Below are 72,089 nucleotides of genomic sequence, written 5' to 3'. Positions count from 1 at the left end.
GATTTACATATTATTATTTGCTGTTTTAGTTGCTTGGATTGTTTATAATAGGATTATAATATCACCAACTTAATACCAAATAAATTTGGAAAATAAACATTTTATTAACCTATTTGTTTTGCAAATTAAAAAAGTTTTGATTTCCAAAACTTATAACTTAATAGTTTTCTATTAACTTAAAATTGGTTAGCCGTATCATGACAAACTTAGTTTTTAATAGGTTATTTAAAACTAAGCGTCCTGAGAGATGAAAGAGTTCATCATTTTGTCCCGATAATAAATACAGTAAAATTTGAATTCTATTTGGTAATTATAAAATTAATCCCAATTTAAAACCAATAGTTTATGCCAATCCTTCTACAAGTCACACTTGAGGCATACTGCGAAATTTCGAGTGTTTGGAGCTAAAGCACCGCACTTGTTTTCTAGCCTATTCCATCAAGGTGAAAGCGCTTCGTTGACACATCCGGCCCTTTCACACGTCACTGTACTAGGACAACTATTACTTTACTCTCTTGTTACATGCTACAGCTGTCTGGAGACTTAAAGTGCGTAAAGATGAGGCTAAACGTATCTATACAGACAATCATTGTCTCTAAAGGCTTCATAACCGAGAGTTGTGCTCTATTCATAATTGACAATCATTGTCAGTCTGCCTAGCCACATATTAATGTTGTGTGCTACAGCTGCCTTTAATAACTGGAAGTCAGATTCTTATACTCCTATTTCATTAATGTTATTGGGTCATTAATAATAGGACTACTACATCAAAAATACTAATTAAATTTACTTTTGCTTTTTAATCAGATGTCATCAAACGAAAACTCACCCTACGCCCTTAAGTCTATCCTTGAGAAGGATAAACTGAACGGTACCAACTTTATCGAATGGCACCGCAACTTGAGACTCGTTCTCACCATGGCTAAGCGCCTGTATGTTCTCGATGGACTTGTTCCATCCGAGCCTGAAAACAACACAGCCGCTACTCGAAAAGCTCTTGACAAGCATAGGGATGACTCGGCTATGTCTCCTGTATTATGCTAGCCACCATGACTTCTGAGCTCGCTAAGGGCTTAGAAGACTTTGGTGCCTATGAGATGCTGGAACAACTCAAGGGCATGTTCCAGAAACAAGACCGTCAGGAATGGTTCGATCCCATGAAACAACTAATTAGTTGCAAGATGGTAGAAGGGTCTCCCGTCAGTGCACATGTTCTTAAGATGAAGGGGCACATCAATCAGCTTAAGAAGCTTGATTATCCCCTGCCCGATGAAATGGCATCGGATTTCATCCTCAACTCTCTCCCCAGCTGTTACGACCCGTTCGTAATGAATTTCAACATGAACGGCTGGGTAAAGACAGTGCCGGAGCTGCACAACATGCTCAAAACGGCTGAGATGAGCGTTCCTTCTAGGACCAATCAAGTTCTGATGATCCGATCCGCTGGTGTAAAGAAGCCTAAACCCAAGAATCAGGGTTATAAGGGAAAAGGCAAGAAGAAAGTTACTGTTGCTGCCAAATCTGCCACCAACACTAACAAGAAAGTTGCAAAGGCACCACGGCCGACTCCTGAGGAGCGCCAGTGCTTCAAGTGCAACAAGATGGGGCACTGGATGCGTAACTGCCCTGAGCATCTAGCTGAGATAGCAAAGAAGAAGGCCAATGGTGAAGGCACTTCTCGAGGTATTTCCAGATACGTTATTGAACTTTTCACTGTCTCTAGCAACACATAGGTATTTGATACCGGATGTGGTTTCCACATTGTTAATGTCTTGCAGGAGCCTGAGAAGTGGAAGAAACTGAATAAAGGCAGCATGGAACTCATCGTTGGAGATGGGAAGAGAGTACCAGTTCTGGCAACTGGAGTTTTTCATTTTACATGTCCATCTGACCTAGTTTTTCCTTTGAATAATTGTTTGTATGCTCCTGGTTTGACCAGAAACATCATTTAATTTTCATTGTTGCTTGAACAAGGTTTTAAGTACGTTTTTAATGGCATGGCTATTTCTGCTTACTTAAACGATATCTTTTATTTTGAGGCTAAACCTCGAAATGGTATTTATGAGATTGATGTTCAACCAGATAATAACGTATATCATCTTTCAAAACGTATCAAGACTAGCATCAATGATACTTTTCTATGGCATTGCCGACTTTGCCACATAATCAAGGCAAGAGTTAAAAGACTCCAATCCGAAGGGATTATTGAATCCACAGGACCGGACTCGTTTGATGATTGCGAATCTTGCTTAGCTGGCAAACTCGCCAAAGACTCCTTCACTCATAAAAGTGAACGAGCAAATGATCTGTTAGGACTCATACATTCTGATGTTTGTGGACCTTTCAGAACCATGACTAGAAACCATGAAAGATACTTCGTTTCCTTTATCGATGATTATATTCGATACGCTTATGTGTATCTTATGAAAGACAAGCACGAAACTTTTGAAAGGTTCAAAGAGTTTCAAAACGAAGTGGAAAAACAACTTGGTAAAACCATTAAAATGCTTCGATCAGATCGAGGTGGAGAGTATCTCAGCTCAGAGTTCATCACTCATCTAAAAGAGCATGGAATTGTTTCACAGCTCACTCCACCTGGCACACCCCAACATAATGGCGTGAGCGAGAGGAGAAATCGAACTTTGCTAAACATGGTTCGATCGATGTCACACCCCCATCTAGGGCCTAGGAGTGTGACACAATAGTTTGGTATCTTGTTTGTAATAAATCAGAGTTACTTTAATTTGCGGAAGACTTATAAAACTACAAGGATTAAAAGTGTAACATTTAGATATATTCAAAAGACGGAATTATAAGCATCCGTTTAAGTTAACAAAAGATTATTTGTTTTTGTTTACAAACCACCATGTTAAATTTATACAAAAAGAATCCGAGCCATCGGATATTAGTACTTCGTCTTTTCCAAGCTCTAACTTTGTTCACCTGCAAAATGTAAGAAAATACGTCAGCAACGAATGCTGGTGAACACGCTGACGCAAAAATATTTCTTATACTTTATTACCCCTCAAGACTACGCCTGTCTCGGCCCAACGTGGCTTAGGAATAACAAAGTTAAATAACACATTATAAATATGAGCCTCTACGCTAGGTCACCTCAGCAAACACCGCAGCGTCCGACTTAGTTAAGTACCCGTAAATATACACATAAGGTTGTACTCCCTGCAGGAGAGCATCCTACGACCAAGGGTGGTGCAATCATGCCCACACATCGCATAGTACCACCTATGTAAGGATCCAGACATACGTATACCACAGCCTGAGGGCTAGGTTTATACCCTTTATTTATAACGGTTTTAGGAACATATAGTTCCTTGTAAACAATTTCAAATAACATGTCTGACTCATTTTAAATAAGTAAAAGTTTGGGGGCGTATTCACCTTGTCTCTTTAGGATCGGCTTCACTCACCGTCCAAGGGTCTTTCCCTTTCTTTATCTCGCACCTATAGTACGAGTATAAATATTTGTTAGTCGGATACACGATCCGGCTTAAGACCTTTAGTCTTATATCTCAATCCTCGATTGAACCTTTAGTTCAATTCTTATTTACTTGAAAACCTTTAGTTTAAAAGTATATTATAAACCTTTAGTTTATATTCAAAAACCGGACGTTTCTTCTTCTCAAAGAAACGTAATATTTTTCTTTTATTATTTAAGAATACTCTTTATTCATTAAATAATATTTCATAACAAAGAATATTTACATATATACTTACACACATATATATGTTATCACATTATTCAATATCTATTCTTTCATTCATTTCTTTGTTATGTTTTCTTTTCTTTTCTTTTATCGAGGTGTCGAGTATGTCCTCGACTTAAGACTTAAGCCTTTAATATAATATTAAATTATATTGAATTCATCATAACGCCTAACCTTAGTGGCATATAGAAACTCTAGGGACTTTAGAGCACTCCAACGCCGCTTCAATCTTCTCGAATCGAGGAACGCCAAATCTTTAATATTCATCGACACGCTTTACGAGATCTTTCGCCATTATAACAACACCTTTGCTTGAATGTGGGTGGCGGGTGGCACAAACTCCAAGGAAACGTCGTTACACAATCGAGGGATCGGGGCACGCTTAATGATGAAATATGGCACGCTTATCGAGGTAAGGCTAGAGAGAGAGTAGTGAGATATGTGAGCAATGTTGGTGTGCAGAAATGAGCTGCCCATGGCCGCTATATATAGACAATATTTTGGATCCCATCGCGTACCGCGATGGGTCCTTTGGGCACCACGTCGCGTACCGCGACGTAGGGTTGATGACGCAGAGGGTAGGTATGCCACGTGTCGACACGTGGCAGCCACCGATCCACGTGGCAGCACATAGTGCCACCGTGTGCCACGTGGCACACGTGTCACACTGTGTCAGACTCCCCATCGCGGTACACGATGGGAGTCTCTTCTGACCTGTCGCGTACCGCGATGGGTCAGGGAAATCAGATTTTACAAATTAGATCCTCAACTTTGGAATTTGGCAATTTTAGTCCCTAGACTTTGGAAAGTTGATATTTTGAACTCGAAATTTTCACGTTGTTACAATCGATGATGTGTAGAACTAACTTGCCTCACTCCTTTTGGGGTTATGCCCTTATGACCGTCGCCCGCATTGTCAATCTAGCTCCAACTAAGAAGATAGACAAAACCCCATATAAGATATGGCACAAGGGAAAAAAGCCCAAATTGTCTTACCTTAGAGTATGGGGATGTGATGCTTACATCTCAAGTGAGTCTGATGACAAACTTGATCCCTGCGGCGTAAAAGTTTTTTCATCGGATACTATAACCAAAGCGGTTATTATTCTTTCATCCTGATACAAATACGATTTCTATAAAGAGGAAATGCCACTTTCTTGAGAAGAAATTTCTCAATCGAGGAACTGGAGATAACATTGTCGATCTTGAAGAAATTCAAGAACCACAAACAACCGCTGAGAAAGTTGGAGCGTCTGATCAACAAGTTGTTGTTGCTGATACATTAGACATGAACACGAGCGTTCGCAGAAGTAGTAGGACTCCCGTACCAAATTCTAGATACTTATGGCATCTAGATGGTCCCGAAGTCTTATTAGTAGCCGAGGCTGGCAAAGAGCCTACTAACTACAAATCTGCTATCTTAGATCCGGAATCCGAGAAATGGCAAGATGCCATGAACGCCGAGATGCAATCCATGCAGGACAATCAAGTTTGGAACTTGGTTGAGCTACCCCCGATAGTCGGGCAGTAGGGAGCAAATGGATTTTCAAGAGAAAAACCGAAATGCATGGAAATGTACAAACCTATAAGGCACGGCTAGTCGCGAAAGGTTTTACTCAAACTCAAGGTGTTGACTACGATGAAACCTTCTCGCCCGTTGCTATGACTAAGTCAATAAGGATATTACTTGCCATTGCTGCATATTATGACTATGAGATATGGCAAATGGATGTCAAAACTGCTTTCCTTAATGGACATCTTTCTGAAGATGTCTATATGGTTCAGCCTGAAGGTTTTGTCGATCCAAAATATCCTAATAGGGTTTGCAAATTGAATAAGTCCATTTATGGACTTAAGCAAGCATCTCGAAGCTGGAATCTTCACTTTGATGAGAAAATCAAAGAGTTTGGTTTTGTCAAAAATGAAGATGAGCCTTGTGTTTACAGAAAGGCTAGTGGGAGCACTATATCATTCCTCATATTGTATGTGGATGATATACTGATCATTGGAAATAACATTCCTATGCTTAAGGAAGTTAAGCACTGGTTGGAATCTTGTTTTGCAATGAAAGATCTTGGAGAAGCCGCTTATATTCTGGGAATAAAGATCTATAGAGATAGATCTAAGCGGATTCTAGGGCTAAGTCAAAGTACTTACATAGACAAAGTAATGGCACGCTTCTCAATTAAAAACTCCATGAAAGGAGCTGTTCCAATGGCTAAATGAACCGTGTTGAGCAAATCGTAATCTCCGGCAACGGACATTGAATCTAAGCGTATGCAAGCAATTCCATATGCTTCTGCAGTTGGCTCTATCATGTATGCTATGTTATGTAATAGACCTGACATCTCGTATGCCCTGAGCATGACCAGTCGTTTTCAACAGAGTCCTGGAATCGCCCATTGGACTGCTGTGAAGAACATTCTGAGGTACTTGAATAGGACCAAAGATATGTTCTTGGTGTTTGGGGGAGTCGAAGAGGAACTCACTGTAAGGTGTTACACTGATGCTAGCTTCCAGACTGACCGAGATGATTCTCACTCACAGCCGGGTTTCGTTTTCACTCTCAATGGAGGAGCTATTTATTGGAAGAGCTCCATGCAGAATGTAGTGGCGGATTCTACCACCGAATCAGAATATATACCTGCATCAGATGCTGCTAAGGAGGCTGCTTGGATGAAGAAGTTCATCACCGATCTCGACGTGGTTCCGAGTATTCGCAAACCAATCGAGGTGTTCTGTGATAACACAGGTGCTATTGCTCAAGCCAAAGAGCCAAGGTCTCATCATAGAACCAAGCACATTTTGAGGAAGTTCCATCTTATTCGGGAAATATTGGAACGAGGTGACATCGTGATAAGCAAAGTTGACACAGATCAAAATCTAGCTGACCCGTTCACTAAGCCGATGACTCAGGACAAGCATGATCAGCATAGAGATCCTATCGGGCTTAGATTTGCTAGTGATTTATTTTGGTTTAGTATTTGGATGTATGAACATTTAAACGGTTGTACTTTTCAGTTCACTTTTGATTTAATGGTTAAATGCAAACGTTGAATAATACAACTGTGTTCTTTTTAATACGTTTAATCCGTGAATATTGTATTCTAAATTATCCGTAGTCGGTCAGACTCGTGGGAACGATTCTGAATTAAGACTATTCTGACTTTGGACTCAAGCAGTTAACTTCCAAACTCACAGACCTCATTATGAATGACGTTGGATGTAACTCGCATCAAATCATCTTCATGGATCTTGATCATAACATGTTTTGATATTAGTATGCTCATTTAGTATCCTTAGACCTGAGATACATATTGGAACTTTCGTTTACCGAGGAATATTCTTTGATCATGTTAACCGCTGTTACGTGACTACCAGCCATAAAGGCATTGATTGGGAATGTTCTAAAGTTTAGTGGGAGTTGTATGTAGTCAAGATGGGATTCTGTACTCTTACATTAAAATGTAACAGTTAGACATATTGACGCCCTCGTTGATTCAACCTGGTAAAGTGTGAGGCCTCACCCAAACTTACTGTGTGTTTGATTGGACCACTTTGACTCTATATCGAGAACTACAATAATTGAACACTATATGAGATTGATTTGATCCATGTCTCATTGTTCAATTGATGTCTTATACACAAAGGATAAATGACAACGATTACTATAAATTCATTATCTTGCAATAAGGTATTCCAAGATATTTTGGTTATGGATTTAAAAATGTCATAATCGGTTGGGGACATTTATGTGTAGCTAGAACGCCTCTAAGTGTTAGCGTTGTGATACTTGACCCAAATTCGTCCAAGTGGGAGACTGTTGGATATTATGGTCGGTTCGGGTCAAGTCAACGCGGACCGACCCGATTGTGACCCGGTAAGAGTTACACCGAGTATAACGAACACCGAGCCTACTTAATCGTTAAGTGGGCTAGACATGGTTAGTCAAGGACTTTTTAGTGGACATGGCTTTAGTTGGCATTTGGGCTAAAAGCCCAATGGGTTTTAAGATTGGGTTACCCTAATCTATTAATATATAAACTAATTATTGTTTATAGTTAATATAATAATATATTTAAACCCTAGCAGCCACCCACAGCCGCCGGACCACCTCTGCCGACCCTTACTGTCGCCGGAGCTCCGCCACCTTCAGTTTTCCGGCCAGTTGCAGCTGCCCAACACCTCTGTTGTTGTCCCAAGCTACTGCCAAACATGACTGCTGCTGTCCGCACCTCATAGCCACCGTCCGCCGCCGCCGCTGAGTCGCCGAAGATCTTGGTTTCCTTGTGTGTCTCTCTCTAGCTCAGTTCGTTGCCTCTCGGTGTCTCACCCGGTTTCTACAACCGAGGTATAAACTTCTAAACTAGATCTATGGTTGATTAATTTATTATCGTGCTCGTATATGTTGTAACCGGATCCGAGTTCGGGTTTCCGGTTCGCTTTAATCATTTATTTCCGCTGCGTTTTTGGTTCGTTTTATATATTAATATGATTAATATTTATTTAAACGGATCTAATATTTAAAACGGGTAAAATTGTTATGACCGTTCCGTTCCGAACCACCGTTGAAACCCAAAAGAAACCACATCACAAGATCTAGAAATCGCCAATACATATCCAATTAATCATTGGTTCACCGAAATAAACAGTTTTAGACCCTTAATCGATCAATTTTTACTTTTCTTCACGAAAACCGTTTTTATAGCGTTTTAGTGTTCGGCTGAGCGTTTTAGTATTTTTTCCTTTGGCGTTTTTGTTTTTACTTTTGAGCGTGATTCGCGTACTTATCATACGTTAAGCAGTTATTGTAAAGTAACCTCGCCCTTATAATGTTATAGTTTAGTTGAATTTTTAAAACTAGTTTCTGTGTGCCGCAACTCCGCTAGAATTTGAAAGTGTCTTGATTACTCCTCATAATGAAGGTAAAGACAAGTTATAACCCAATAATGAACCTTTTGACTCGAACGGCCCACTAATGAATTAGAGGGTGATACAATACACATATACTTACAGTTCTCAAGATAACTTTCAAAATATTTGATTTCAATGTTTATATAAGGATAAGCCAGCTCTCTAACAATAAGGCTATGTGTAAGGCTATGTGTAGTGGAAGGGCTACAAATTGGGGCGTTTTGCGTCATGTGGTGCCCAGTCAGCAAAGGATGAGTTTTTGTTTTTGGGGTATAATGGTGTAGGGGCTACAAATAGTAATATATATATATATATATATATATATATATAGAGAGAGAGAGAGAGAGAGAGAGAGAGAAATGTTCAAATAAGAATAAGAAGTTTTCTAGGAATGGTAAGAACCAACAAATTTTTGACATTTGGCATTACAAATGATGGTGAAAGAATAAGGGATATTGGTTTTTAATACTCCCAACTTTTACCCATTGGTTGATAATACTCACAACTTTTGATTTGTCATCCACTACTCCCAACTTTCCCCCTACTTTCTTGTACCACTCCCCGTCTAATAGAATACTAACTTCATTAGTGTTTTGGACATAAAATGTCATTTAAATTAGTTGAGGGGCGAAAAAAAATCTAGATACCACTATCTCTAATATTAAAAAAGTCAATATATAAAAACATAAATAAACTAATATACAATTGAAAATGATGTGTAAGAATTAAAACTTAATTTCATATACCTAATGACTAAGGAGACTTTGAAGCCTTTAAAGGCTCTCGACGGAAAGTTTATGGCAGACACAAAGACCGCCTCCACTTGAAGATAACACCATTAAAAACCGAAATGACATCACGGAATGGTGTGGCTGCAACAACTAATCTCATCGGTGAAGAAATTCTCCCCAGAACATCGTCACTAGACTTCCGGCAACATCTTTACGGCGTCTGCGGAGGAGGAAAATGGTTGTGGTCGGAAGGTATAGAAAGGGCGGTGGTGATTCTTTTCTTTCTTTCCCTTTGATATCGAGGGGAACAGAAATCGAGAAGCATCGAAGACGTGTGGATTGTTAAGAAACGAAGATAAGATTTGAGTAAGCATTAGAGAGTTTTTTTTGGATACTAAATTTGAATTGTGTCGTTTTTGTTACACGTTCCGATAGAAGGGAAGGCTTTGGATCCATTTTGGCATCGTTTCAGTTGCGAATTAGTGGTTTGAATGAAAACCCTCGGAGAAGAAGATGATGAAGTTCCTTTCATTACCGAGGTCTGGTTGATTTTTAGGTGAAGAACGAGAGGTGGTTGTGAAATTAGGGTTTTAGAAGAGAAGGGGGAAGATGGCTAGTGGTGGGTCCCACAATAAATATTCATACTTATAAACAAAATATTAAAAAATGTTATTTATTAAAAGTAAGGGTACTTTTGTCTTTTTATAAATAAGTTAAACTGTTTAAATTTTCTTCACCCCTCAACTAATTTAAATGACATTATCTGTCCCTGTTTCGTTAGACGAGGAGTGGTACAAGAAAATAAAGTGAAAGTTGGGAGTGGTGGGTAACAAAGCGAAAGTTGGGAGTGTTATCAGCTAACGGGTGAAAGTTGGGAGTATTAAAAACCAATATCCTAAAGAACAATTCTAGGAAACTATGACGGTTATAAAGATGAAAGAGTAATTCTAGGAAACTATGTCGGTTATTGGTAATTTTAAATCTCAACCATTGATTAACATGATCCAATGGCTATAATTTATTCCTAGTCTTCCTAGGAAACTATTTATTTTTTGGATAACCCTCCCCTATATATAATAATAATATAAACACACAAAACACACACACATGCTGGGCGGTGGACCCCCTTCTTCTCGCCCCAATTCGCCCAAACTCGCGCCCCATTACGGATAATCTAAGGAATTGAACTTCGGGGTTTGTCTTGGTATCTTTATAGCCTAGGCAATGGTGAGCATTGCAACCTAACCAGTCGGGCACAATACAACCTAGGCGATGGAGGCAAGTCTGTAGCCTCCTTGTTCAAATTTAGGTAAAGAGTTGGGTAGAAAAGCAGTGGCACATGTCATCGTGAGGTTGTACCAACTAATATTGCAAGGAAGAATTAAAAGTTGCGCTCACGTGGTGCCTAGAGGTGCCCAAGGAGTTTATGTGTGAAACTTCTATTGGGTATCCCTATATTGGTTGGACAGATATTTAATCCCTATTTTGTAAGAAAATTGGTTACGTTTGACTATTTGGGTAATTTTCTCAAAAAAAAAAATAACCTTAATCGATCCATGTTTATTAGCAGGTCAAAATTGTCACCTCTATTTTCATCGCCACGTTTTTCTTTTCTCATTGGATAGGAATGTTTTTTTTTCTTTTAATAATTTTATTAGATTTATGAAGATTACTTTCATAATCCAACTTTTGCATGTGAATCAACATCATTCTTGTTTTTCAGGTGAAGACTGAGAATTCTTGTGTGTGTGTAAAAAAAGAAAAGATGCTTAGATGGAACCTTGCTATGTTTGGTCCCTCATAAGTATTATCAACATGGGGATGCGGAGATACAAGGCCCTTGACAAATATACTAGCACAAATATAGTGCCAACTGAATGACGTGCGAAGACCATCATAATGTCCATAATAATTGCTGAAACTATAGGCATAACCCCTTGTCCTTTGTGAATCAGTCACTTTGGTCAAGCAGTGTGCAACATCATACTTGCTCTGCTCACGATCAATATATAGTTCCCATTTGTTTTTCATTACCCATTTCTTAGCGGACATTGGCATTGGGGAATGATAATGTATGCATAGACAGTCTATGCTTTAAAAAGTTATAACAACCATTCTTAGTCTTATAATCAGTATCATCATCTGGTTGTCGGATTTCTTTAAGTTCCTCACTAGATAAATCCAAAGATATAATTAATGTCTTGTTATAATTTTTATCAGACGACATGAACCAGTAAAGTGCCCCATCAAATAAGATATCAGTTTGACCATCCATACTCCGGCACTCTAATTGTCCAATAACATTCCAAGTATTTGATTTCAATATCAACACATGAAAAAGTGCCCGCGTTGTATTAAAACCTTCCCTGAAACCTGCTATAACCTTGTAGTCATCTGAAGATGAATCATAACCAAAACCCCAAATTATAAATCGCCTTATCATATCTTTATTGGACATATTACGCAGCATTTGCAGTTTCTTCTCTTCTCAAGTAGTAGGATTGGTTACTAGAAGCATAACAGAATCTCTAGGGGAAAAACGCATACGAGGCCATTACAAGAACCAACAATAGAGCTCACATGATAACTCTAGGCAGGTGTGTCGTGACAAAAGAAATCTGTAAATTTCCTCATTAATTCATATATGATATAGCTGTTGTCATTTTCCACAATACTCAAAATTTCATAGTTGAATCATCAAGTTTTCTTACTACTTTTTTGTATGTGGATTTCCCTTAGGCCTACCCCAATTTCTTCTGTTCTCAACAGAAACTAATTAAGAAGAATTTCTATATAAATGAAATCATTAAATAAAGGTTTGACCGGAGAAATCAAATACAAATATTAAAAAGTTAATCTGGTATACCATAGTAACAGTACCAGTTTCCAAATTATGTCAACATACATAAAAAGTAATTGAACAAAAAAAGAAAATTGAAAGTCTAGCATACTGCATAAGATAAGTGTGTGAATTACAAAAAAAAAAAAAACAAATATGGAGATTGCAGAAATTATTATGGGATAATAAAATATAAAAACCACCAGCAGGCAGCAGCTAGCTAATACTGGAATAAATTTGTACTCATACGGGAAGCTTTTTTTTAGTTTCAAGACAAATAGACGGTCTTGCTCCTATTTCTCTTCCTCTTTCGTATGTTTCCGCTTTTAACACTCTTAGTATCCCCCTGTCCTTGCTGCATTTCGTGAATATACAGACATAGAATTAGGACAATTTATCATCAACATACATATATGTGTGTGTGTGTTTGTATTATTAAAAGAAAAGGACATTTACATCAAACCTTGGCATTTCTCAATGGTCCCTCATAATTATCATTATTATTATCATTAACATGGAGATGTGGAGATACAAGGCTCTTGACATATATACTTTCATCAATATATGCTCGTCCGCTGGGCACACGAATACAACCATCAAGACTACACATCTTTTGAGAATCCAACTTAAGCGGCATGAAGTGTACAACATCATACTTGGTCTGACAATGGTCAGTATATAGTTCCCACTTGTTGTTTTTCATTACCCACTTCTTCATAGGATACATAGAGAACCAACGCAAACATATGCATAGACAGTCTTCTAAAACACCAAGTTCAAAATAATTGATATCACATTCAAGTTCATGAGCATCTGGTTGAGGAATTTCTTTAAATTCCTCTGTAGATAAATCAAAAGAAATAATTACTTTCTTCTTATTTGCATCCTTCATGAACCTATGAAGCGCCCCGCCACACAAAACACCAGATTTACACTGAAGAATGTTCCTATACCTTACGTCTTTAATAACTTTCCAAGTATTTGATTTCAAAGTGAACGCATAAAAAGTTGTCCACTTTCTATCATCACGTCTTTTCCTAAACCCTGCTATAACCTTGTAATCATCTGCACACGGATCATAACCGAAACCATAACATACTTCTTGGCTGATCATTTCAAGTACACACATATGAGGCTGATACGGCGGTGTTGGAAGTTTCTTTTGTTCCCTGGTTAAAGGATTGGTTACTACAATCTCAACGTCTCTAGGAGAAATACATACAAGGCCATTGCAAGAACCAACAATAAGAATTATGTCGTCGGAAATATCAAACATATCATTAGAATGACAGATCCTTCTATGGCCAAGTTGTTGGTTGTCACGATCACTCTTGATATTATGGTTCAAGTGAGCTTTAACAAAACGTGGAGTGGATATTAAAGAAAGCCATGACTTACACACGCTCATGCATCGGATTACATCTTCAACGTCCATTCGTACCAGTATCTGCTCAACCACGTCAAAAGCAAGCTCTGCCATTAGAATGCTGCAAAACAGACCGATCAAAAGAGAGCTAGGTTATGTTTATTTTTAAACGGCAATTAAGTTATGTATATAACTATATATGTAATGTAATGTAATATGTTGTATGTTATAAGCCCTAGCCCAAGCCCAAGCTGCTTCGTTCAGTTGAAGACATAATAAATTAGGGGGTGCACAAAACCGAAAAAACCGAACCGAAACCAATGAAACCAAAAAAACCGAACCGAAAAAACCAAACCGAAATAGAAACCGGTGGCTCGGTTTTGAACTTTAGCAAAAACCGAAATATAGGTTTTGGTTCGGTTTTGTATTTTGTTAAGAATCGAACAAACAGAACCGAACCAAAACAACCATAACATCTTAACCATAATCATTAAAACAAAATCTACCGATGAATATTTGTTTAATTTTAACATATTGATAATACAAATATATTTGGTTTGCAAGTATGATTAAAAACCAATAATAGGTACTTTCGGTTTTGATTTTGAATTTTAATTTAAAATATGTCTTTTATTATCTTTTAATATTTTAATATTTTAGGTCCAAATATTCAATTTTCTATTAATCATTAGTTTAAAGAAAAAAAATGGCATGCTCGATTTCAATATCTTGGGTTAAGTGTTTTTTGCCCAAAAAGTTTTGGCTCGACTAGCAAAACCGAAAAAACCGCATTCAAAACCGAACGGAACCCAAAAACCGAAAACCAAAAACCGAAAAAACCGAAACCGAATGGTTTTAAAAAATCATAAAACCGAAAGTTTGATTTTTGGTTCGGTTTTAATAAAAAAACCGCACCGAACCGCACCACGCACACCACTATAATAAATAATTACGATAAGAAAATACTATATATTGTTTTCTCTACTACGTAATTGTTTATGATATTAAATCTAGTGTAATATATTTGTTTCATTATTACGTACACATTGATTATAATGTTATAGTTTAGTTGAATTTTTAAAACTATTTTCGGTTTGTCATATCTCCGCTAGAATTTGAATGTGTTTAGGTTACTCCTTAGATCATCCGTAGTCATGTCAAGTTGTGACGTTTTGGGGTGAAAACGTCGAGAGCAAACCCCCCCCCCCCCCTTTGGCTTGGAATTTTGGGCTAAGCGTTTCCCACAAAACGTGATCATGACATGAATTTTGATAAAATTGTGTGTGAGGAGGGGAGTTAGAGGGGAATATATATAATTATTGTAGGAGAGTTGTGGCGTTTTGACACTTGACCACTTTTTGCAAAACTCTCGATTGCTGACGGAATGCCACATGACGCAAAATGCTCAAGGGTAAGGCGTTTTGGCTACACATGGTCTTATAAGAGCACTTCCAATGGTCTGACGTGACCACAGTTCGATTTCCAAACAAAACCCATGCATTGAATGATACCATTGGAGCTTGACAAATGAAAAAGAGAGAGAAGAGAGATGGTTTGTGAATTCTCAAAACGCTTTGAACTTGTACAACATATCCCACTTTAATAAACTAAATGCACTAATTATTTTTCATATTCTATATTCTAAGATCTAAGCGCATCTTTTTTAATTTTCATTTTTCAACTTTCAAATTTTCTTTACACAATTGTGAGAGAGAGGTGAGTGGATAAGAAAGAAGATATGAGGTGAGTGTGTGAGGAGTGAGAAAAGAGAAGGAGGTGAGTAGTGATAAGAAATAAAGGGTTGGGATTTAATGGTGAGATGAACATCTTCTTCTTATTATTATTATTATTATTATTATTATATTTTTTTTAAAATTTATTAAAAATCTAAATAATTAGATAGGGATAAAAAGTAATTGATTTTTCTAACCAAGGGAGGAAATTAATATATAGATTTAATGAACTTTTTTATTAATTTTATGTGTTTCTTTTTAAAGATATAAATGAATATAGATTAAAAGTTAAATAAAGGGAAAATTAGATAATGAGGTGGATGCATGGTGAGTTGATGGTTTGAAACAAGGATTGTTTTTTGCCCACCGGAGTAGAAATGAAAGTTTTAAAAGTTGGTTTAAAATCTGATGTGACATGCCAATGTGTCAGTTTGAAACAAGGAATATATTTTACCATTATGGATGCTCTAATGAAGGTATAGATAAGTTATAACCCAGTATTGAACTTTTGACTCAAACGACCCACTAATGAGTTAGAGGGTGACACAATGCACATATACTTCACTTCTCAAGATGACTTTTCAAAATATTTGATTTCAATGTTTACACAAGGATTAAGCCAACTCTCTAGCAGTAAGGAACTTCAAGGTTTGGCTTGGTACATTTATAGCCTAGGCGATGGCGACCGTTGCAGCCTAACCAGTCAGGCACGATACAACCTAAGCGATGGTGGTAAAGCACCATCACAACATAACTATCCGCGCACTCGTAGAGCGTGTGAACCTATTGCCAGGCACCACCCTAGCCTAACACAGGCCAGACATTTTTTTAATCTAGTTTTGTCAGGCACTTTAATTTCTAGCCTAGCCGATGTATTTGGAGCCAATGTTGGTGGCTGCCTCTATATTTGGCTTGTATAGGCTAGGGATGTTCCTTGTCAAACCTGTTAGGCAACCTTGTATCCCTGTCACTCAAGGCAAGTCTGTAGCCTCCTTATTTAAATCTAGGCAACGAGCTAGGTAGCATAGCAGTGACACATGTCACCATTAGGTTGTAGCAACTAAAGGAAGAAAAGTTGGGCTCACATGGTGCCCTGAGGTACCCAAGCAGTTTATGTGTGAAACTTCTATTGGGTATCCCCATATTTGTTGGACAAATATTCAATCCCTATTTTGTAAGAAAATTAGTTATATTTGATTATTTGGATAATTAGTCATATAACTTTTCAAAATATATGATTTCAATGTTTACATAAGTATAAGCCAACTCTCTAACAGTAAGGAACTTCAGGGTTTGGCTAGGTACCTAATTTATAGCCTAGGCGATGGTGACCGTTGCAGCCTAACCAGTCAGGAACGATACAACCTAGGCGGTGGTGGTAAAACACCATCACAACATAACTCTCTGCGCACCCGTTGAGCCTGTGAACCTACCGTCATGCACCTCCCTAGCCTATTAGGCCAGGCATTTTTTAATCTAACCGGTTTTGTTAGGCACTTTTCTAGCCTAGCCGACGTATTTGGAGCCAATGGTGGCTGCCTCTATATTTGGCTTGTATAGGCTAGGGATGTGCCTTGTCAAACTTGTTAGGCAACCTTGTAGCCATGTCACTCGAGGCAAGTCTGTAGCCTCCTTATTCAAATTTAGGCAACGAGCTAGGTACGTAGCCTAGCAGTGACACATGTCATCATTAGATTGTAGCAATTGATATTGCAAGGAAGAAAAGTTGGGCTCACGTGGTACCTAGAGGTACCCAAGGAGTTTTTGTGTGAAACTTCTATTGGGTATCCCTATATTGGTTGGACAAATATGCAATCCCTATTTTGTAAGAGCATTCACAATGGGCTTTAAATTCTTATGTTTGAATCCATGTGACATTCATTGGACAAGCCCCATCACAAGCTTCACGGAAAAAGTTTGCCAAGTTGTAGTCCTTGACTGCAAACTTGTAACAAACAACCAAAGTGGGTCCTAATGTCACATCTCTCTCTCTCTCTCTCTCTCTCTCTCACGCACACCCACACACATTATATACATATATAGTTTTAATACTTTCTAATGGGTTTGTAGAGGTTTATTGTTAAAAAAAGTGTGGTTTTTGAGAAAAAATTGAAATTTGATGTGGTGATGATGTGTCCGTTTGAATTTGTATGAGTTTGTTGTTGTAGATGCTATTTTCTCACAAACATAACCTTAATCGATCCATTTTTATTAGTGGGTCATAATTGTCACCTATATTTTCAATTGCCACGTTTTGCTTTTCTCATTGGATAGGTATGTTTTTTTTAATAATTTTAATAGATTTATGAAGATTACTTTCATAATCAAAATTTTGCATATGAATCAACATCATTCTTGTTTTGTTTTTCAGGTGAAAGGTTATGAATTTGAAACTAAGAAAAAGCGCACACACCTGGTGTGGAATTAATAAGAACATCACCAATAGAGAACCTTTTAGGGTGTGTTTTTGTGTGTTACATGGGCACATGGCATATGACCCAACAAAAATAGCTTGTCTCTCATCTTTCCTCTTTCCTCTCTTCTCCCCCTCACAAACTCATTCTTAGAGATTCTTCATTCTTTATTTCTTTCATAAGACCACCCGCTATGGGGCTTGGTCAGGTGATGTGGCGGGCGCCTTTGGGCGCGGAACACCACCAAGGGGCGCCCTTGGTGGTGGGGCGTCGATGCTCCGGTGGTTGCAACGCTGGGCGCCTTTAGGGCTTTAATGGTGGGGCCCTCTCTCTATCTCTCACATACACATACATACATATGTATATATGTATATAATGGGCGCCTTTACCACAGCGGGGCATTATTGGTTGGGGTTTCGAAGCCCCCGGTGGTTACGTGGCGCTGACGTGGCACTGGAGAGGGGCTTCGAAGCCCCTCGCCATAGCAGATGGCCTAAGAATCTATCCACACATTCTCTCCTTCACATCACCATTTCTCTCTTCCACATCACATTCTCTCTCTTTTAAAACATCCAAGAATCTCAGTAGGAGATGGTCTAATGAACTTTTTTTCAGGTGTTTGGTCAAGTCGTCTCATTTTAACTTCCAGACAAATGCGACAAATGCAGGCTCATTGAGTCATTGGCCAAATGGTCGCCCTCCAAGCAGCAATGTGCAATGACCTTAGACATCCATTGCATCAATTGGAATTATGAATTAGTTAGCTTGTTTTGTTCATGAATATTCGGATTCTTTTATCTGATTTAATGATTATTAGTTTGCTTTTTTACTTGCTTGTTATAATTGATGTGAAATCTGAATTTAGACTCTAGGGTTATTATGCATGGGATAAGCCTTATCATATCTTTTCCGGACATATCAGGCAGCATTTGCAGCTTCTTCTCTTCTCGGGTAGTAGGATTGGTTACTAGAAGCATAACAGAATCTCTAGGAGGAAAAACGCATACGAGGCCATTACAAGAACCAACAATAGAGCTCACATGATAACTCTAGGCCGGTGTGTCGTGACAAAAGAAATCTGTAAATTTCCTCATTAATTCATATATGATATAGCTGTTTTCATTTTCCACAATACTCAAAATTTCATAGTTGAATCATCAAGTTTTCTTACCACTTTTTTGTATGTGGATTTCCCTTAGGCCTACCCCCATTTCTTCTGTTCTCAACAGAAACTAATTAAGAAGAATTTCTATATAAATGAAATAATTAAATAAAGGTTTGACCGGAGAAATCAAATACAAATATAAAAAAGTTAATCTGGTATCCCATAGTACTATACATAGACTAACAGTACCAGTTTCCAAATTATGTCAACATACATAGGAAGTAACTGAACAAAAAAAGAAAATTGAAATCTAGCATACTGCATAAGATAAATGTATGAATGACAAAATAAATATGGAGATTGCAGAAATTATTATTGGATAATAAAATATAAAAACCACCAGCAGGCAGCAGCTAGCTAATACCGGAAAAACTTTGTACTCATTCAGGAAGCTTTTTATGGTTTCAAAGACGAATAGACTATCTTCCTCCTATTTCTCTTCCTCTTTCGTGTGTTGCCGCTTTTAACACTCTTAGCATCCCCCTGTCCTTGCTGCAGTGCATGAATATACAGACACGGAATTAGGACAATTTATCATCAACAAATATATATATATATATATATATATATAGGGGTGAGTTATTGTACAATAATGACTTATCGTACATTACGTACGCGACACTGCTGGTCATCGATTTCAATTTCACGCAGTGGCAGTTTGGTAAATAACCCAAACAGAAATCGATTCCGATCCAAATTCAGAACTCCTTAATCTATCTCATCCAATTTCTAAACTCTAATCACAACTTACAGTATGAAATCTCAAAAGTCAAAACCCAAAATTGAAAACAACGTCACTGAACATTAAAAATCTTCAAATTGATCAAAAATTGATGATTTAATCAATCGAATTGATGTGTAAGAGGCTTTAGAATCATCAATCGATTATGAAAATACAGATCAACACACTTAATTGAGCTCTGATTAGGGTTCATGTTTAAACGTTCTGCTCAAAGTTTAAACGTTCTGACCAAAATAAACACCAAAAAATGATGATTTAATCAATCGAATTGATGTGTAGAAGCATTTAGAATTCATCAATCAATTATGGAATTGCAGAAATAACGCACTCAATCGAGCTCTTATTAGGGTTCAAAATATTATGTTTAAACGTTCCGAAACAAAACTGAAGAACTTTAAACGTTCTGACCAAAAAATAACATCTTTAAACGTTCTAATATATTCAAAGAAGTTTTGGGTGTTCAAAAAAAGGAACATCTTTAAACATTCTAATACGTTCTAAGAAGTTCATGGTGTTTAAAAAAGTATTGAAGTTCTGATAAAGTTTAGAAGTTCTAAGAAGTTCTGGGTGTTCAAACTGGTAAAGTTTAGAAGTTCTAAGAAGTTTTGGGTGTTCAAAACTGATAAAGTTTAGAAGTTCTAAGAAGTTCAGGGTGTTCAGAACTTCTAAAACTAACAAAAAAATAAAAATTAAACACCTGTAAACATGAAATTGAACATTGAAATCACTTCATATAATCTCATAGTCATCAAACAATCGTCAATCGACCGTTAATTTGATCATTGATTCGATCATATGAACAAAATATGGAACGTCTGCAACTGGGTTTACTCAAAACTCAAAATTGATTAATTGAAACTTCAGATTGATGATTAACTGGACCAATTTCAAAGTTTAATTGATCAATTAGTTCAACAATTTCAATTTCAATTGGTCAATTTTATCAACTGACCTGTGAAAAAGGCGTGACGAGAAAGATGGTGTTCACGACGGTACCGTCGACGGTCGCAACGGTAGATGCAATCATTGGACGGTGACGGTGAAGGCGTAGGGAATCGATGGAGTAGACACGTGTTTTTTGAAAATCGATGGTGATGAAACTCGCGTACCTATTGTATGATAAGGGATTATTGTATTTGATCCTTTATCTATATATGTGTGTGTGTGTGTGTGTGTGTGTGTTTGTATTAAAAGAAAATGACATTTACATCGAACCTTGGCATTTCTCAGTGGTCCTTTATAATTATCATTTTTATGGAGATGGGGAGACACAAGGCTCTTGACAAATACACTTTCACTAATATAATTCCATCCGTTGGGCACCTCAGAAGTGCGATCGTCAAGACTACATATAATTTTCGAATCCACCTTAAATGGGATGAAGTGTGCAACATCATACTTGGTCTGACAATGGTCAATATATAGTTCCCATTTGTTGTTTTTCATTACCCACGTCTCATCAGGAGGAAACGAAGGGAAGCAACTCAAATATAGGCATAGAAAACCTTCTAAAACCCCCACCCCAACTCTGAGACGAATAATATCACGGTCATAATCAGGAATATGAATATCTGGTAAGGGGATTTCTTTAAGTTCCTCTGTAGATAAATTCAAAGAAATAATTACTTCCTTCTTATTTTCATTTCTCATGAACCAGTGAAGCGCCCCGCCACACAAAATACCAGATTTAATAGTAGTTTTATGCTGAACGTTCCTATACCTTACTTCTCCGATAACTTTCCAAGTATTTGATTTCAAAGTTAACCCATAAAAAGATGTTGCCCACTTTCTATCAAGACTTTTCCAAAACCCTGCTATAACCTTGTAATCATCCGCACACGAGTCATAACCGAAACCCCAACACAATTCTCCCCTGATCAGTGGACTGGTGCATCCATATGAAGCCTATAGGGCGGTGTTGGAAGTTTCTTCTGTTCCATGGTTAAAGGATTGGTTACTACAATCTTAACATCTCTAGGAGAATACATACAAGGCCATTGCAAGAACCAATAATACGAAGTCTGTTGTAGCTCTTTTTCAAACTTTCATGCTCGGTTCTAGAAACACCGACCCTTCTACGACTACCCACGATATAACGTGTGATATCACGTGTAAGGATCCTTCTATGTCCAAGTTGACGATTGTCACGATCACTCTTGATAACATGCTCTTCCATGGTGAATCACTCAATACACCATAACTTAACACCAAATTACACAGGAAGTTCCCTCTTCCATCAATAAACATGAATTCACCAACAAATCCACCAATAACACACTAAATTACTCCAGATCTGACCAAAACCCGAAGAACACGAAAAACACGAAAACTCAGATTTACCTTATTGATGCATCGAGAGCAGCTCCTGCTCTTATACCAATTGAGAGAACGTCATAGAGACCAAGATCTAGCCGCTAATACGATACATCAACACGAAATCGATACTTTAAATATAATACTTTATTGATAATATAGTGTAAATACATTAGAGAGAATAATAAGTTATGGAGAGGATAACTTAAACTATGTACAAGTTCTCTACTAAATTATGAGCATAAGCTCCCTATTTATAGGCTATTTACAATATACGTTAAATACAAAGACTAAACCGCCTATAACTTATTCGATCGCTACGGACACCAAAATCGTGCACTAACAAACTCCCCCTTTTCCGTAGCTATCGAATACTTTATCCTTGAATACTTTAACAGCAAATCACCAGTCACAAACCGTGCACTAACAGACTCCCCCTTGACTGATGATTTTCGGGCTTGTGCAGACAAACAATCTTTAAATCTTTTTCAGCAAACTAATAACATGTAGCTTCTCATATCATATCTCCCCCTCAAAGTGAGCAACTCTTGGAGATCATTCCGATCATCCACTGGCGTATGATATGGTTAAATATTTCAACAATCAGCATCAAGTCATCAGCTATCTGTCAGCACCGGTAAAGAAAACATATCTTTACGTTTAACCTCGTCACACATCTTCATGAACAACTCGATCATTCAACATCTTTCACTTCGGTTTTCCCTCTCTTGATAACGTGTATCCAAATATACTCTTTGAAGCTCTTCCACATCTCGTTTGCAAAGATGCACTAATGTTTGGGCATAAGATTCAGAGTTCCAACCTTCATTAATAAACCTCAAATGATCAAATTCTTCACTCCAATGACAAGACTCGTATATTCTTCAATAAGATCAACTCGTTCGAGAATCGTCCCCCTCAACAGAAGTAATCCGCCATTTACTCGTAGCCAACATAGTCAGGATCAAGTCCCTCAGAAAGAAGTAAACGAACAAACACCCGTATCCCACATAGTCAGGTTTTAATCTTTGAACAAATCAATCACCAATCGAAGAACAACTGCAGTCTTGAACTCAGTTAAACGCAGCTTTTCAAACACGAATTACCACCCGAATTGCAGTAATTTTTCAAGAAACCTTGCAAAGGTAGGAAGATACAAGCCAAATAATCTCAAATGAAAGTTTTATCTCCCCCTTTTCTTGACAAATTCGGCAAGGTCTTAGATAATCTTCAAGGTTCACAAACTAACACACTCCTCCTTAAATTACACGAAATCTCCCCCTCGGCCAGTCGAAACGCATAAACAGTCAGCCAAAAAATATATTACCAAAATTTGAGAGAAGAGTCTCCAATACATTAGAAACATCCCAGAAAAATTTCAATTTAGAAAATTTTTCCCGATTTTCCTGCCAAAAATTCATCGAAAAATTTCGAAAAATAAATTTTAACGCCAAAATTTTCAAGAATGAAAACTCGCTTACGAGGAGAATTCTGGAAAAAAATTCATGCAAGAAAATTTTTCCCGCCATTTTACTCTTTTATTTAATTTTAAAAAAAAATTATTAAATGAATAAATTAAGGAATTAAATAATAAAAATTAAATAAATTAATTAAGTAAATTATCGAAAAACCCTTATATTCCGACAACCAAATACATTAAACTTGTTCCAGATTTCCGAAACTTAACTTAAAAATTTATTTAAATATTTTGTATAAAGAAGACGAAAATATTTTTGGTATTTTGTAAAAATTTAGAGAATTAAAGAATATATTTACAGAAGAATATCCGAACTATTAACAAATAGACAATCTTTTTGTATTTTTCAATGATTTTATCAAAAGCGGTACATATTTTTGTAATTTTGTTGAGTTTGAGCAGAGAATCATATTGACCAAATTGCCCTTCCATCACAGTTTTATATTTCAGCGATATTATAACTGGCGAAAAGTCGGTCATTGGTATTGTTGTCCACATAAATCTAATAACACACATTCAAGTAATTTTGTGATATGATTAAATAGTTCAATTAAAGCACAGAATATCAGAAACTATCAGCCTCTAATCTCGGTTCAAGCTTAATTTGATTTTTGCCAAATCACCCCAACTTGACTTAAACCATTATATTGTTGATCAAAATTTTGATACTAATTGTAGAAATTTTGAGCAATGCATCAAGTTTCCTTTACTATGAGTGAGTATGCACGAGTCCATCTGTTGGCTTACATACATTGTATCCCCTGGGGTCCGTTTCTTAATGGTATTAAGACGCACGCAAGGGAGGAACAATTGTATGACTAACAGCGGATTTTGATCAAGTCAGTAATTTAAATTATACGAAGTACAGCGGTGATCAAGTTTAATGACTTTGGGTTTGCTCTAGAAAGCGAGTGAAATATTCATGCATATGAATACCCAGATGGTTAAGCCGCATAAAGACTCACAGTGTCCAGAGTCTTAACGCTTGTTATTTGCTTTAATTGATTTTTGGGTGATCAACAAATATAAGGCTTGAGTATGACTGGTTATTACATTTCTGCCATCCTCACCAAGACTTTTACTAGAGACTAACACCCCTTTCAATTTGGCATTTCTTTATGTTTATATCACATACTTTACTCTACTGGGTTGTTTTAAGACTTACCAATGCACCAATGCAATTAAGCACGCAGTCTTTTAAGCTTACTTTTTACTGAATTTGGGGTCAAGATAATCAATGTACTATCATTTTCTCTTTTTGCTTCAAAAACTCAAAATTTTGAGGAGCATAAAAATAAGGAGAAGATAAATTTAATCGCCCTAGTTAACTTAAGAGTATAAATAAATGGCTAACCAACAATTTACGAGTGAATCATAGGACCAATACATGCAAGCATGCTTCACAAACTTAAATAACCGACGTAATTTTCAGCGAGAAAATAATCTAAAAATCTTTTTGGATTTTCTCTATACAAACTTTAAAACACAGTATTTTTGTCTTTTTCAAATTTCTTATAAACAAAATAAATTTCACAATCTTTTTGGATTTTCAGATTTTTCTGTACAAAATCTAAATCACATTCTTTTTGATTTTTTTTTTAATTTTAAAGGAAAAAACATTAAAGAACAGAAATCACAAAATTTTTGAATTTTTCTATAATTTTTTTTTAATGTTTTTGGATTTTATCTGTACAAGCTAAAAATACATTCTTTTTGTTTTTTTTTCTAGATTTCTCCTCCTAAAACCTAAAAACGTAAAAAAATAAGACTAAATCTATAAAGCAATTAAAAGATAATTATCCTAATTTTAGGATCTCAGCAAGGGTTTTCAATCCATTTAAACCAAGCAAAAAAGTAAAACGTGTTTTATCAAACGCTTTGGTAAATAGATCGGCTTTTTGAAAATCTGTGTGTACTTTCTCAAGATCAATTAATTTCTTTTCATAACAATCTCGTATAAAATGATATCGAATCTCGATATGTTTCGTTTTAGAATGTTGTACGGGATTTTTGGTGATACTAATAGCAGCAGAATTATCAATCAAGATGGGAGTAGTAAGAAACTTCAAACCGTAGTCGCGAAGATGTTGTTGTATCCACAGAACCTGGGAACAGCAACTCGAGGCTGCAACATATTCAGCTTCGGCGGTTGAAGTAGAGACCGTTGTCTGCTTCTTACACTGCCAGGAAACAAGCCGGTTTCCTAAGAATTGACATCCTGCAGTCGTTGATTTGAAGTTGATCTTGCATCCTCCATAATCTGAGTCTGAGTAGGCGGTAAAATCGAAAGTATTATCTTTGGGGTACCATAACCCGATGTCAGGATTTCCCCGTAGATATTGCAAAATACGCTTGACCGCTGCCAGGTGAGTCACTCAGGGACTAGCTTGGTACCTAGCACACACACAAACAGCAAACATTATGTCGGGTCGAGAGGCAGTTAAATACATTAGAGAACCAATCATAGCACGATAAAGAGTCGGATCAACGGTATCCTCCAATTCATCCGGTGATAAATTGTGACCCACTGGAAGAGGAGTTGAAGGGATTTTTCCGGCAGTTATCTTGAATCGGCTCAAGACGTCGTTCACATATTTAGTCTGATGAATGAAGATTCCCTTATCAGACTGATGAACCTGCAGCCCTAAAAAAAAATTCATCTCTCCCATCGAGCTCATTTCGAACTTTGTTTGCATGGACTTCTCGAACTCCTTACATAAAGTGTCGTTTGTAGACCCAAAAATAATATCATCAACATAAATCTGGACTAGAAGAAGATCATCACCAACAGTTTTATGAAATAAAGTACAGTCAACAGTTCCTCGTTTGAATCCATTATCAGTCAGATGGTCGGCGAGTTCATTGTTTTTTTTTTAACGAATTGCCTCTCTAATTCGTTATAGAATAACCACTCCACTTCGTTAACTTAGTTCGTCATCTCCATTCGTTAACTCAGTTCGTTATAAATTATCCACCATTCATCAACCATTCACTGATTCGTTATACACTTAACGAATCAACTCAATTCGTTATAAATAATCATCCCATTCGTTATAACAGTTACACGAATGGCCTCCCATTCGTTAAGATTTCACTTCGTTATAACAGTTAACGAATCACCTTAATTCGTTATCAATACCTTAACGAATCACCTTCACGAAATAACTTAACGAATTGCCTTAATTCGTTATCATAACCTTAGCGAATTAGCTTAACGAATCAATCTAATTCGTTATCATAACCTTAACGAATTAGCTTAACGAATTAACTTGATTCGTTAAATATTCCATAACGAATTGCTACAGTAGATTCGTTAGACTTTCCTAACGAATCAGCTACAGTAATAACGAATCGCTACAGTAACGAATCAGGTTGTTGGATCTGTAACTGCTTCGCCGGAAAAACTAGATCTGGCCGGAATCTGGATTTTTTGAACTTCATCCATGGTGAAATCATCAAAACACCATAAATAACCATGAAAATCTACCCGAACACTCGGATTTTCACCACGATTCCGAATATATCAACCATTAAACTTAACAACCATTAATTCAACATCAATTAACTTAACCCATATCATGCTCTTCCATGGTGAAACCTTCAATTCACCATAATTAACCACCAAAATCCACAGAAACGTGAGGATTTCAATTCTAAACACAAATCCATCATCCAATTAACTTAACAATCACTAAATCATCATAAACCGAATCAAAAGTTAACATGCTCTTCCATGGTGAATCACTCAATACACCATAACTTAACACCAAATTACACAGGAAGTTCCCTCTTCCATCAATAAACACGAATTCACCAACAAATCCACCAATAACACACTAAATTACTCCAGATCTGACCAAAACCCGAAGAACACGAAAAACACGAAAACTCAGATTTACCTTATTGATGCATCGAGAGCAGCTCCTGCTCTTATACCAATTGAGAGAACGTCATAGAGACCAAGATCTAGCCGCTAATACGATACATCAACACGAAATCGTTACTTTAAATATAATACTTTATTGATAATTTAGTGTAAATACATTAGAGAGAATAATAAGTTATGGAGAGGATAACTTAAACTATGTACAAGTTCTCTACTAAATTATGAGCATAAGCTCCCTATTTATAGGCTATTTACAATATACGTTAAATACAAAGACTAAACCGCCTATAACTTATTCGATCGCTACGGACACCAAAACCGTGCACTAACAGTATCGGATTAGATCTTTCACATCCAGTCGTACCAGGATCTGCTCAACCGCATCAAAAGCAAGCTCTGCCATCAGAATACTGCAAACCAAGAACGAGCTAGCTAGGTTATGAATATTAGAATATATTTAAACGACAGTTAAGTAATCATGTAACTATATATGTTGTATGTTATAAGCCCTAACCCAAGCCCGCTTCATTCGGCTAGAAAAAATTATAATCTATTATTTATTTATAATTTATTTATTTTTGAATGGCTAATTTGGACCAACTACGGGCCCACCTGATTATCTCTATTCCATTCTCAGAAATGGTTACAATAAGAAAATAATATTATATTGTTTTCTTTACTATGTAATTGTTTATGATAATAAGGGGATGTTTGGGATTCTTTATTTTACCTCCTTATACCTTATTTAAGGCATAAGGTATAAGGTATAAGTTACAAAGTTGTAACTTATATCTTATACACTCACAAAACCCAACTTTTTCAAACACCTTATAACTTATAACACATAAGTTATAAGCTATAAGAAGCTAATATAAAGAATCCCAAACAGCTGCTCCTAAATATAGCGTAGTATATTTGTTTCATTACTACACATTAATATAACGTTATAATTATTTGAATATTTAAAACTAGTTTCAGTTTGTCTGTGTGGTATCTATGCTAGAATATGAAAGTGTTACTCCCAAAGCCCAATCATAATGCAGGTAAAGATAAGTTATATAACCTAATATTGAGTTTTTGACTCAAACGGCGTACTAATGAATTAAACGGGTGACAATACACATTTGATTTCAATGTTTACACACGGATTAGCCTACTCTATAACACTGAGGAACTCCGGGGTTTCGTACAACACTACAACCTAGGTGACGGTCATTGGTCAAGCTGTAGGTTTCAGTGGTGATCAGTCAACGGTTTAACTTTTAAATCCGGTTTTAATAAAATAGGTTTCATAAATATTAATCATATTAATAATGAATGCGCAGCGGAATACAAAACGAGTAATCACCATTTAACATAACCGTACAGGATCCGGTTACATACGATACGATACGATACGAGTACGATACGAACAATCAAATTAAATATAAATATTTAATTTTACCTCGGTTAATAAATAACCAGTTGAGACACCGAGGTACAACGAACCACACTAGTTGACGAACAAGTAACCGTAAACCTTTGACGGCAGCAGCGACAGTTTCCGATTAGTAGCAGCAGCAACAAAACAGCAAACAGCGGCGCGGAGAACGGCGGCGGTGTCTGTGGTAAGGTGGTGCTGTGCGGCAGTATTAAAACTCCAAGAATGGAGTGGACGGTGGCTTGTTTTTCTCTTTTTGGATCTCCCGTTTTCTTGGAGTAATATGCAAGAATATTATTAGGTTATGATGAGATTATTATATACATATACATATATATATGTATATAGTTCTATCGTTAAGACTAATAAATAATAAAACGGGCCACTCGGTTCAACTCTTGTTTAAAGCCCAAAACAGTTTATTTATTATGTAAATAAACTATATTATTTATAACTATTATAAATAATAATCCCGTTCTATTATATTCGTCATTTACCGGTTAAACAACTTAAACGGATTTTAGTTCGTTGCCCAAGGTGTAACTCTCACGGGTCACAACCCAGTTGACCACGTTGACTTACCCGAACCGGTCCATAATTCCAACACAAACACCATCACAGCCTAACCAATTGGGTGCCCGTAGAGCCTATGGACAGGGCGTTAGGCACCTCCTAACTTAACGGACAAACACTCATGTTTTAACATAACCAACTAATTTGCCAGACGCTGTTCTAGCCTAGCCGATGTATTTGGAGCCAACTTGGGTATGTGGCTCGATATATGGGTTGTTTAAGCTAGGGAGGTGCCTTGTCAGACCTGCTGGACACCCTTATAGCCCTTGTCACTTGAGGCAAGTATGTAGACCGCTTATTCAAATTTAGGCAAGGTAGCCAAGCAGTGACAAATGTCATCATCATGTTGTACCACTAATATTGCAAGGAAGAAAATTTGGGCTCATCTGGTGCCTAGAGGTGCCCAATGAGCTTTTGTGGACAACTCATATTGGGTATGCCTATTTTAGTTGGACAAATATTCAATGCCTATTTTGTAAAAAAAGAAAAGATAAAAAAAACATAAATCAATTCATTTTTATTAATTGGTCAAAACTGTCACCTCTATTTAGTTCGTCACATTTTGTGCTTTTCATGTGAATAAGTATTTTTTTATATAAAATTTTATTAGTTTTGTGATTATTACTATCATAATCCAAAGTTTGCATGTGAATTACCATCATTTTTCAGGTGAAGTATGTGAATTAGAAATTAAGGAAAAGCACACACAACGGGTGTGGAATCAATAATGAACTTTATTCAAGTCTCTGGTCAAGTCATCTCATCTTTACTTGTAGACCACATGCTCATTGGCCAAATGGTCGCCCTCCAATTAACAATGTGAAATGATTATTTTACCCCTCTAGATTTGTTTTATAATTTGTTCATTTGGCTTGATTTCTTGTTTTCCCCCTTCCTTCCTAGTAATCCAGATCTTAGAATGCAATCTTTATATGGATGGAAACAATATTTTGGAAGTCAAATTTAATTGGTTGATGTGTATTGTATTGTCAAGCATTTTGTAGAGTTTGACTTCTCTTAAAATTTAAAGATTGTTGCTTTGGGAAAATGGTTGATATATTGTGATAAGATCCCGCAAATTATCCCTCCTAAACTCATCTCCAAGATAAGTGCAGTAGTAGGCAGTTTCTTAGTGGTTTTTATCAGTTTTTCTAGTAATCGTAGGAAGTGTTAGTATTAATATCCTGTCTTTCATTGTAATTGTTTTTTATCAAGTTAATATATCAATCAAAGTACGTATTTTGTTTTGGAGATATTGCCTCTCTCGAATCAGGCTAAAAACCCTAACAATCCCTTCTTTGATTTCTGGATCTTATCAACTGGTTCCGTTGCCGGGACATCATACACCCAATTCATTTTTCCGATTAATTTCAGAACCCATGGCTCCTCAAACTCGGAGTAACGCAGACCCGGTTTCCTCAAACCCTGACCCCATGGTTGCCCAACTGGCAGCCATTGCATCATCTATGGAGTCCCTACATAATGATGTTGCTGTACTCAAGGCACGTGACAAGAAGAAGGAGAAAACCGGTGGAGGGTTTAACCGATTTGGCGATGAAGAATCTTCAGGAAGCTACAATCAACATTACAGGCCTTTAACATATTGAATTTCCCCAATTTCAGTGATGGAGATCCGCGTGGGTGGATCCTTAAGGCCGAGAAGTATTTCCGCTACTACAATATTCCTGAGGATGAGAAAGTTGATGTGGCTTCGATGCATCTAGAGGGTGACGCCTTAGATTTTTACTCGTGGTTGTCAGCCAATCAAGAAATTGAGTTCTGGGAAGATCTGGTTCGTGCCATTCAGAAGAATTTTGGCCCGGCTGAATTCAAAACCTCGACGAGCACTTATGCAGCATCAAACAGAAGGGTACGGTACAAGAATATCGTCAAGAATTCGCGAAACGGTCTGCTCGGGTTTCCAATTGGCCCGATCATTCTCTTGGGGGTATTTTTGAATGGGCTGAAGGGTGAACTCAAAGTCGATGTTCGGATACACAAACCACGCATGGTTTACAAAGCTATGAGCATTGCCTTAGAATACGAATCCAAAATTAACCAAACTCAGATCAGTAAAGAGCCATCCGGAATATCGACCGAAAACCACTTAACCTCTGAAGTTAAAGCTTCTACTCCTGTGAACCCGTCACCCACTGATCAGCAAAAACAACTTACCCAGGTAACCGACACCCAGAAGCAAGCACGTTACGCGCGTGGTGAATGTTACAGGTGTGGTGATAAGTTTAGCCCGGGCCACCGATGCAAAAATAGCACCTTCAAGCTTTTAGAGATGACTGATGATGTAGAGAACCAGACTAATTCTTCAGATGACTTTGCTGAGATTAGCCTTCATGCACTTTTTGGTCAGTTCCCGACATCAACCATGAAATTGAAGGGTACTTTGGGCACGACTGAGGTTTTAGTTCTTGTTGATAGCGGTTCAACCCATAATTTCATTTCGGATAAGTTGGTCCAGGAGATGAAACTCATTACCCATTTTGTCACTCCTTTTGGTGTACAAATTGGAAATGGTGATGTAATACGTTGCAATCAGGTTTGCAAGGATTTCCAACTCCAACTTTCTAACCTTCACATAACCCAAGAGTTTTACCCGTTTGCATTAGGAGGAGCCGACGTGGTACTCGGTATTAAATGGTTAGCCACACTAAACACGGTCCAAGCCAATTGGAATGAGATGTCAATGGTGTTCACCATCAATGGTCAAAACTACAAATTGCAAGGGCTGCCACCAAATCTACATAATTCTGCCACCTTCCACCATCGCTCCATCGAACCATTTTGGAAATTCGAAGATCAACGGGCAAGTCATTCTGGCCGACTTGAGGGCAAGTCGTCTTTCCGGGCCGGATGTAATGATAAGATCCCGCCTTAAATTATCCCTCCTAAACTCATCTCCTAGATAAGTGCAGTAGTGAGCAGATTCTTAGTAGTTTTTATCAGTGTTTCTAGTAACCGTAGGAAGTGTTAGTATTAATATCCTGTCTTTCATTGTAATTGTTTTTTATCAAGTTAATATATCAATCAAAGTACGTATTTTGTTTTGGAGATATTGCCTCTCTCGAATCAGGCTAAAAACCCTAACAATCCCTTCTTTGATTTCTGGATCTTATCATATTGCTTTAGTAATTTAGTGCCTTGCATTTACCCTCAGGCATCCATTACATCTTTGTAGTTATGAATTATGTTAGTTTGTTTTGTTCATGACTATTCGGATTCTTTTATATGATTTAATGATTATTAGTTTGCTTTTTTACTTGCTTGTTTTGATGTGAAATCTGAATTTAGACTATATGGTTATTATGAATGATGGGATAGGCCTGTTATGTGAGATCTGAAGAAACTTGCCAGGACCTCATATAACATAATACAATATATTATATACTATACCAGGACCTGGTAAAATGGTGCATTTCTTCAGGGTATATATGCTTTATATTTAAGCTCCATCCCAATAACATTCATATAATTTATAATCCAATACCACTAACAGTTCATTACATCATTAGACATTAGGTGAAGTCCCTCATTGTTCTCTTGAATTTAGCTCAAAAGTTTATACTTGTTTGTTAACAGGAAAAAGAAAAAAAATACATATGTCCATCCATTTTATTGTAAACGGGGGTAGCGGCGCAGCTTGTTGCCTGCCATTTTATTGTAAACGTTTTCTAGATTTATCATTTATAAGAACTTATCTGTTAAAAAAAAAATCAATTGTCCGTTAAAAAAAAAGTTCCATCCAGTTTATCAGTTTATGCTTACGAGACCTCTTGCTGCTATTCGTCTTCCTCTTTATTGTGATACCGCTTTCGACAGCCTTATTATCTACCTGTATATACAAACACAAAATTAAAACAAGATATATTAATTTGTGTGTGTTTGTATTAAAAGAAGAGATATTCAGATGGAACCTTGTTACGTTTGGTCCCTCATAAGTATTATCTACATGGGGATTCGGAGATATAAGGCTCTTGACAAATATACTAGCACCAATAAATTGCCAATCGAAGGACACACGAAGACCATCATAATGTCCATATTTAGCGTGGAAATTACAGACATAACCCCTCGTCCTTTGTGAATCTGTCACTTCGGTCAAGATGTATGCAACATCATACGTGCTCTGCCTACGATCAGATCAATACATAGTTCCCACTTCTTGTTTTTCATTACCCATTTCTCAGCATACATTGACTCAGGGTCATCATAATAATGTATGCATAGGTAGTCTTCTATAACCCCGAGTCTATGCTCTAAGAAGTTATAATAAGCATTCTTAGTCTTATAATTGGTATCATCTGGTTGTGGGATTTCTATGAATTCCTCGGTAGATAAATCCAAATAAATAATTACTGCCTTGTTATAACTTTTATCAGACGACATGAACCAGTAAAGTGCCCCATCAAATAAGATACCAATTTGATCATCCATACTTTGGTACTCTAATTCTCCAATAACTTTCCAAGTATTTGATTTCAACGTCAACACATGAAAAATTGTCCGCGTTGTATTAAGACCTTCCCTGAAACCTGCTATAATCTTGTAGTCATCTGAAGATGAATCATAACCAAAACCCCAAATTATAAATCACCTTATCATATCTTTTCTTGACAAATTAGGCGGTGTTTGCAGTTTCTTCTCTTCTCGAGTAGCAGGATTGGTTACTAGAAGCATATCAGTATCTCCATGAGAAAAAAAGCATAGGAGGCCATTACAAGAACCAACAATACTAGGAAAGAAGTCGCAGCTAGCCCACTGGTCTTCCATTCTTATTTTATCTCTAAAGATTCTTCTACATCCAAGTTGACAATTGTTACGATCACTCTTGATATTATGGTTCAAGTGAGCTTTAATGAAACGAGGACTGGATATAACAGAAAGCCATGACTTACACACGCTCTTGTATCGGATTAGATCTTTCACATCCAACCGTACCAGTATCTGCTCAACCACATCAAACACAACCTCTGCCATTAGAAGAATTCTGCAAACCAGACCGATTGAAAAAGAGCACCAGCCCAATTAAGCCCACTTTATTCGGTTAAAAAAACACTATATATAATAATATTATGTATGCCATTCCTTCCTTCAAATATACCCATTACCCAGCCCAATTGAATTAATACCATAAAAATTAAATGCATGTTTTTTCTTGTTTTTATAAATGTTCTTGTTATTATTTTAAAAAAAGGTATTTTTACCAAACATTAATCCTCAAATTGCTTCTTCTTCTCATTATCATTCTTCATTTAAACAAGGCTGCTTTCGTCGGTTGTATTTCTTGTTTGATTGTTGGTACCATCATAATATTATAATCTCTTAGGTTGGATGCTATGGTATCAATTAATGGCGCCATCCATGTCATGTAAATTGGATGGCACCTTCTACACCGCGTCAAGCACCTCCACAATGGCGTTTTCCATATGTGGCTTTGTGCAATTGTGATCCCCTCCCCGTTTCTAGCCGTTATGCAACGGCCGTTTTTCAAGAAAAAATTAATATTTTTTCTAAACCATTATATAAACCAACACAAACTATACCCCACACCACACTTATCTCCAAACCACACCAAAATCACTTGTCGTCTTAAAAAAAAAAAAGCCTCACAATGCAACTAGACCAACGCCTGTTCTTCAACGTGTGGGACCTGATGAACCCGCTATGGAGAAGCATGACACGGGGTGATACAAACAACCCGTATTTCTTGAACCAACGCAGGCAAGAGATGGTGTGTCGGCCGATATTACCACCCGAGCTAATGCTCCCAACCCAAATATTCCCCGACTCCCCGCCATTTTCTACTCAAGCACCCAAGTCTCAACCATCATCCACTCTAGTACCCTAATCCCAACTTGTACCTACGCAAAACACACCGACATCCTCCAAACGAAAACACACAAAAGAACCAAGCGATGAACAGAAAAAACCTCGGCCCGAGAAGGAGATGTGGACCCCCGAGGAGGAGTTGGGATAGTCGAAAGCATGGCTTGACTCGTCGGAAAATTCTATCAAAGGTAATTTATATATATATATATATATATATATATATATAAAAGAGTTCAAATAAAAAACAAGTGTTTTGTGAGAAGTGTGAGAAGAGCTTTAAAATAAAACAAACCACCTAAATATGACACTATACAATGTAAATATGAAACACTACAATTATTTAGAAACTACCAATCTCAACCACTAGATCATAGATCCAATGGCCTAGATCTATTCTTATTATTTTCACAAAAATATTGTTTTTTACATTAACCCTACTCTATATATATATATATATATTATTCTTTTCCCATATATATTTATTTATTCTTTTTCTACATATATATATATATATATATATATATTTATAGGGGATGGGTAAGGCTAGTAAATTATTTAGGCTGGAGGCAAGTGCTAAGTTTTTCCAAGCAATGGGTCCGGATGAATACTGCATGCCCGACTTCGTGTCCGGCAAATGGTCGCAAATGCGAACTGAACTCACCAACTTCAACAACATTCATAGCCCGCTTAAAAATAATCGAAATAGACCAAGCGGTGCAAGTGACCTTGATGTGATGGAGGAGACCCATAAACAATTTAAAGCCATTTACAAAGTGGCATTTACGTTGATAGAACCTTGGAATCTTCTTCGGCCTTCACCAAAGTGGCGTCTTGTACTGCCACTTCATATGAGAAGGCGCGCTAAACGGTCCAAAACAACATATAGTGCGAGCGAACCAAGTTCCTCTCAAGCCATGTCGGATGCTCAATCACATACTATAGACTTAAATGATTACGCCTTGACCTTAAATTTGAATAAGCCGAGCCAAAGGAACCAATTCGCCCAACCGGTAGAGATTAAAGCAAGGGGAGGCGAGAACACAAGGAGGATCCTCTAGTACAAGTTCAAGCACAATGGGTCCGGAAGCTAAGGCCAATTTGATCGTTTGGACTTAAACTTGAAGAAATTGCCTAGGTCAAAAAATACATGGGCAGCGGAAGGAAAGAAAAAAAATGCACGACGAGAGACAAAACTAGAGGATCAAAAAAGGCCCGTGCAAGAATTGACGCTTTGGCTTTTATAAAGAAAGACTTCTTGCACCTACCGCCGGATGGCTAGGCTTTAATTGAACAAGAGAAAGAAGTTTACCATGGGATGTTTCGGTGTGGTGAATTTGATTTGTAAATTTATTTTTTTATTTGAGCTTTGGTTTGTACGTTTATTGTTTACCATTTGTTTAACTTTAATTTGTATTGTTTTTTTTTAATTTGAACATTGGTCTTTTCTTTTTATATTACTTTAGACTTTTAGTTTAAGTAAATTTATATTTCTTAAAACAAATTAAATAAATATATGACAATTATTATGCGGTGTTTGACACGTGACATGATAACTAGCAAAACCGGTTTATCCCACAATGTGTAAAACATGGGATTCTCTCTATGTCTATATGACAGTGACATGACAGGATAACTAGCCAGATCAGGTTATTCCACAACACACAACCTTATTCTCTTACTTCATAGAGTCATACATTGTGGCTTCTCTCTCTTTACAAGACGACGACGACCATCGTTTAATTTTGTTAAACAAATCTTGTGGTGTGGCGTCGTTTTGTTGTTGGTTGTTGACACGTCAGTGCATTTTGTAGATGTCATTTCCGAATGTCTATAGCGGTGATGATGGGTAATATTTTATGTTGTTCTAGGTTCGTCACTTATATATAGGCGACGCTCCGCTATTTTGCGTGGCAACCTATGTTGCAGGCTGCAACTATGATAGAGATCTAAGCCTCAAATAATTTAATTCATATTTCAATTTTTTAAGCTTTGTTATGACTTTTCAGCTATTTTTCTTTTTATTTGTGTTTTGAATAATGTTAAGGTTTTAGATGTTTATGGGTTTGTTTTCTATGTCACAAACTTGATGCAACACACGAGTTATAAATACCTAAGGATATTTAATATATAAGTGTTGCACCGAGATATATCTAATTGCCCTTATTTAAATGATTGAATGCGGCCACAATCCACATGTATTCATCATCGTTAGAGGACACTAATCGAAACATGGATAATATGGGGAAATCCTATACAAAGGAGATACATTAGTTACATTTATATGAAAAATCAAGATCAACTTTCCCTTATTTTATTTTTCTTACTTTCTTTATAAATTTTATTCTATAATTTAAAAAAATATATATATTATTTTTTTAAAAGACAAATTAGACTATGTTAATCTCACATTTTATCGTTGGTCGATAATAAACACAACTCAGAATATTTCCGTTAGTGACCTCATCTTATATATTTTTTTCTCTCATTAGACCTTCTTTGAATTTCAGACTAATGTTTTAAGACTTTACGCAAACTTAAATAACATAAACTTAAATATATCTTTTCACCCACCAACTACTTTACTTGATTCAGTTTATTGCATTCGGTTATTATTATATTTTTATATTATATCATATTGACAGAATTACAGAAATTGTCCTTTATGTTTACACCATATTTCACTCATTGTCCTTTATCTTTAAAATTAACATGTATTATCCTTTACGTTTACAAATCCAGTACTTGTCCTTTGGCCCTAACTCAGTTAAATTTTCCCGTTAAGTCAAATCATGTGCTTTGCACATGAGGGCAAAATGGTCAATTTAAGTATTTAATTAAAAAGGTTTTATTAAATATTAAAACTAATTAAATTATTTTATAATATGATATACATCTCTCTCTTTCTCTCCTCCCTCTTCCCCTCTCTCTCCCACTTACCACCACCACCATCAGCTAACACCCACCACACCCTAAAATATAATTGTTGTTGAACTTCAAAAAGCATTATTGAAGACCATCCTTTAATCCTCTCACCAACAATCCACAGTATCTCTTCATTCTCCCTGTCATCACAAACCTGCAAATAGGATGAACTCCTTAACCCCACCATCATTGAACCATAGATCTACAAATCCACATATATCAGGTGAGAGAAGTTAAATCACAGACCTGTAAATCATTTTTCCCTTCACCTGCCTCTCTTTCTTCTAATCGAGATGGTGTTAGTTTCAGGTAGTGGTGGCTGTCCGATCTGAAACCCTAACTACAGGCGGTGATGGGTGTCCGACCACCCAAAAGCCCCACTGCGCATCATCTGAAACCCGAATTCCGGCTCCGGTCCATATCCAAACGGACATCCGGGTCACAGCTTCGGACCCATATCAAAAGTCAAAACCCTACAACCTAAATTGCCGTTGTTGTGGTGGTGGTGTAGTCATAGCCAGCGGTGATGGTGGTGGTCTTGGGGTCGCCGGATTTAGTGTCTTATCGATGCCTTTTTTTTGGATTTAGTGTCCTAGCGGATATGGGGGTTTCCTGGTCGCTAGATTTGATGGCTTACGACGATGGTGGTGATGGTGACACACGGTGGTGGTGATAGGCGGTGGTGATGGGTTGGTGGTTGAATGTGGAAGAAAAGAAAGAAGATGTGAGAGAGAACGAGATGTGTATATACACACATATAAAAATTGAGTTTTTTATAATTTATCAAAACATTTTTAATTAAATAGTTAAATTGACCATTTTGCCCTCATGTGCAAAGCACATGGCTTGACTTAACGGGAAAATTTAACTGAGTTAGGGTCAAAGGACAAACACTGTTAGATTTGTAAACGTAAAGGATAATACATGTTAATTTTAAAGATAAAGGATAATGAGTGAAATCTGGTGTAAACATAAAGGACAATTTCTGTAATTCTGTCTATTATATTATATTTTGTAATTGTAATTGATCTTCCTAATGGATCATCCATCTTCAAATCACCCACCGGACACCAAAATGGTTGACTCGCCACTCTGTTGGTGCCCGGAATCGACAACATCTCGGTGAGTATGAGCCACAACGAGAGATTCATTCAGTATAACATATTTGACAACATCTTCACCCACCAACTACTTAACTTTACTTACTTTGGTTGACAGACACAATTACATAAATTCATTCAGTTATTATTATGGCTTGTAATTAATTCATTTCCTAATCGTACAAAATGGATGGATAAAAACTCTATGGGTCATAGACGTTGAATGAATACGTGAAAATAAAATTGATATTCATTCATAATTTCTTCACGTCTTTATTATCTTATAGATATATCGTTGATTGAATAAAAATGATATAAATTAATTTAATAAAAAAGATAGATACAAAAATTTTAAGTATATTGATATTAATATCCACATATTTTTAGAAATCTATAATTTATATAATATGTTATTTAATTAAAAAATGATTGGTATGTTTAAAAATAAAAGGTTTAGAATAAAAAAGTTAAAAGAAGTGAACGCTTTACATATATCTTTTCACCCACCAACTACTTTAACTTTACTTGATTCAATTGCATTCGGTTATTTATTAGGGTTTGTAATTGTAATTGTAATTGTATCTTCATAATTTTCTACTCCTAATGGATCATCCGTCATCAAATCACCCTCCGGACACCGAAATTGTTGACGCCGCCGCTGCTCCTCCGCCGGTCACCGGAGCCGACAACATTCCGGCGAGTCTGAGCCACGGCGGGAGGTTCATCCAGTATAACATATTCGGCAACATCTTCGAAGTAACCGCCAAGTATAAGCCACCTATTATGCCCATCGGCAAAGGCGCATACGGCATCGTTTGGTAACTTTTATTAATTAATTAATTACTCTATGTATGTTTTGTTATGTTTATTGATTGATTAGGTTTTTTTTTCAATTAATTTGTTATTATTATTATGAATCAGTTCGGCTTTGAATTCGGAGACGAATGAACACGTGGCGATTAAGAAGATTGCGAATGCTTTTGATAATAAAATTGACGCTAAGCGGACTTTACGAGAGATCAAGCTTCTTCGTCATATGGATCATGAAAATGTTAGTGTGTTTGTTTCTCATTGTGATTGTAACTGTTTTTGTGATTTATTTGGAATGTTTACACTGATTCAGTTAGATTACTTGATCATTGATCCCAATACCGAAACCGAACTAAGATTTTCGGTCATCGGTTAATTGATTCGTTCGGTTACAGTTTGTTTAAAACGGGTTCGGTTTTTGGTGATCAGTTTGGAATGTCTGCGGTTTGCACTGATTATTGAAAAAACATAATCAGCAGCAGTTTGATTAGTTGATCGTTGATCACTAAACCGAAATCGAACCACAGTTTTCACTAATCGGTTATGGTTTCATCGAACCATTGGTTAATTGTTTGGTTTGGTTAAATCGGTTCAGTTTTTGGTGATTAATTTGGAATGTGTGCACTGATTATCAAAATAGAATCAGTAGCAGTTAGTTTAGTTGAATATTGATCTCCAAACCGAAACCGAACGACAATTTTTGGTTATCTGGATATGGCTTAATAGAGCCATTGGTTAGTTGTTTGGCTCGATTAATTCGGTTACGGTTTGATTAAATCGTTTCGGTTTTTGGTGATCAATTTTGAACGCATGCACATTATCAAAGCATAATCAACAACAGTTAGATTAGTTTATCATTGATCCCCAAATTGGACCATCGATTAATTGTAGGGTTCGGTTAAATTGGTTATTTGCTCACTGCTGAGTGCTCAGGGTTGACTTATTGGGGATGTAGATTATTGATTTGGCTACAGTTGAATGATAAGTTGAAAATTGCCCTGATATCTAACTTGGTGTGTGATGTGAAAGTAGATTGATTGTGTGCCTATTACTTGAAACACCACTTTTTCGATAGATAAATACATATGCTGTTTTCTACCAATAATTGGAATTTTTTTGTTTTTTTCTGTAAGTGATGATTGGTTTTTGTTTCATGTAGGTTGTTGCAATTAGGGATATTATTCCACCTCCACAACGGACGGCATTTAATGATGTATACATTGCTTATGAACTCATGGATACTGATCTTCATCAAATTATTCGTTCAAATCAATCATTATCAGAAGAACATTGTCAGGTCTGTAAATATGTTCATCTTCTAAATCCATATGTTTTATTGTTTGCTTCATTGCTTATAGTCTAAATGCTTACTTATCATGCTAATAAGTCATAAATTTATGTTCTTTTATTGTTTTGCAGTATTTTTTGTATCAGATATTGCGTGGGTTAAAATACATACATTCTGCGAACGTGTTACACAGGGATTTGAAACCAAGCAATCTTCTGTTAAATGCGAATTGTGATTTGAAAATTTGTGATTTTGGATTGGCTCGAGTGACATCTGAAACTGATTTCATGACAGAATATGTTGTTACAAGATGGTACCGTGCACCTGAGCTTTTATTAAACTCTTCTGATTATACTGCTGCCATTGATGTATGGTCTGTCGGTTGCATTTTTATGGAATTAATGGACCGAAAGCCCTTATTTCCCGGTAGAGACCATGTGCACCAGCTAAGATTGCTTATGGAGGTATTTCTTTATTTAACATTTTTCAAACTTAAATGAGAAAAATGAGTGTATCAGGTTGGGATTATTATAAGTTTTGAAATGATTTTGACTATGCAGCTTATCGGAACTCCATCAGAAGGTGACCTAGGGTTTCTAAACGAAAATGCAAAAAGATATATTCGACAACTACAACATTATCCGCGACAATCGTTCAATGAAAGGTTTCCTCAAGTTCATCCTGCTGCCGTTGATCTTATTGAAAAGATGTTGACTTTTGATCCTAGACAGAGAATTACAGGTTGGCCCGATATACTTTTTGCCTAAAATTTGAACTGTTTTATGTAGTTCTCAGAAAATTTTTTGTAATCATTATATTATTGGGTTAATATCATAAAAAACCACTATACTTATTTTCACGAAAAAGTTCTTCAACCTAAATTAGGTATATTAAAGTATTTCAACTTGTGAAAAGTGCATGTAAAAGTCAAACTATTTTTTGTATGTTAAAGTGTCTAAACTTGTCCAAAATGCTGGTATATGTTATTTTGTGTTTTAATAATGATTCGTTATATCTTAAATTGGTGGAAATTTGATTACCATCTTATTTTGATTTTTGACCAATTTAAGAGTTAACAAGTCAATAAAAAAATTAAAGTGTATGCATTTTAGACAATTTAAAGACTTTAATATATAAAAATTAGTTTAGTGATTTTTCGTGTATTGAACTTTAATATACCAAAATTAGGTATGTTGGTTTTTCTTCGTGAAAAATAAAAAAGTGGGTTGTTATATATTAACCCTATTATTTTAGTAATAATCTATTTGATATGTTTTCTTTTAAGATGTCTTTCATTTGACCCGCTAGCAATAAAATACAACCCTAATCGTTTACCTGTATAGGGTCGACGCTGCTACCTTTGTAGCAAGAATCATTTTATCTGGCCTACGATTATCGTGTGACAAACTTAATTTATATGCTTGTTGGTTTCAGTTGAAGGTGCACTCGCCCATCCATATTTGACATCACTGCACGACATTAGTGATGAGCCCGTGTGCATGAACCCTTTTAACTTTGACTTTGAGCATCATGCCCCGACCGAGGAACAGATTAAGGAGATGATATATCGGGAAGCTCTTGCTTTTAATCCGGAGTACCAGCATGTGTGAGGCGCTGTTTGCTTGTTTGTTGTTTGGTTTTATAATAGTGTGGTAATCTGTAAGTTGATGTTTGTTGTATATAAAAACTCTCATCTAGAACCTGAAGTTGAATTATTTGGTTAGGGCCATAGCTCAGGTTACAAATATCAATTATGTCTGATTATTGAACGTTCAAACGCAAATTAGATTTTTATAATCCAAACATACCAGCAATTTTATAGCATCATTGGTCAAGTTAACATAAGTATCATTGGTCAAATTAACATTATAAATTATCATCAATGAATGATCATGGTTTAGATTATTAAAAGCTGATTTGTCAAGTTAAACTTGAACGAATACTTGTAACCGTTGATGGTCCTGCGTGTAGAACCTGGTCGATAATGTGGTTACTAAATACACAAGGTGGCATAACATCAACAAAACTGAGATTCTTTACTTGTTAAATGTGGATCGAAAACTCTAAACTACCTTTACCTCGAGGGCGGTTTTCCCCTTAAAATATAAGTAAAAATAAACCAATACTAAAAGTGTATAACGATACGACCACCACATCAGCAAAGGCATGAATCCAGTTGAAACCGTCACACCTAAGCATGTTACAGTCAACATGTCTCTAGCATGGCTACATGGTTTCTAGAGCCCGCCTGAGCCATAGCCTCAACAAAAAGGTTTGACTCGCCCCCATTAGTCAACCCTGAGGCTTGAACGGAACATCTGCTGGCAGCCCCTGTAGTTTCATCATACAATAATACTTGGCCGGTGCAATAGCACCCGCCTTTGTGCACAAATCAACCACCGCAGGCGCATGTCCATGGTAAGACCGCCACTTGTCATCGAGTACAGCAGGATCTTGAGGCCTACGAAACCACACAATCTTCGGAGGAATCAAATCATCAACTTGAGCTTTCTTCCAAAAATGGGTCCCACGCCAACCGTCGAACTTAAACACCCCACACATACGGGCTTTATGCCCAGACGGGCCCACATGAACCTCTGAACAGTATTTACAAACCTTAGCTGAATAAACCATCAACAACTTCTGAACACCAGATCTAACCACCTCCCATGCTTTTAAGGTTCCTTCAGCTATTAACCTTAAATCATCATTTGACAAAGAATCAGCACCCAAACATTCCAACTTGTTTGGAGATAGTTCTTCCATGTTATGATCTGCACCTGCTTGTAAAGATAGTTCAACAACCGCAGGTACGCGATTGTAATCAAACCGTTCATCGTGCTTTATTACCTTTTGAAATGTGGTCTTTAGATGAAAAGTGTCTACCGGGACTATAATATCGTTTATGTTGCCTCTAATCCACTCGTGAAGCTTGTTCTTTGCATGTCGTTTGTAACCACGACAAGTCTTGATTGCGTGACCCTTCTCACCAACGTAAACTTCTGGACAGTATCTGCAAATCGTTAAAGTTAGACTTTTGTTTGGGTTGATCTGTCTATAACCTGTTTAATAAATGGATCATCTTCAGGGTGAACTAACTAAGTTACAACCCGACCCATCAATACAATTAAAATTGGTTTATGACCCGTTAAGCAAATTTACAACTATATCACCACCCATTTCAATCCATTTACGTCCCATTTAACACGTTTAAAACATAAGTATAATCCATTTACAACCTGCCACCAATTTTTTACTTACCAGCTTATTTGACAGGCTTTACGTGTTTCCAATCTTTGACACGAAGAAATACGCTTATATGTGTTTTCTCAGGTTCATCTAGGGGTGTAAACAAGCCAACCCGCTCGTGAGCGATACATTAAAAGCTCGAATCAAGCCGAGCTTAAATGAGCTTCAGCCCAAGCTTGGGCCTAAAAAGCAAGCTTGTTTAATACATGATCCCGAGCCAAAGCCTCACTTATTGAGCTCGGGCCGGTTTGCAAGGCTAAATGAGCTTACATTTATAATATTTATTTAATATATTAAATATATAATTAAATATAACTATTACTATTGTTTTTGTATGTAGAAAATGATAGAAATAATTAAATAATAAAACATGAAAGAGCTGAGCCCAAGCAAGAGTAGAGCTTGAAAAATGATACACGAGCCGAGTCGAACTCAAGCTGGGGCTCGGCTCGTGTTTACACCCCTACCGATCACCCACCTACCCGACTCGATTGACACCCCTAAATCAAGAATCAACTTAACAAATAAAAGAAAACTAAATAACAGAAATAATAATAATAATAATAATAATAATAATAATAATAATAATAAAAAGAGTGATTAAGAGAGAATACTTGCAAGACCAGATGGGTATTACTTGTAGAAGAGTTGAAACACCTTGTATTAACAGGGCTCTGGACCTAACCACATCATGGGCCACCGGGATCATGGCTTTGACCGGATAATCTTTGGCTCGGTTCTCAATCCTCTTGAGAATCATGGGCCTCAGCTTCCTCAAATCTGCTGCTTTTGGATTTGGATTTGGATTTGATCTGTCGTGTCGACAAATCATAACAAACCCTTGCTTCGTTAATAATAATAATTTATTAGGGTTCTTCATTGCTTCCTAGAATAAGAATAATTGTATTCTTCAGATTGGGATGAATGAAGACGACCAAGCCGAGTCTGTTTAGAAAATGAATCGGTTCATCTTTAATGGGCTACAACTTTTCGGTTTGGGTTTTTTTAGCTAATCATTATGGACCTACCGCCTACCGGTTCGAGGTTGTTTAGAGCCGTCCGAACCACTCGGAAAATGCTCGTTTGTTTTTTCGTTTGATTGTAAACAAGGCGCTATGCTTGCTTATGTTTGTAAACGAGCTGCTATGCTTGGTTCTGTTTGTAAACGAGCAAAGATCTGCTCGATTTGGGGGCAAATATTTTTAGTTTATTTTATATATAATTATATAGGAACACACATATAAATATATAGACAAGAAACATGCATATTGGTTTACAATTTTTTAACCATTTTAAAATTTTCTATTCCGTCAATTTTATAGTCTCATTTGTTCTCTTCAAATTTTCAGAATGCAAATTTCTTTCTCATAAAAATTTTCAATTTATTACACGTTTGTCAAAAAACTGCTAATTTCTTTACGAAATATGATTTACAACCTCCAAACTTATTTCTTATTGAAAATTTTAAAGTGAAAAGGAAATAAAATAATGCTCGAAAATCACTCGATGATCGATCGAAAAATGCTCGTTTAAATTTTCGCTCGGTTCATGATCAGCCGTAATCTTGTTTTAGAGATGCAAATACCAGTTAATGGTTATTCAAGTTCCTGTTATTATCTGTAACCGAATTTGTGTGATCTAGGCCAAGGCCATGCTTCCTTAGTTTGGAGGTTCTTTTTTGTTTTGGTTTGTTAGAGCTCTTCTGTGGCTAGACAAAAGGATATATGAATGTATGTATTATAATATATTTGAAATAACATGAATATATTGTCATTATCAAAACTGATTTATGATCGTATGCTATAATAAAGGAAAACCATTTGGTGAAGCGACAAGTTGCATCTGTGTGCTAGACAAAAGGATAGCATTTGGTGAATGGACAAGTTGGAACCCAAGGTAAAACACTGGGTATTCGAGGACAGTATATAGAGCTTCAATATGTTGTACAAGGTACATAGAGCTTTAATGTGACACTCGTCAATTTCAGGTTAACTCCGTTAATCCAAACTCCGTCAATTCAAACTTAAGATCACTTGATCTATAACGCACATCTCATTACATTTAAACTAGGGTTTTAAATGACGCTTGACAATCACTACACATGTAGTCTTTCGGAATTGCACCGAAACGCACACGAGTCGACTCAAACCATTGGTGAACAAACGACAAGCATCAAAACAAAAAATACGTGACAATTATGTGTTAACCTATATGTTACTTGATATGTATGTGAAATATTAAACGCAAGAGACAAGAGTTATTGTTTTACACTAGAGTTTGAACAACTAGAAGTAGAGGGACCATTGTGTAACATTATTAATATTAAATAATAACAAAACCCTAACCCCCTACCCCCTCCCCATAACCGATCGGCCTTCACCCCCTCTCCCTCTCCTTTGGCAGCCATGAGCACACATACACATACATACAACCTTGTTTCAAGTTTTGTTGAATAATTAAGGTGCTAGGAAGGTAATTAACAACTACTCTATGCATTCTATGTGTTTAATTTTAATATTGAATGGGTTAATCAAAACCCTAATTCTCGAAATTGATGATTAAGATGAGTTAGAGTTTGATTATATGCTTGATGATGAATTGCTAATGAAATTGATAACTAGTTGTGTTATTGTTGCTTGTTAATCACTTGTTCTTTGATTTTAAACTTTCAAGAAAAACTCTAACTATGTGTGTAATGTGAAATTGATATGCATGGTTGGTTAATCTTGTGTCTAGAGTGTTATATGCATGGATTATGATTCATAGATTGTTGTTATGTTGAGTTTTGATGTAAACTGGTACTGGACAGATTGTTAAATTTATGTTTAGACGACTGTAACTGAATGTTAATGTGGTAATTGGTCGAAATTATTAACACTAAAGTGTACTAGGTTGAGTCTAGTTTCTAAAAAGTCCAAGTTTGTAATTTTTGGACGTGTAAAAGTTAACTTTTATTATTTTACAAAAACGTAGTGCAAGTCTGAATTGTGGGGTCTGCTGTTAGGCTGTTTTGAAATTATCATATCTCATAAACTACAAGACCAAATGGGTTAGTTCCACTTCTGGAAGTTAACATATTGAGTTAAGAATCTAACCCAATTGGTCTTGCATTAATTGGATTTGTCATTTAACGGGAATAACAATAACATTATGTTGCGCATGATAATGATTGCTGTGTGTTTGCTGTGATGTTTGATCTTTGTGATAAAACCATATATGATAAAAATATAATAAAAATAGGTTTAGAAACCTAACTCACGTGTGCTTCTGTGATGATTTTTGGTGATTTATTTTACTTGTTAGAATTTATTAATAAGAGTAATCTTGTCGAGTGAAAATCTGCATGGATAATTTAGCTGCTGTATTATTTAAATTGTCATGAAAAGTGCATAACCGATCGATGTTTGCTATGTTTTGACCAAATTGCCCTTTTGGGGGATAATTGCTAGTAATGTACAATGTTAATACTTGACACTTAAGTAGTTGTTCACACATGTAACGTATCACCAACGTGTTTGTCGAGTCGCACTTATTTCACAAACGAAACACGAAACGCATCTCATGCATAAGTTGTATGTGTCGAGTCTAGGGACTCACTCGTAGTTTAAATACTTAGAAAATCTCGTTTTTGTTTTTAGAACACTAGTGAGGATTTTCTGTGACGCGCACCTTTTTCTCGGATCTTTTTGGTTATCTTCGCAAACAGTGAGTTTCACGTCCCCTTTTTACTCTTTGTAAAAGCTTTTATTTGGGGGAGATAACATACTCCAACACTGTAGATTTTGTTTAGTTTTTATATATCACTTATAAGGCTAAGTGGCAAACAAACCAACCAAAGTCCTTCATAACATCGAACCGGTTAATATTTGGATAATGGCGAGTCACTGTTGAGTAGTACTACTGGGTTTGACAAACCCCACCCAACTCTAAACTCGACTGTAGGTCAAGTGGGTGTAATTTTGGCTAACACATTACCATGGTCGTGGTTGACATGGTGGCAAGGCAATTGATAAACAGTCAGCTTCGGTGTCAAACACTTAGTAATACTTGTTGATAGGTTAGCTACCTATTGATATATAAATTGACTTAACACTATCTGGTAACGCAAACGCAAACGCAAACGCAAAACGTAAACGCAAACGCAAACGCTTTATTTATATAAACTTGTGAACTCACCAACCCTGTGTTGACACTTTTAGTATGTTATTCTCAGGTAGCCGAGGCGGGCACGCGGTTTAGGACATGCATTCGCTAAACATCATTGTTTTAAAAAAAACTGCTTTTAATTTCTGTCTTGATAACTTGTGTTTTTAAGTCGTCCTGTGTGGCGCAACTGTTTTGGTTTACGATTTACGCTTCCGCATTTTTACTTAAGACTTGATGTCTTGGTTGTTTGAAAACTTTATTTTTGGTGTTTGATTACAACTAATAATTCCGATCCTGTTAGTTCACACTCTCTGACGGTAAAACTCCGTTAGTGAATTTTGAGGGTGTGACATTTAATACGTCGTATAAAATATTTGTAAATAAATATATTTTAATTCTTATACTGTTTGTTATATAAATAACATGTGTATTAAAATATTATAGTACAAACTGCGTTTTATCTTTTTGTGCAAGTACACTATAAATAACATGTAAACAGATGGTCTTCCAGTAGTGAATCGATATGTGGTTTTAGCTAAATAGCTCATACATAGATACAAGCCGGGTAGCTCGCTTGAATGAATTTGCATTCTTGATTTTCTTTATATATTGATACTTCAGTACTCCGTTATTAACTGTTATCCGAGTTATATGAAAGGCAGGGTACATATATGTTTGGAATTCACTAAACTTTACAAAATTTGGTCACTAGCTTTAACATATGGCAACAATAAAAAAGCCTAGAATATAATAGTCGAACCTGGACCCTCTACAACATCCAAAAATTCAAAAATAGTGCATGCTGTAATACCATTGTCTAGGGTTTGTTCGAAAATCAATCAGCATCCTCTGCCCGACTCCCCAACTTCACTATATCTTCCACAAGAATCTTCCCCTCTGTAAAAAAGCAACCGACGTTTTACTCACCATATGTGTCACTAGCTTTTATAACTTAGAACAAAGTTGCAGTTGTAAAATGTGTGGATTGAAACCGGCAATTCACGTTTATTATTATTATTATTTTTCTCATGTCTTGGATTGCATAATATATATGAACCATCTTTAAAGATGAATAGAGAGCATGCAGACGTTACTAACCCTTATCTTTTGAAAGGTTGCTGATAAGCTCTAAAACCCCTTCTTTGCCCAAAGTATCCTTCAAGTAAATGGCTGCAGATGCAACTTCTTCAGGGGTAACTTTTCCATCATAGTCTCTGCAGTTATAAAATCAAATTAAAGCGATACAAATAGTTGAATACCAACAGTTACTTCATCATATCCAAGAAAAGAAGCTATATGACCCACTTTCCTAAAGACATGGCAGACTAAGGTTATATTCAATCTAAATCTCCAACGGGTCAAATTGGTAAAATTTAAAAACCTAGCTAAAAGCAAAATGGATCAAATGGGCGGAGTCAAGTGTACTCGAGTGGTTAAACATCTTGCATCTACATCATCAATTTCTAATACAAGTTACATAAAACGATGGATTCATGACAAAACCTAAAAACAAAGGTACTAACCTGTCAAGCACTCGCCAACGATCACCAATCTTTGCATCCACATCATCAATTTCTTTCTCGAGTTTTTGGAGCATAGCATCAACCTAAGTAGATATCATATATGTATGCAGTTAGAGAGAGACCTTCAGAGTCAATAAACCCTTGGTTGGCAGTAAATTACACATAATTAACACCTGTATCATGCATACATATACATACATACACGCATCTTACCCAATTTATGAGTGCCGAGGAGACCCCATCAGCTACGTGCTCATCCGTGGAATTATCAGTTTCCTCATGGGCAGCTTTATATGCCTTCACGGTATCGGTTCCTTTTTTGTCCAACAAGCTATTATACAAATTTATCTTCAAAACAAAAAAATGAATCACTATTGTGTCTTGCAGTTGGTTACCCCAATGGCAGCACCGTAATAGCTACTGATTCCAATAAACTTTTCACATGCAATAACCAACTTTTAATTTATATTTGTTAGCCAAAAGCTCTATTAGTTTCAAACCAGCTTTTAACTTATATCTGTCTATAAATGAACCAAAATGTTGATTTGGATAATTTAGTTCCGTTTTTTTAAACCTCGTCAAAAGTGGCCCTGAGTAAACTTTTTAAGCATGACTTCCTAAACCACTAAATTCAATAACTAAAATCATTATAGTATAGTTTTAAATTATGACTTATTGTAATCGCAGCCAACAAAAATATTACCCATTTTGACTTTTGACCCATTACCCAACCCACCCATTTTGTGTACAGGTATACCTCCTTGTTGACAAGCCTCAAAAACTCTTCACGCTCTCTACTCACAGACTGCACAAAAAGATGAAAAACAGATTACTAACAATGCGCTATGATATAAATGTTTGCAGCAACTCATAAGCAAGAGCTTTTATGATCGTAATACTTACAGATGCAGAAGCTAAAACAGCCAAAGCTTCACTGACTTTACAAAGCTGTTCTTCTTTATCTAGTGCCCGTACTCTAGCTTGTTCTTGTGTATCTGAAGCTGTTGCATTAATCATTTCTTCTAATGCAACATCCTTGTTGCTACTGATAGATTGTTTCATCTTGGCTTGCTCTTCTTCCTCCTTTTCTTCCTCCTCCTGTGATAATTAAGAAAATAACAGTAAATCAATTTATGCAGTTAATTTACAATTTCAAAGAACCTTTGCATAGCTCAAAATACTAGTATTTTTACTTCATAAATTAGAAATGGTAGTATTGACCCGTTTACTTGTGATAGTCACCAAGAGTAGGGGTGTCAATCGTGTCAGGTTGGTGGGTTGAATTCTTCAACCCTGACCCGACCCACATATTTATTTGTGTTGTGTAGTTTCGAACACACTTATAATCGTGTCGTGTTGGGGTCGTCTTTCGGCCGACCCGCTTAACATTCATTGGTGATTATAAGTAATCAATTACTCCTGCTAAAATGAAACATTATTGTAATTGCTGTACTTTTAATCGATTTTTGCTTCATTATCTCACATTTTCAATTAACAAAGTAACAAACTATATTTTATATATTTAGCTTGGGATTAAAGACGTCGATAGAAATGATTGGAGAACAGGAAGTTGAAACTAAAAAAATAAACTCTTTGAAAACTACGAGTCGATAAGATTTCAAAACAAAAAAATAATTTCACTTTTAAAAATTAATAGTTATAGGAAAACTAAAATTGAAAAATAAAACACAGAATTTTTACACTTTCAAACATTCCCTTTAAAATCTAACTATGAGCTTTCTTAAAAAACACTTGAATGAGTTAACAAGTTAACCCATTTATTAAACGACACGTGTTCGTTTTAAGTTTTAACCCTTTAATAAACAGGTCGCGTTTAGGTCGACCTAATTGACCGACCCACTGTTTTACCCTGTGTCATGTTTGGGCCGTGTCAAGAATTGCCACCCCTAACCCAGAGTTTGCTTTCAGTGCATATAACATCCTTATTTGTTTTAAAACAAATATTAGATATTTATCATAATTGTAGTGTTGTTGGACTATTTTTAATTAAAAAATTGGAAAAAAGTGTTGTCGATCCGACCCGGCCTAACCCGTCTATCTTGCCAACTCTTCTCTAGGCTATACTCATAGGATAGTATAAACAAAATAGAAAAACCAATATATATTTGTTAGAAGGGATTAAAACCTTGATGAGCTCCTCCTGCATTTCAAGGAACTCCAACTTTCTCTTCCTCTCTGAAACAGAATCCTCAGATGGCAAGGCAGTAACACTAACAGTGTCCACAACTTCATCTGGCAATGAAGACAAAGCGGCACTTAAAACTTCCTCAGGCTTTAACTTTCCAGACACAGTAAAGGCCCTGTGACAATCATGAAAGTTATTTTAAATTTATCTTATTCCTTCATGTCTATTACTATTATAATTACAATTACCTGGAAAGAATCAAGAGAGAAGATGGAACAGAGTGATTAAGAGATAGATCCAGCCAATCACGAAGCTGCAGAAAAGGCAAACTTAATTGAAATTCACAACTTTGACTATAATATAGTTTTGATACAAATATTAAATCTGTTTATGTATCATCAGGTGAATATAAAACACCAACATTAACTAATATTACCAACTAACCACTAGGACCATTGGTATTCAGTTAAAACATAACTAAGAGCATAAATCAAGAACACATAAGCATAAATCACCAATTATCATCAACAACAAATTTAGCATAGAGCACATTGCCTGGCATAGACACTTACGGTCCCAAAGAAAATGCAACACTTTAGATCTGGATTTCCAAAAAAAATGTCAGTTCTTTGGTAAGTTTGTCTCAAGTACTTTTCTACCCATAACAAGCATTACTTGGTACAAGTACTTCTAATTATGGCCCTCAGAATTTTCTTTATTTTGTTCTTTTCAAAAAGCATTTTGCACGTTTGATCAACAGTCAAAACACTTTTACTAAACTAAGTGTCAAATCAAACATTACAGCTTTATGGGACGGTGAGAGTTCTTTCAACAATATACATAATATACACTGTCACACTCCAATAAAACCATCATCAATTCACTAACCGATTCGATTACACCAACCCCTGATATAACCAATGATCTGTTGACATGTTGGCTGCTTCTAAAACATTTCCTAATTAAATCTGCCACACTATATAGCCTAAAGTATAGCCCAATAGCATTCATAACATATTTACATCAAGTCAACCTGTACGTACAACTCTAAAATGGTAAAGAGTGTGAACATATTAAATTATTACCAAAAGGAACATAAGCATGTGCCAACTTAGATTCACAACAAAGCAGCCCAGGCTGACCATAACACTAAGTAATGCCAATGTTCTATGTATTTGCATCACCAGATTTAGACCAACTCAGACAATGTGTACACAACTTTATCTAGTAGTCTCCACTACTTATGTACAGTTTGTTCTACTAACTATTGCCAAATGATTAAATAAAGTTGCATTTGTTAAATTTTTTTAAAAAAAACCTGCTGACGCATTTCCTCCACTGAACGTAATCCAAGCATGCCTCGCTCTCTACAGTCTTCACGAAGTTCATTTTCAGAAAGAGCATCCACACCACCCTCTTTTTGTATCATCATATCATCATTCTTTATCCTGCATACAAAGATGACATAAATTGTAAATGTAAGGACAGCCAACATTCCAACAGTATTAAATATGGTAAAATATAACATACCATTGTAATCTTTTTCGCAGCATGTATCGTAAGTAAGCGTCTGTTCCATAAGGTTGGATTCCCATATACTTGCACATGTTTACTAAGCGAGGCCTAATAGCAGTAACATTTAGAAGAAAACAGCACAGTTGATATCATACTCAAGTGATACTTCTGAACAAATGACTGAAATCTGACCTGCTGATATTATCAAGGGTAAGTTCATCATTAAACAGCTTCGCGAATCCCAAGATTTCCTCATTATCAACAGAAGCACCCGTTCTGACCTGTATATCAGTTTGTGAAATGAAGCACGTTTCGTTTTTAATAGAAACTAAATATACAGCTATTAAACTGTCATAAAGCTTGCCTTGCTTAAAAACTCATCAAGATCTTCTGCTGTTTTCTTGATTTCTCCACTCCTAGTATTTTGGACCTCTTTGGCCATCTCTTTAACTGTATCCTGAAGAAACTTTGCATATTCTATTCTTGCATTTAACTTCCTTTTCAGTGCTTCCTGCAGGCAACCATAATCAAGCCAATAAAAACTTATTAAACATTGTGATTACTCATTGAATTTGAAGTGAAACAACATGTTCGCTTAAGGTAAGCTGATATCTCAAAATCTAAATGTTAACAATTAAGAAATGGAATTAACATAATGTGACAAACTAATGTTTAGAATACTGTCTGAACTAGCACCTGTTCTTTCATCTTGTCCTGAAAGGTAGAAGGTAACATATTGGGGAAGAGTTTCAAGAATACGGGCAGCAAAAACTCCATGAAGGGGACAGTAATGAAAACAGCAACAGGAACCAGCCGAAAGATATCTGCAGTGGTTCGTGTCAGTTGTTGTCTCTCTCTCCTAGAAAGACTCTTCCCACCAGCAAGCTTAAGAAGCAATCTAGAACTGATCTTCACATCAACTCCAAGTAGCTTGATACCCAACCAGTAATGCTTCATGGTATCAACAAATTCATTTTTCCAGTGAACAAGTTTCTTGGCCCAATCTTCCCTAATTAAACATAGCACAAACAAAATGAAGATTAAATGGCATTTCGGTTCAGATCATATATAACATTACAACTTGAAACAATCAAATTATCAATCACCAAACCTGCTCATAGAAGCCACAGCTCTTAAAGCCGGACCTATCCCCAACAGCGCAGCCCAGGTTCTTTTCAAAATGGAACTAGCAGGCTTCTGAGGTTCAGTACTCTGTTAGGCTTTGATTTTAGCCTTTGCACTGGTCAAGCCTTCAACAGCTTGATCACACTCCTCCGGAGACGCTTCCTTCCGTTTCTTAGCAACTTGTTCTTTATCCTCCTCATCATTACCCAAACTAGGTTTAGGTGCAGTAGCCATCGAAGCAAAACTCGAAAACCGTAACACCAATTCTCCCCTACCGTGTAACATACTTCCCAATGTTCCATATCCTGTAACTGTATGAAACTTCTGAGCCCTAAACAATCGTATTCCAGATAAGTTCCCAAAATCTGCATCCCTTCTAAAGTAAGCATCATTATAACTTTTGTTCCCTAAATCACTTAAAGCATTACTAGGAGCAGAGCACTTAGAGCTCGAATCACGCGAGTCTGAGTATCCGGTAACGATCCCATGGCTCAGACTTTGAACCGAGCAACCAGAAATATGAAGGTAATCCGACAGAATCCGCCTGCGTCTCAAAAGTGCCCTAGAAGCCATTAAACTAACAAAACAAAACCTGCAACAATATGCGCTAACTCTCAGCTCTCATATCATTAATCAAAATAATCACACAATTGCATTATCAAGTATCAACAAACCTAATTAGAAACTGACTAAAAACAAAACCTAATAATAACAACAATAACAATAAGAAGAAAACTAACCGCAGTCTTCGCGTAACAATAGCAGTAACTCGTCCAACTGATCACCTGAAACCTACAAACCACAATAATAATCAGCATAGAGAACGAAAACAGCATTAACGAAATACGATACCGATTCAAACTGAAATTAGGCGACGGAATTGAACGAAATGATTATTAGAGCTACGGAAACATGTGAATTGAAGATTAATGAAAACCTAAATTGGAAGAAGACGTTAATTTGAATTAATTAGCGAAGTTGAAGGACTTAACAGTGTTGTTTGTTTATGGGTAGCAGCAGAGAGAACTTGAGAGAGAAGAAAATGAAGGTTTTATAGGGCTGCCTGCTGACCAAGATATGTGACTAAACAATAAAAGAGATTTATTTATTTATTTATTTATTAAATCAAATAAGGTAAAAAGGTTTTTTTTTTCTTTTACATGAAAAAATAGAAATTTTAAAAAATATAGGAGATTACTTTGTAATGAATTCTTACCTAATGCTATGACTTACTATGCAAGTTTGTGTACACGACAATGTTATGACACGATAATGTAAAACAAATTAATGCGTCCAACGTTAGACTTGAATTTTTTTAAATTGATATCACATGATTACATAATTGCAATAGATTATTTACTTTATTGTGTGATATTCTGGTACAAAAATCATTCTTTTTTAAAATTTGCATGACACGGGTATGTCAAAGCAATCTACATAGTCGTGTGACGTGACTTTAAAGTTCACCCTATCATTGAAATATTCACAAGATTAATGTTATAATACTATAAGGCGATGATATAAGGTATAAAATAATACAATAAATGGCATTAGATATCTTATGTGTATATATTCATGATTTATCATGTTATTAGTGTGGTACATATGAAAACATAAACGTGACGGACATAACATGCGGCTTATGCGGGAATTTTTCCAAGACGTTGACTCATTTTTTGGTGAATTGCTGCTACACGGAATTACTAAGGTCCATTATTTTTTTCGTGAGTGAACATACCGAGTATAGGCAGGTTTAATTCAATCGATAATGGTGGTTTCCATTTGGCTAATTTGGAAAACAAGGAACGAGAAGTTTTTTTTTAAGTTGTTCGATTACAAAGATCGTGAGTGATGTGAAGGTCGGCTCATTCCTTAAATGAAAAGTATAAGCAAAAGGGCGAATTTAGATTGGGAATCATGGTAAAAATAATTTCGTCAAATTTTCTTTATAAGTTATGTTCGTTGTTGGTTATATCTTGTTTTGGACCTTCTGTCGCACTTTTTCGGGCTTCTTGCTCGTGGTTCTCTGTTTTTTATCAACTATTTTGATTCAAGCTATACTTTCAGGTATAAGATTAGTTATTGTGTGTATAACAGTGAGATGTTTCGTTATCACAATAAAGTTGTTCCATTTTTGCATAGTAAACAAAACTTCTAAACTAGAAAACAAATTGGTGTAGATGAACTTTTACATAAACCATAAGCATATGTCTTAAAGCATCCACAACAACAAACTGATACAAACCGTTAAATCAGCACCACGTCATATTTTCTCAAAAACCTCACTCTATTTCACAACAAACATTTACAAACCTATTAAAACACAATTAAATATATATGCATGTGTGTATATTATATAATATAGGTGTGTATGAGAGAGAGGGGATTGTGTGTATATTATATAATATAGGTGTGTATGAGAGAGAGGGGATTATTCATGTAACTACATCCGATGTGAGAATTAATACTTTGTTCTATATTTTTAGAATTTGTTACTATTAGTGTAAAGTACGAGAGAATGAGATAATAAACATGTACCTCTTTTTGCCTTGTCGTATTTTTAGAGGTGGGAGGCATGGTTCATCCCATTAACGACGTCAATAGCCCCCTTTATTAGTAACGGCCCTTAACGGGCCATGATAGCGACATCTTCTATTCTTATTGGTTGATCAAAAATATCCTTTTTGTCCCCTTAAGGGGACCACATAGGATTTGTACCATCAAATGCTATGACCTGACTATTCCTTTTCATTATTGGATCAGGTCATTTTAATAATAATAATAATAATAACAATAATAATAATGTTGATGATAATAATAACAGGTTTTATGAGGAAAGTTTATTTACAAATTAAATTAACAAGCTAACTGTGAGAGTCAAGTAGTCTAATTATGTAATTATATCGTAGTTTAATTACATTATACTATAATTATTTTATGTTGTATATATAATTACACTACTTGATTCTCAGTTAACACGTTAATTTAATTTGTATTTGATCAAAACCCCAGTTTTATTATAAATAAAAATATAATAACCTACAACAATATGAGGAAAACAAATTATAAAATCAAATGTTGGTGTGTATGAAACTATGAATTATCAAGTTTGGTTTATACTTTGGTGGACATCATAAACAGAATCAGAAACAAAACCAATATCTTATATCTCTATTGTCATAAATATTTTGTAAATGAATTTATATTTTACACAGTGCTTACTTTTTAGTGTATATTTAACACCTGCTGATGTTCTCGAGTAAACAAAACTATAAGCTGTCTCGTATTATACACAAAACAATTTTCACAGAACGAAAACACAAGGCGTGACTGGATTATTCCAATTTATTAACTCTGGAGATTATGCACATGACCGAATGTACATCCATACGTGACTACAGATACCTTGCACAAAACTCCCGAACGCCTGGTTCTCTTCACTAGCCAATGTTTAACAAACACTCACAGTCCATAACCATAACTAATTCCTGCAACAAGATTTTGTAACCTTAATTACAATGACTGTATGTACACTTAACAAATAATAATGTTTCATTTAACAGATCATATACCATGAGAACTTAAATGTGTTTTCCACGATCCATGTTTAGAGCAATTCTTGACAATTTTGTCAAGTCGTATGATGATCTCGAAAAAGTTTGGTCTGATAGCCATATCTGGATACCAACACTCCTCGATTAATCTGAAAAAAATATAGAAACGAATAAGAAAGTGCCAATTTTTGTATAAACAGATCAATTTGAGGGTTGTTTTAACCTTAACAGTCAAAAGAACATAAAAGGAAACCGGCCAAAGGTGTCAAAAAAAGAAATAGAGTGACAAAGTTCAAAGCTTTTTACAGAAAGGTTATTATACCAAAACACTTACATATAAATGGGCTGATTCGAGGCGTGTTTTAATCTAATGGGTAACCACAAAAAAAACAAAAACAAAAAAACAAAAAAAAAATTAAAAAAAATAAAAAGAAAAGCGAAGTAAACTTAAAAGGAAATGGGTTATAAATGGGTCAAAAGCAGAATAAGAATGAGATAGCTCAACCCATTTGCTTATAAATGGGTCAATTCAAGGTGTGTTTAGTGGGAAAAAAAATCTTAAAAGGAAACGGGCCATAAGTGTCAAAACAGCTCAAAAGTCTCCGAAAGAGTTTTTAACGGATATAACCTCCTAAATCATTTTTCTTCAAATAATTAGATTATCGCTAAAACAATATGTTCTTGATCAAATTTGATACACCAACTATTTATAAAATTTTGAACAAAATGTTTCGTCTCAGCACAACCTAATCAATATTGACCCGGACAAGAAGATACACGTTTAACCTGAACCTGTTACCACCCATTTAGACCTGGACAAGAAAATACCCGTTTTGACCACAACCCGTTACTGGACCCTCAACCCACCCATTTTGCCACTTCTATTTCATATGAAAGTACCTCAATAAGAAATGAAAACAAAATTTGTAAGAAATGGCTATAGAAAACAAATAACTTACTCTTTTAGATCTGGAGGATAATATTTACATTTTATCTTGAATTGCGGTCTCTTCACGGCTACACACATCAGCTTAACAGCCTCTTCAGGAACCTTGGTATGAAGCGGTGGGACACCTTCTACCATCTAATTAATCCCACGGTAAACAACATCAAGATCCAAAGTCGAGATAAAAATTAAATTTTTAACTTTCAAGAAACTAACAGAACAACTAATATTAAATGGCATGATGGATATATTTACAAATATGTGATATGATATATTGCTTTATATCTTAGCAAAAAATAAAGCAACCATTTTTTATGACTAGAGTGATAATTATGACGATGCTCACAACTATATCGAACTTCTTTAAATAAAAAACGATTGAGGCTCACGCATTCTCAATACACTTTGGGCCTGTTTGACCCGTTAAAACTGCCACTTCTATTTTTTGCATTATAAGAAATCAAAGATATGCATCTATTTATTTATCTTTTTTTTTGTGGTTTTCATTTTTGTATTTTAATAAATTAGTGTGATAATACGACAACACCTCTACTACCACAAAAGTTCACAACCATAATCAACTTTAAATAAAATGATTGGGAGGTTTATGCATTCTCAATACTCATTTGCATCTAAACTAGAAAAATTACCTCATAAAGAATAAGGCCAAAAGAATACGCATCCACACGTCTGTCGAATATTTCACCATTATAAATCTCCGGTGCAATATATAGATCTATGATCAACATAAAACATTCAGTTACTAATTTGCATAATACTTCATGTGTTTCTAGAACTTACTTGTTTGATCAATGGTAACAGGCCATGCTAATCTTGCTTTATTTGGCGAAACTATAGACAATCTGAATAACCCAAAACCCGCAACCTTCAACTGGTCCCCACTGTCTAAAAATATGTTTCTGGCACCTTCCAAAGTTTCAGTTATCAAAATTATCTCAAAATACAAACTTTACACGACATGTTACAAAATAGTTAACGTTTGTTAGTTGCCTTACTTTGGCCTCAAATCACAGTGAATAATTGGGTCCGGTTTACATTCGTGAAGATAATTCATTCCCCTGCCAAATCACATCCAATCAAGAAGTAATAAGTGTCAGTTTTGAATATATGCAATAGACAAAATGGGTTAGTTGGATAACAGGCAACTTTTTGGACGGTTTGAAATGGGTTGTGTCGGATTGGATTAGGGTTGTAAACGAAACGAGCTGAGCCAGGCTGGGCTCAAGCTCGGCTCATAATTAATATACTACAAAACTTATAACTTCTATATCTTAATTCTGGGTTATAACTTATATACATTAAAATACAGGCTTTTATTTAGATTTTAGACAAGCCAACGATCCGATCGTTTACAAACCAATCCGGCTTGGCTCATTTACAAACAGCGATTTTGAGCTAGTTTTTCCCGAGCGAGCCAAGAGTCGCCAGCTTTTTGAACAGATCTAGCTCGGATATTTCATAAATAAATATATTATATATTAGATATGATTACAATCAGTTTAGAAGTTACCAAAAATGAATAGAGGGAATAGTAGTCTACTTGCCTGGCAATATCAAGAGCAAATTTAAGAGCTCTGGATAGCGACAAACGTCCTTTGTTTTGAAGATAGGTTTTAAGGTCACCATGAAAATTCAACATAAAATTTAGTTTTTTTTTTATATTAGTATGTAAGCAAGACCTGTTTATTTTAACTTTTAAGTTATAACCCTTTTGACTTTTGTTGGTTTTGTTTTGTTTGACTTACTGCGGGGTGATGCTCGGAAACAATCATCATGGGTACTCTTTGTGTGACTGCTCCAACAAACTGAACCACATTAGGATGCCGGGCCTTTTCCAATATAGTCAACTCATGTTTGAAAGCGTTTCTGCATTAATTATTAATAAATAAGAGTTCTCTCTAGTCGACCTTTAATTACGGGTCAAAACAGTTTAAGTTCACACATTCACACTTTTTTTTATTATTTCTTTAAGTAACTAAATTGTTAAATATGTTTACAAAAGCTAAACTAGAAAATGTTAATCTAATTTTTATAAAAAGGATTATTTAGAGGTTGTATGAACTAAAAATACAAGTTGAATGACTTTTGACCTTTATCTAAATTGCCACTTCTAAATTTAATGTTCAGAAGTCAAATACAATGGTAAAAAAATACAAAAACACTCTATAAATCATTTTATTAAAAAATTTAGATTATTATTGAAAGAACATAACTTTTGTAATCATATATCACACACTGATTGCTCACAGAAAAATCAACTTTTGAGGAAAAAGTGACCCTATCTAGATACGACTGTCTTATGATTCTATCTCTTTAATTATAACTTTTACACTCATGCATTAACATTTCATCTACTATATAAAAAAGATGTTAAAAGATAGAAAATAATATTTGTAGCCACATACACTCTTTCAGGGTCAGAAGAGCAGTCTTTGTCTAGTATCTTCACTGAAACCTTTGTGCCATTCCATTTACCAACTTGATAGGCTCCCTGTAATTAATAATAGTCATTTACATAAATGGTCCTTTTCGTTCAAAAAGGGTATTTTGGTCATTTTACTCAAATTTAACATTAAAAATAATAAAACTTAGTCTTAGACCCCAAACTTGTTACAATACTGAAAACTATTTTATTTGAGTAAATTACACAAATGGCCTCTGTAACTAAAATAGATATAATTAACGATCCTTTTGGTTCTAAAATGGTATTTTGGTCATTTTACCCAAACTTGTTAGAAACTGAAACCACATACCCCAAACTGTGCGGACCAACCGTTTCAACACAAACTCATTTTGACCCGTTACTAAGCCCGCCCATCTTACCACTAACAAATTTATTATGAAAGAAAAAGAGTCTTACCTTTGAGATGCCAGCGCCTTTGCGAATCTGAAGCTCGTGAGGATTGAGCTCATACTCTGGAACTTTTCTAGGGTTAGCAACAGTCATAGGTGTCTTTCTTGTTTTCTAACAAAATTAAAAAATAAATTCAGTACAATATAATTCCAAATTAGAAAGTATCATCAACATATTAAAAACACAAATTAACTGCAAAATACCGAAACTTTTGCTCCACGAGCCTTCAGTATTTCATATGTTTCTATGTGTCCATAGTGTTTGGCATCGGCAGCTGGCTGTCATGATCAAAACTGATTACGGGTGTGAAACCAAAATAACCGAACCGTAACTGAAATAACCGACTTAACTGAACCAAGAAGAACTGAACCCAATAAAAAAACTGATGGATTGGTTTTATGTTTTTTAAGATACCGATTTTTTGTTGCTATCAATCAAAACCCAAAAAATAAAAAATAAAAAAAAATGAACAAAAAAACCAATCTTAAGCATTTATATAAAATTGCTAAATGTTGTAGCCCAAATTAGGGCTGTTCACGAGTCAAGCCCGAGTTGATCCAGGGTGGATTCGAGCTCGAGCTCGAAATTAAACGAGGCAGCTCAGCTAGGCTCGAATTTTAAGTTAAACGAGCCTAAGATCGAGCTTGGGTCGATTTTGGCTCGGTTACAAAAAAGAGGCAACTTGGCTCAGGTTGTTTCAAATCGAGTTTTTTTAGCTAGTTTTATTCAAGATTTTATCGAGCGAGCTACGAGCTCGAGCTTCAAGCCGCGAGCTTTGTGAACAGCCCTAGCCCAAATATAGTTTCAAAAGTGTAACAATCAATTAGTTATTAGCTAACAACAAACTTTAGCCAAATATTTCAGCCTCAATTTCAGTACTTTGGGACTTCTTTTTTTTCCAGCACAAAATTTTTGAAGCCCAAACTGTGAAACAAAACCGACCCGAACCCATTGTAAAAAACCAAAACCAAATAGTTTTCAAAAACCCAAAAACCGAAACCGACCCGAACCCATTGTGAAACCGATAAAACCAAAACCGAACAACTTCAAAACCCCAAAACCCACCCAAACCCTGTGAAACCGATTAAACTAAACTAAACTGAACTGAACGGTTTTCAAATCCCAAAAACCTAATTTTTGGTTTGAACCGACCCATGTGCACCCTTAAAACAGCTAAAAGTACATGATTTAGTTAACTCTAAGCTAATAAGCATCAAATTTCACAACTTTATCATAAAAACACAATACCCAAACATCTAATACAATTAATTTATTCAAACAATTATCCCAGTTCAATTATCCACATACCGTGCTGCCCCATCGATCCCGGGCATCGATATTTGCCTTGCGGCTCAACAACAGATGAACAACACCGACGTGCCCTTCACACCCGGCAATATGCAGAGCCGTACGGCCATCAAGATCAATACTATTAACATCAACCCCATCATCCAACAAATCCTTAACCCCTTGAACATCTCCTTTACACGCAACAAACAGTAACTGCATAGTCGAGTCAAGGTTCCCGGGTATACTCAAATCATCCTTCGTGGGCATCCGTTGGATCGGGTCAAGCGATGATTGCCGCCCGAACCCGAACCGTGCGTTGTTGACACGTGGGTCCATTGAATTCTGACGCTTTATGCTCAAGATTGTTCCCAGTTTCATCGAATTTGTTGATAGTTGGCGGGAAATCCCGCGTTTTAGTTGTGATGTTCGGTCCATGATGATTGAATTGGAAATTGGAAATTGGAATTGGAATTGGGGTTTGATTTATAATGATTGATGAAATATCTGAGTGAACTGGGATTATTATTATTATTATTAAAGTTGACTATGTTTGACTTATCTATCTGCCACTCGGATTATCCGATAAATCCGCTGCAGATGTCTGGCTTTATTTTCGTGTTACACATTTACGCCCCTCAAGTTTGCAAATATTGTTGTTATGTGTACAGCCGGGAAACATAACAACCTGGAAATTCGGGATTAGGGGTGTTTTTCGGGTTCGTTTTTCGGGTTTCGGGTTTTTCGGGTTTCAGGTTTTTCAGGTCGGGTTCTTTGGGTTTCAAAGTTTTAAATCTTAACCCGAAACCCAACCCAAATCTCTCATGGGTTTTTCTGGTTCAGGTAATTTGGGTTCAGGTTTTTTCGGGTTGGGTTAATCGGGTTAGAAAACAAAACAAAACAAAAAACAAAGAAAATAATAAAAACTTCAATGCAAAAATTAAAATAAGATATTCTTCTTTGCTTGTAACTCAAATAACAAATAATAAACCAACATAACTTAATAAAACAATTAAAAAAGAAGAATAAAACTAAATAACTAGCTCGAACCATAATCTTCTTTAATCGGACGTGATTTGATTGTTCGATTATGGTTGCTATTAGTAATAAATGAAAAACATAAATTAACAATAAACAACTGATCCATAATAGTTAGAATGACAACAATCTATTAGGGTCAACAACTGATAATTTTAGTGGTTAAGACTAAGTCTGTTATACCTAAAAATATATTTAATATCAAAACTAAAAGTTTATTCGGGTTGACCCGAAACTTATAAATCAAACACGAAAACCAACCCGAATTACTTCTGTTCGGGTTCGGTTTAGTCTTTTCTCGGGTCCGGGTTAGTTCGGTTTTGGGTTTTTCGGTTCGGGTTGGTTCGGGTTCGGGTACGTGTTTTTTCAGGATGGGTTTCGGGTAAAAGTGACAGTCCTATTCGGTATGGTTAACGGGACGAGTGTTCTGTTTGGGTATGTCATATCCGTAAATATTTTACTTTTTTTTTGTTCTTTGGTAATCGAATATAATAAAATTTTAAATTAGTAACTTTAAACAGACAAATATCCAAAATAGTAATAAATTTTCACGTTCAAAAATTAGAACTAGATATTGTTGAACTTGGTCAATCACTTATGGACATATAAGCATGTTAGGCTCTATTAAGTGTCATTTGGGCCAACGTGAAAAATCATGAAAGGATGGCTGGAAGGTGTCTTGTAGGGGAGTCTAAAAAGGTATGATTAGGCTAGGAAGACCGGAAGGTGTGGCTAAAGTGGATTCGTTCCTTCATCGTATAGAATTCATTAGCGTCTAACGCTTCTTCCAATAATATATATAGAAAATCATGTTTCAGCTAAAGTGGAGTCCTTCCTTCAACGTTTAGACTGCCTCTATTTTGAAAATGACTAATTTTGAAAGAGAAAATTCTATATATGATTTATATATTTTTGGTTATAATGACTATTTTATAAACTTTCATATATAATAAACTACTAGTTCATTAACTTTTAGTTTAGGTTTAGTTTAATATTTCTATTTTCATTGATAAATATAATAATATAAGACTTTAAATAGTAAAAAAATTATTTGAGAATCTAAACTAATATTTTTAACAAATTAACGGATATATATCTATTGTTACTGATATTTTTTTTTTCTTTATTTCAAACGTGTCAAAAAAAAATCAGATTATTCTTTTTGTCATTCAAATTTGGTTTACCAATTTACCAATTAAAACATGATGTTTAGTTTGTTAAAGAAAATGAACTAATAAATTAGGATGAATAATTTGGGGTGTAGTTTTTAAGAGCTCGTACAAAACTATGCTATTGTTCGAAACCATAATATACATTACTTTGAGGATGTGAAGAATAGTTGTGTGAGATTTATTGTTGTATAGTTCAATAACAAAACATCTTAAGGCCATTACACGTGGTCCAGTTCCATTACACACAAAACACATGACACGTGCAAGACTATTGTTTAATACCATAAAATAACATAGGAATTCAGAGTATTCAATGTCAGAGTATTCAACAAGCACTAGCAAGTTGGGGTGCTAAGGATGGTTTTGATGCGCTTATTTTATCCCTTTTTGCCACACCTATAGGGGTGAACTCGAGTCATGAGGAGCCTCTCGTTAAGCACGATGATGTTGCGGTATGCGCCAATGTGAAACAATGTTTACGAAAAGTGGTGGACGGGCATTTTACTGCCGCCATTAAAGTATTATGCTCTTCAGGGGTTGCACATTTCGGCAATGACGCTTTGAAAGCATTAGTGGCTAAGCATCCCAATTTGCCTCCGCCGGTTATGCCTGCTTCATTGCTTTCTAAGCCTCCTCTTGTTGTTGATGAGGATCGTGTGCTTGGATGCATTAAATCCTTCCCTAAAGGGACGTCATGCGGACGAGATGGATTGAGGGCACAACATATTTTGGATGCATTTAGTGGAGAGGGGTCGCCGATCGTTGTTGGTTTACTAAAGGCTACTACTGCGATGGTTAATTTATGTTTGGGGGGGAGATGCCCAAGGGTTTTGGCAGAGTTCATTACGTCGGCTCCTCTCACACCGTTGCTCAAACCGGACAATGGGATTAGACCCATTGCCGTAGGTGCCATTTGGAGAAGATTGATCTCTGAGGTGGCTATGAGGGGTGTTGGGAAAGACATTACTAAATACCTGTGCGACTTTCAGTTTGGGGTGGGAGTCCCTAGTGGTGCAGAGGCCGTTCTTCATAGCGCGAACAGGTTTTTAAGTAAGTTCCATTCTGATTGGTCATTGGCTATGCTTACTATTGATTTTTGTAATGCCTTCAACTTGGTGGATATGACTGCCATTCTGAATGAGGTTCAGGCCCGATGTCCATCTATTTCCTTATGGGTGAACTTTTTATATGGGCAACCGGCCAAGGCTATATGTGGGGGATGACCACGTTTGGTCCACCACTGGGGTTCAGCAGGGGACCCTTTGGGACCTCTTCTTTTCGCCTTAGTTCTGCACCCACTTATTCATCTAGTCAAGAGTTCATGTAAGCTTCTCTTTCATGCTTGGTACCTAGATGATGGTACAGTTATTGGGGACTCTAAAGAGGTTGCTAAAGCTTTAGATATTATCAGGTCGGAGGGTCCCCGCCTGGGCCTTGAACTTAATATTAAGAAAACCGAAGTATTTTGGCCGTCGTGCAATGGGGTTAAGGTGCAGGAGGGGGTGTTTCCCTGTGAAATTGGAAGACCGGTGCTAGGTGTGAAACTCCTCGGGGGAGCCGTTAGCCGGGATGCCGGGTTCATCAGTGAACTTGCTATGAAAAGGGCTTCGCGAGCTGTGGAGTTGATGAGCTATCTCCCGCATTTGCGGGACCCTCAATGCGAGCTCCTTTTGCTCCGCTCATGTATGGGAGTTGGAAAGTTGTTGTTTGGTCTCAGAACATGCCAACCTGTGTACGTAGGGGAAGCAGTTTTTGTGTTCGACAATGGCCTTCGGGGGGCGATTAAGGACATCGTGGTTTGTGGTGGTGCCTTCTTGGAGATTTTCAATGGAGGTTGGCATCACTTCCGACTCATTTTAGAGGTTTGGGTTTATGTTCAGCTTCGGACGTTTCTACTTATGCGTTTGTGGCCTCGAGGGCGCAATATTGGGAATTGCAATACCACATTCTTCGAGGTTGTGGTATTGATGGGTTTGACTCCGATTATGGGAGTGCGATAGATCGGTTGCACATTTCACTTCTCGATTTTGACATTAGCGGTTTCTCTAATAAAGACACCGCCCCCCCCCCCTAAAGCCCAACATGCTTTGGCGAGTGCCCTTTATAGTGGAATCATCAAGAGTTTGGAAATGAAGTTTGATTTATCCCCTCGTCAGAAAGCGGTGTTTGAGTGTCTTCGGGCTCCTCGGGCTCAAGATTTCTTAAGTGTTCTCCCTATTGAAGGATTGGGCCAACACATGTCGGCTTTGGAGTACCGGGCCATCTTGAAGTATCGGTTAATGATTCTTTTGTTTCCGGTAGATGAGTCGTGCTCGGTTTGCCGTAAGGTTTGTTTGGATTCTTTTGGCGAGCATGCGGTTCACTGCAAAGAGTTGCCCGGGTTTAAGTACAAACATGATTTGGTGAGGGATGTTCTATGTGATGTTCTTAAACGAGTCGGAATTTCGGCTAAAAAGGAAGTCCCCGTAAACTTTCTAACGGATCCTCAAGAAGGAAGATCTACATTACTACCGGCCGATATTCTTGTTTTTGGGTGGGTAGGGGGAAAATACGCTTGTGTCGACCTCACAGGAGTGTCCCCTCTTGTTGGGATTAGGGACAATGGGTTTGTAGCAGGCCATGCAGCATTGAAGGCGGCATCGGGCAAGGTTGCTAAACACGAGAGAGCTTGTTTGGAGAATCAACACGTGTTTATCCCCTTCGCCTTTGACACTTTTGGTTTCTTAGCTCCGAATGCCGTGGACCTTTTGAATAGGGTTCAAAAAGTTGTGTATAGTAACGTATCAGCCCATAAGAATCAAAACTTTGTTTTTAGTCGGATTGGGTTTGCTATCCAAAAGGGGGTTGCGGCGCAGCTTGTTGTCCGCTTACCTGCCACTTCATTGTAAATCGTTTGGATGTTTCTATGAAATATAATAGGAATTTCGATAAGATTTTCATTTAACTTTTCCAACTGTTGTACCATGAAAATTAGACATGTGGCGGGTCATGTGACATTTAAAATAATTATAACTCGCTTAGATTTGAGCAAAGTAAATTGCCATCCACTTAAATACCTAATTACTCCACTATCTTTACTAATTTATGTTCAAAGTAAAAATTAATACATAATAGAGAGATCTTTGTCATTAACTTTAGTTGGTGTAGTGGCCACCTGTCTTATTGTCACTGTTGTGAAACCAACTATGATGATTCGATAAAGATTGTAATTTTAAAAATACATAATTTAACGATATCTGTATCAATACTCTCTAATAAAAATCTATAATATTTTATTGCTTGTTATTCTTACATTAATTCTCACATTTTAAAACCAATTACATCCCTAAAATTATATATTACATATTTGTGATTTATTACATTAGCGCTTTTTTTAGCACCTGTAATTGTAATGTAAAATGTACAACTTATTAATAATATATGATAACTTTTATTGTTTGTTGTATTATTTTTATGTTTATAATTTTATTAGTGTTAGTTATTTACATGTTATCTTTTCCTAAAACCTATTTAGTATACCAACCAAAACAACAATAAATAGAGTATAACTTACTAGTGTATTCTCTCTTTTTTAATTTTTTACACCCTATTTTATAACGACGGTCTTTTAGCAATGTAAGAAAAGTTATTGTTTTTTGTATTTTGCTTAACCATTAAACAACATTAAGTATGATTTTTTTCATCAATTATTTGTGTAGCATACGAGTCTCAAATTGGTATATTTTATACAAAGAGAAAAGACCACTAACAAGTAACAAGCAGCCTAAAATATACAACCTACTTCGAGGTGTCAAAACAAAATTAATATTACACCAACATTGTCGATTTATGACAATATTTTTTTATCTGTTTTCACCCATGAAATACCTCGATGGGTTAGCCTTTTCAAGAATATTGTGAACTGAAACTCTTTTATTGTTGAAAATATTTGTCCTTCTAAACTCTCCAAATGCACCAACACGTGAACCTTAGATTGCTTGAACCGTTTTCCTCTTTACACAGCTTCGAAAAATAAGGTTGTGATAATTCAAAATATTTCTATTTGATAAGACAAATATAGACGGGCAATTAACACCATAAGTTATTGATAATCAAAAGTTTAATTGGATGTTTCTCTTATATTAGACTTATCAGGTTGGAATTCATTCCAGCTTCGCTCTTTAATTGAAAATAACTTTTTTCCGAATTTAGTGGTTCCAAACATAATAAAATTCTCTCACCTCGTCACGATTGGATTTTAATTTTTCTCTAATAAACAATGAGAACCCAATGACATCATCCAACTCCCATTTCCATTTATCCAACCCATGCTTAATAAGTTAGCCCATTCTTAATAAGGTTTTAAATCACTTGGCATGTGCATTGAATAATGAAAAATTTTGTAAGGGTCAACTACCCAAAACTGATTTTAGCAAAGTGAGTCTTCCACCAATTGACATATATTGTTTGTTTTCCACAATGAAATTATTTTCTTGAAAAATATCATATAGTGGTCTCTAGTTATTCACACGATTCCTGTTACCTTCCAACGGCAACCAAGATACTTGAATAGAAATGTACATTTATTGGAGATGGCAAACAATTATCAACAACTTTCACTATTTGCTTTCTAATTGGAAAGCTAATATGCTTTCTATCGGAGGTGGTTAATGTTTCTCAATTTAGTGCTCGGTTCAGTTGTATATCGTTACATGTCACTGCTCCTTATGCTAGTTTAGTTCAGGAAACATCTCGAGCTGTTGAGGGCGTATATATTTTTTTCTTTGGGAGTGGTGGGAAATCGAAAAAAATTGCACTGGGTTGGGTTAAATGGAATCACAAATGGGCTGCTAAAGACAATGGAGGATTAGGAGTCGGGTCTCAAGAGGGGTTCAACTTTGTTACAAAAGTGGTGCTAGCGGTTTGTTATGAATAGTGAGAACTTATGGGTTAAGGTCCTTTTGGTTATTTACGATGCTCTTTGTGGGGTGAATGAAACTGATATTACTGATTGAATACCCTGACAAGTGACAACATACATGTTAATATCACTAATACAAAGTTTTACCAAGAGATCACTTATGACAATACTGACAAGTTCTACGACTTTTTCTGCCGGTGACACTCTTTTTCATTAAAAGAAGAAATAATCATTCTTTTTGGTTTTCTATAAGTGAACATGTTCAAAATAATAGAAAGAATGTCATAAATAAATAAAAATTTCTTATTACAATCAAATCTGTTTTTTTATATCTTATTATTACTTAGACCATGAGTAGTCATAACTCTCCACACCCAGACGTTATGCGTCACGTGGCGCCCAGTCAAAGTTATGATTTTTTACCAAAACAGGGTGTAGTCATAACTCTCCACCCCCAGGCGTTATGCGCCACGTGGCGCTCAGTCATTTAAATAAATAAACTTAAAATTAAAAATCACATTAAATTAAAAAAAATACTAATAAAACTACATGTTATATTTTTCTAAAATTTTCGCTTGTCGAGTGGCTTTTAGAGATTGGACTCCCGGGTCGGCTTCGGTTAGCTCACTTGATAAAATCTCGATGTCTTTGTCCATTTGATTTCTTCTAAGAAGTTTGACGGCGTCCAAATTTACTGTCACACCCCGACCAAAGGCGGCGGAACATGCCGGGGTGCAACGTGATTGGACAAATACACAAGACACTATTAAAGTGACAATATTTAATCAACTCATTAATTTCATTCAATCACCAAAGTAACACATATTGTTCATACAAATAACATCAAAATATAAGAAATAGATATTGTTCATTCTTCTAATAACCTAGCGGTATCAAAATAGAATGACGTCTTCAAACTACAACTCAAGTAATAATCAAACCTGTAACATGCATAAAATAACATTTGTCAACACGTATGTTGGTGAGCAATTTCATAGTTTTGAGTATATATAATATGAGTGAAATTCACAAACGTATATGAGACTATAAATAAAAGAATCAATCATGGTATGTAAACATATGTAAATGAGGATCCTTACTAATCGGTAAGAATACCGACATACTTGGATAATGAGGTCCTATTCTACTAGCACAAGGCTAAGTAGTTAGGGGAGCGTATGATCATACTTAATGAGGCTCAACAACAACATAAAAATAAACACTCGCGCACGTAAAGCATATGAGACATATAACACACAATAGAGCAAGTATTCAAGCATCATATACCCTAAAGTTTGTGGTTTAAGAAATGAGTATAATATAAATCATTTTTGTTTGAATAAGTATGCAT

At 36.0% G+C, this 72,089-nt stretch overlaps 4 protein-coding genes and 2 pseudogenes across 6 annotated transcripts; 1 reads left to right on the top strand and 5 right to left on the bottom strand.

The window, feature by feature from the left end:
- Positions 1-12,666: 12,666 nt before the first annotated feature.
- Positions 12,667-13,771, bottom strand: LOC143545343 (F-box protein CPR1-like). Its single transcript, XM_077037252.1, has one exon. The coding sequence runs from the start codon at positions 13,687-13,689 to the stop codon at positions 12,667-12,669; it is 1,023 nt and encodes a 340-aa protein (XP_076893367.1). The 5' UTR covers positions 13,690-13,771.
- A 20,132-nt stretch (positions 13,772-33,903) lies between these two features.
- LOC143545300 (F-box/kelch-repeat protein At2g43270-like) lies at positions 33,904-34,290 on the bottom strand. Its single transcript, XM_077037219.1, has one exon. It carries the CDS (start codon positions 34,288-34,290, stop codon positions 33,904-33,906), a length of 387 nt encoding a protein of 128 aa, XP_076893334.1.
- Positions 34,291-39,752: 5,462 nt separating this feature from the next.
- LOC143545338 (mitogen-activated protein kinase homolog MMK1-like) lies at positions 39,753-42,872 on the top strand. The gene is made up of 6 exons (XM_077037249.1): positions 39,753-39,982; positions 40,086-40,215; positions 41,134-41,271; positions 41,394-41,726; positions 41,823-42,003; positions 42,697-42,872. Exons 1-6 carry the CDS (start codon positions 39,768-39,770, stop codon positions 42,870-42,872), a joined length of 1,173 nt encoding a protein of 390 aa, XP_076893364.1. The 5' UTR covers positions 39,753-39,767.
- Positions 42,873-43,327: 455 nt separating this feature from the next.
- On the bottom strand, positions 43,328-45,391 carry LOC143545319 (APO protein 4, mitochondrial-like). The gene is made up of 2 exons (XM_077037233.1): positions 45,126-45,391; positions 43,328-44,275 (listed from the first exon to the last, which is right to left on the bottom strand). The coding sequence occupies exons 1-2, from the start codon at positions 45,389-45,391 to the stop codon at positions 43,555-43,557; spliced, it is 987 nt and encodes a 328-aa protein (XP_076893348.1). The 3' UTR covers positions 43,328-43,554.
- A 3,694-nt stretch (positions 45,392-49,085) lies between these two features.
- LOC143545337 (uncharacterized) lies at positions 49,086-55,937 on the bottom strand (annotated as a pseudogene). The gene is made up of 16 exons (XR_013137410.1): positions 55,819-55,937; positions 55,707-55,758; positions 54,953-55,558; positions 54,538-54,850; positions 54,206-54,352; positions 54,034-54,122; positions 53,857-53,949; positions 53,645-53,774; positions 52,575-52,639; positions 52,327-52,501; positions 51,084-51,278; positions 50,938-50,985; positions 50,394-50,528; positions 50,181-50,263; positions 49,756-49,871; positions 49,086-49,554 (listed from the first exon to the last, which is right to left on the bottom strand). The product of XR_013137410.1 is annotated as an uncharacterized LOC143545337 (transcript).
- A 2,510-nt stretch (positions 55,938-58,447) lies between these two features.
- On the bottom strand, positions 58,448-64,072 carry LOC143545299 (integrin-linked protein kinase 1-like; annotated as a pseudogene). The gene is made up of 12 exons (XR_013137400.1): positions 63,650-64,072; positions 62,545-62,619; positions 62,348-62,452; positions 61,893-61,978; positions 61,237-61,353; positions 61,032-61,115; positions 60,483-60,545; positions 60,268-60,386; positions 60,117-60,202; positions 59,480-59,604; positions 58,539-58,669; positions 58,448-58,454 (listed from the first exon to the last, which is right to left on the bottom strand). The product of XR_013137400.1 is annotated as an integrin-linked protein kinase 1-like (transcript).
- Between the last annotated feature and the right edge of the window lie 8,017 nt (positions 64,073-72,089).

Source organism: Bidens hawaiensis, unplaced genomic scaffold (assembly GCF_021521415.1).
Source record: "Bidens hawaiensis isolate Kalapana, Puna unplaced genomic scaffold, B.hawaiensis_p1.1 tig00013897_1, whole genome shotgun sequence".
NCBI lineage: Eukaryota > Viridiplantae > Streptophyta > Magnoliopsida > Asterales > Asteraceae > Bidens > Bidens hawaiensis.
The sequence above is the reverse complement of the archived record's forward strand: the minus strand, read 5'-3'. Positions and strand labels throughout refer to the sequence as shown.

Excerpts from the sequence above, each read along its gene's own strand:
- LOC143545300 (XM_077037219.1), bottom strand. The coding sequence starts at position 34,290 with ATGGCAGAGGTTGTGTTTGATGTGGTTGAGCAGATACTGGTACGGTTG.
- LOC143545319 (XM_077037233.1), bottom strand. The coding sequence starts at position 45,391 with ATGAAGAACCCTAATAAATTATTATTATTAACGAAGCAAGGGTTTGTT. Across the intron at positions 44,276-45,125 it reads ATACCCATCTGGTCTTGCAA|ATACTGTCCAGAAGTTTACG; the intron begins GTATTCTCTCTT and ends AACGATTTGCAG.
- LOC143545338 (XM_077037249.1), top strand. The coding sequence starts at position 39,768 with ATGGATCATCCGTCATCAAATCACCCTCCGGACACCGAAATTGTTGAC. Across the intron at positions 39,983-40,085 it reads GGCGCATACGGCATCGTTTG|TTCGGCTTTGAATTCGGAGA; the intron begins GTAACTTTTATT and ends ATTATGAATCAG. Across the intron at positions 40,216-41,133 it reads GTCATATGGATCATGAAAAT|GTTGTTGCAATTAGGGATAT; the intron begins GTTAGTGTGTTT and ends TGTTTCATGTAG.
- LOC143545343 (XM_077037252.1), bottom strand. The coding sequence starts at position 13,689 with ATGGCAGAGCTTGCTTTTGACGTGGTTGAGCAGATACTGGTACGAATG.